Source organism: Amborella trichopoda, chromosome 8, assembly GCF_054954075.1.
Source record: "Amborella trichopoda isolate Santa Cruz 75 chromosome 8, AtrichopodaSantaCruz75HAP2 v2.0, whole genome shotgun sequence".
Taxonomy (NCBI): Eukaryota; Viridiplantae; Streptophyta; class Magnoliopsida; order Amborellales; family Amborellaceae; genus Amborella; species Amborella trichopoda.
In genome coordinates this window covers 8402991-8475079 of record NC_142343.1, presented here as the reverse complement: position 1 = coordinate 8475079, position 72089 = coordinate 8402991, and the positions used below count along the sequence as shown (strand labels likewise).

Sequence of the window (72089 nt, the reverse complement as noted above, 5' to 3'; positions counted from 1 at the left end):
AAATGGTGTAGTTGAAAGGAGAAATAAAACTCTAATGGACATGATTAGGTCTATGATGAGCCATTCAAATTTATAGCCTCATTTTTGGGATGAGGCTCTCAACACTGCAATATATATCATTAATCATGTTCTAACTAAATCTATAGACTTGATCCCATATGAATTATGGACAGGTAGAAAACCTAACCTTACTATCCTAAAAGTTTGGGGTTCTTGGGCACATGTGCTTGAACCACTACAAAATAGAGATAAATTATAAAGTAAAACTATAAAATGCTCTTTTATAGGCTATTCAAAAATTTCTAAAAGGTATAGATTCTATAACCATGATACTAGATCATTAGTAGAGAGTCGTGATGCTCATTTATTAGAAAATATAAATGATAAAAATATTTTAAATAAGCCTATTGGCTTACATGAAATTGATAAAGATAAGAGTCTGGAAGACCCTGTTTTTCAAACTCCCTTTACATTTAGTGAGAATGATTCAATTGAATCAAGTATACCAAATAGGCCTAAAAGAACTAGAGTCTCACCTACGAATTTAGAAGAATTTTATGTATTTATGAATGAAGATAATTGTTCTTCAATGAGTGATGATACGATAGATGAACCTCGTAGTTACAGGGAAGCTATTAGCTCACATGACTCAGCTGAGTGGACTCAAGCCATGGATGATAAACTTGATTATATTAAAAGAAATCAAGTATGGGAGTTGGTTGACCTCTTTAAAGATAGAAAAGTCATCGGTTGCAAATGGATCCTAAAGAAAAAACTTAATACAAATGGATCCATTGATAAATATAAAGCTAGGTTGGTAGCTAAAAGAGTTACCCAAAGGGAGGGTATAGATTGCGTAGAAACTTAGTCTCCAGTATCAAATTTTTCATCTATTAGGATCATCCTTGCATTAGTTGCATATTATGATTTAGAATTATTTCAGATGGATGTCCAAACAGCTTTCTTAAATGGAGAATTAAAAGAAGATATATATATGAAACAACCAGAAGGATATGTAATTAAAGGCAAAAAAGACAAAGTATATAAACTTAAGAAATCTTTATATGGTCTAAAACAGTCTTCTAGGCAATGGTACTTTACTTTTCATAATGCAATCATTGAAATTGGTTATATAGCCAATAGGTTAGACCATTGTGTATAAGCTTAGAATATTGGGAGCAATTTTGTTATATTGTCACTATATGTTCATGATATTTCGATATGATATTGGCATGATTAACCATACCAAATCATGGTTAAGTTCCCATTTTGAGATGAAAGATATGGGAGAAGCCTTATATGTATTGGGCATTAAGATAACAGTAGATAGAAGTTCAAGACTTATATGTTTATCTCAAGAAAATTATTTAGAAAGTGTTTTAAAGAGATTTAAGATGAAAAATTGCAAGCCCATAGATACACATGTTTGTAAAGGCTTGAAATTATCAAAGAAAATTTGTTCATTAAATGATAGTGACAAAGCTAATATGCAAAGAATTCCAGATGCTCGAGCTATATGATGCATAAATTATGTCATGTTGTGTACAAGACCTGATTTGAGTCATGCATATGGTCTTGTAAGTAGATTTCAGAGTAATCTTAGAATGGCTCATTGGCAAGCTGTAAAAATGATACTCAGATATATTCAGAAAACTAAAAATTACAAGTTGTGCTTCCAAGATGACAACTTAAATGTTACTGGGTATTCTGATGCAGATTTTGCAAGAGACCTAGATGATAAAAAATCAACCTCAAGAATTGTATTCCTCTTTAGACGTGGATGTGTTTCTTGGTCTAGTAAGAAATAAGGTTGTGTAGCTCGGTATACTATGGAAATTGCTTGTAGCATTGCTACAACTTATGCCGTTTGGATTAAATGCTTCATAAATGATTTGAAGCTGGATATAATCGACGGACATGTTAAATTTTTTGTGATAATCAGGCTACTATTTTATCAATTATAAATGAAGCTTATAGTTCCAAGGGTAAGCATATTGAAATTGATTATCATTATATTTATGATATTATTAAAAAGAATGGAATAACTGTAAGTTATTTGCTATCTTCATATATGATTGTAGACCCTTTAACAAATGGATTGAGTGCAGAAATATTATCAAAACATATAGCTTTAATGAGACTTAGAATTGTTTAAGTCAGGAACTCCCAAATGGGATATTTTTTGATGTCTTGGTCATGAGAGGAAAAACCGCATTAGAATGAAAAACCATGACATACTTTGGATATTTTTTGTTATGAGATGTATAATCGCACTTGCGTGAAAGCCTCATGACAAAAATATGTACATAAATGTTAAATTCATTAAGTGGTAAAGACTTTATGATATTTCAATATATCTGGCCCTCATGGCCAAGTGGGAGATATTAGTACGTGTGTATGGCCATGGGACCTTTAAATGTGCAATATTTCTCTGTCATATAATTTAATGCTTATCACTAAAAAAAGGAGGCTCCTTAGAGAGAGAAAGTGTCGTTATCTAACGGCTAGAATGTAACCACCCACTTCCTAGGATTACAGGGCCACGTTTTCTCAGAGATTTCAGGAGGAAGCCGAATGTTGGAGAACGACGTCCTCCATCCCTCTTTAAAAAGGGTGTCATGGCCATGGAGAGCGACACAGAAATTTATAGAGTTCTCACAGTTCTGGTAAAAGCCTGATCTTTATGAACCTAGGAGTGGGTTCATCTCTTCCCTCAAGTTTTTCAACAACAACCAATCCAACTCTGCCAAAAGACACACCCAGAACTTGGAGAGGTCAAATCTTCAGCATGGGGACAGGGCTTGCAACGGGTCCGGCTAGGCCCGTCCCTTATAGGGTTACATTGCTGGGGCAAGGTGGGCTGGGCTGGGCCAGTTCCTATATCTTATAGGGCCGGGAGCCCAAACCTGTATTTGACCAAAGAGGCCTTGCCCACATTTTGTGCCCTTGAGCCCTTAGGCCTGGACCTTCCGGCCCAGCCCTAATTGAGACAAGTTTACACCGGGTTGTTTGTGAACTTCATGTAAACAAGGTAAGGGTATGGTAGGAAAGGGACTGGGTTGTGGTGGCAGCACCCCCATGTCTCATTACCACCATGTGGTTTTCACCCCCACACCTTCAAAAAAGATAACTCCCTTATCTACATAAAAAAGAGTAATAATCCTATGGGACCTTTCCATACCCATGTGTGTAGGACTCCAAAGGATCACCATTAAATTTGGCATAGATTTCTAGAAGAGGTAGTGACCCTAATTTCTCGTATTATTTCATGGTAGACCCCCTTTCATTTTTCTTTCAAACGACATAAGAAAACCTTTAAATATTTCGTCATACCCCTTCATCTCTTATCTCCATATAACTTCGATCATAAAAATTAACCCTAATTAAGATTTTTATACCATTTCAACCTAAATTTTTTTTTAATGGGTGGAAAGGGAAAATGAGAGTTAAAATTTTTTTTGGGATGAAATAGTATAAAAAGATTTATGGTCAAAAGTCAATAAAAGAGGGAAATAAGAGATGAAGAGGTAGAGTGAAATCCTTACGGATTTCCTTATGCCTTGAAAGAAAAATGGAAAAATGGCCTACCATGAAATAATACGAGAAATTAGGGTTCTATACGAAATTTTTCTAATAAAATAAAATAAAATAAAAAAGAGGCTAGGGTTTGTTAGCCGAATGAAAGAGAGAATGTACAATATTGACCGTGATAATACGGCGAGAATCTACGTCGAATTTTTATGTGGAGAAAATGGTATGGTATGCCATAGCCATAGTTAAAAGTTAGGAAAAGTTTATATAAGGTTGCAACCTTAAAATGTATAATCACATATGCACCTCAAAAATCTATTGGAAATGTTGTTTTAATGTTGAACAAGTCCTAAAATCAATTATCTTGACATTGAGATCCATGAATATGAAAAAAAAAAAGTTTTTGAATAACGGAAATAGTGCATCTTGAAACACATTATCTAGACCTCCCATTTTCAAGATTTTCATATATTTATAGATCTACTTGATTTTAACCTTTTTGAAATTTAAAATTTTCTAATTAGGTATGAAAATAGATTTTAATATAATACTAAACATTTTTTACAACAAAATTACATGATAAAATTTTAAGGTGCGCCTTAATTGAATTGTTTAAGGTTGCAACCTTATAGAAACCACACCCTAAAAGTTATTATTGCATACAATTCTTTGGAAATTTCCTGAAACTGTAGGAATTTGTTCATAAACAAAGACTGCTTCACCACTTGGGTCACATCGACTTTGTTCACGCTCCATCACCATATCCATCCATTCACTGTACAGAGGATACTCGTATGGTATTTTTTGAACTTTGAGGTTACTCATATGGTTCATAATATATTTTTCCATCCGAAAACTTTATGTAACACATGACATCGAGTTATACATCAATCTTGTTAGGGTGGCCAAAGGGAACCTCAAAGTGGATGCCAAAGCCCAAAATCCTACTTACTTTAAGTTCATTACAAGTTATATAAATGGGAAACATATACCATAAAATCATTTATTTTTTTATATAAAAAAATTAAAATCATTATCGATTATTAGATGTGAAATCGAGTGGCTCGAGATGTATCATTTACTTGGAGTAAAGTCCAGTACAATTATTTAAATATGAAAAAAAAAAAAATATCTAAAAGTACGTAGCCCATTTAAATGTGGCTCTCATTATCATGGATCATGCTTTCACAGATTTTAATGTCATCATAAAATGATAGTGTGACTTAATAATTCGAAAATCATCGAGCCGAGTTGGAATCGTCAGGACAGCTCAAGATCGAAACACTAGTAATTTACATAAAAATCTCCCAAAAATGGGCTGATGTGCCGAGGATCTTTGGTAAACTCGACTGGTTCTCTGCCTTACTCAAGATTGGGACCTTATCAAAGTCCGAGGTCGAGGCCACATTTTGAACACCAGTTTGATTGGTCGAGCTAGAGAATTTTTATGGTGGCCAATGTTGTTGTAAATTTTGGATTTTTTGTTGGACAAATCAATTATTATTATTTTATGTACACAATCAATTACAATGTATTATGCCACTTGCACGCGTGTCGTAGGTAAAAAAACTCACGTGAACCCTTTTTAATGCAATTTTAGCTCTGCAGTTAAATCAAAATGTATCATTAGCAATTGGGCACGACATTGCAGGGCGAGAACGATTATTCATTGGGATAATTTATAATTCACAATTTTTGAAATTATAAAAGTTAATGTTAGAGTGAGTTATAATGGGTGAATTTATTAAACATGAAGTGTTACTTTTAAAAAAAGTTGCTTTTTAAATTATCTTCTTAATCAAATAAGGGTGTTTGTATAAATATTAGTAAACAATGAGTACTTTAGTCATTTTCATAAAAGGATAAAGTTAAAATTCTTATTAAAAGATAAATATACTCTATAAATAAAATTTCAAGATACTGACTTCTAAACTATTATTGTATTTTTGTAAAAAAAAATTAATATCCCCTTATTTAATGATTAAGTTGCCTATTAAAATAGTTTTTTAAACAATCTGACTATTGATCAAACTAAATCTAAAAATATAAAGACATGTATGAATAGTCGTTCAAAAAAATGAAAAATATTATAGAAAAAAGGTTGTCGAAATATGCTTGATTGGTCTTAGTTTTAGAAAAATTATGTAAATATCCGTTTTAGTTTCTGTTATTACCAAAATACCAAATACTTTATGTTATTATTGATATGTCCGTTTTTGGACTTCATAACAATTTTTTTTAAAAAGATGAAACTACCCATTTTCGATTTTTCAAAAACTGAAATCGATCCAATTTCGGTTTTTGAATAACTGAATTTTTTTTCTCTCAACCTGTCTCTCTCCCAATGAGAAACTGGTGTACACGATTTGGCAAAGCTGCCTTTGGATTACCCACATGGGCAGTTTCATCTTTTTAAAAAAATTTGTCATGAAGTACAAAAAATGAACATGACAAAAAAATATTCGATATTTTGATAATAACGGAAACTAAAACAGATATTTATGCAATTTTTTATAATTTTTATTTTGGAGCACATATTTTGGTGCTCGAACCGGTCAAACTTGCCCGGTCGGATGATCGCTACTCATATCCCATTCCTCCAATAAAGGGACGGAGGCTCCCAAGCCCTAACTGTAAAAGACTAACGACTAACTGATTGTAAGGAGTACTCAAATTTGAGCTTACCTCAAAAATTTCACTAGAAGAGGCTGTTTTGATGTCCAAATATCCTTAAATTGATCATCTTGATATCGAGATGTATTGACATGAGAAAGATATAGATTTCAAGTTTTGAAAAGGATGTATTTTGTGACGCATTTTTGGACTGTCAATTTTCAAGATTTTCAAATTTTCATAGATCTCTCGATCTACAGTATTTTTAAAGCTTTAAACTTTATAAATAAATATGAAAATATATTTTAAGGCTACCAAAAAGATTTCTGGTATTGAAATCATATTTCTCGACACTATTTGAAGGTAGGATCTAAGTTGATTGTTTAGAGCCTAAGCTCTATACAAACCGCACCCAATCCTATAAGAGTCTGTTTGATAATAAAGATGACCATGTAAATCCTATAAGGGCCTGTTTGATAACTAGCAGAATAATGTCCCTAGAAAATTGGAAGTTCTTCTTCGTTAAAAAGCAATAAATTATTTAAGGAAACTCTGAGTGTATATGTTTGATGAAGTTCTAGGTACTTATGACAACTTCTTGAAATATAAAGTTGATATATGTTTGATGAAGTTCTAGGTACTTATGACAAATTCTATCCTCCCCTTACCATGCAGCCGTCCATTTTTTATCAAGAGAGCCACTCACCATTTGATCATAGATCCGACGTCTCAAATTATTTTAATAAATTTTTTTAATACAAATTTTTTGAATATGAAATTTGGTACGTGTCATCTTCTCATTGGGGCGCACCTAAAACAAATATTAACAATAATTTTCGATAAAAATAATGTCCCAAATACCCCTTGAAATTTTCAGGGGTATTTTGGTTATTTTATTTATTGAAAATATGTTTTTATATTTTTCGTTAGTGTGAGTTTAATAGAGGAATGGACGTCCAAAATTTGGTGTCAAAATAGTTTATAGAAAAAAAATTAAAAATAAAACAATGTAGAGACGTGACATTGTAATTGGAGCAATCTTAACCCTCCATTCAAAAATAGAGGGTTGGATAAGGGCAGGATAGAACTGCTATGTGGGGAACATAGAAAGCTTTCCCTAAAATATATAGGGAAATGTTTATTCAAGGTTACAACCTTAAAATGTAGAATCATATATGCACCCCAAAAATCTATCAAAAATGTTGTTTTAATGTTGAAAAAGCCCTCTAATCAATCATCTCAACATTGAGATATATGAATATGAAAAAAAAAAAAAATTGAATCTCGAAAATAGTGCATCTTGCAACACATTATCTAGACCGTCCATTTTCAAGATTTTCATATATTTATAGATGTACTTGATTTTAACCATTTTTGGTATTTAAAATTTTCTATCTAGGTATGAAAATAGATTTTAAGATAATACTAAGAAATTTTACAACAAAATTACATGTCATAATAAAATTTTAAGGTGCGCCTTAATTGGATTGTTTAAGGTTGCAACCTTATAGAAACCATACCCAAACATATATTATATAATTTATTAATATTTATTTATATTATATAATATATATAATATAATATATTACAAATACAAATATAAATTAACAATATAAATATAAATACAAGGAGGGAAGCATAATAGGGTTTGAAGACCTATTTTAAGTTCCATAATTTTATATGAAACTTTTTTTTTAAGCACATCTCTCTTTTAAAATATTCTCTTTTCATTTATATTTATATCTTTCATCTCTCTCTTTTTATTTTTTTATTTTTTTTTATTTTTTATTTTTATATTTATCCCTTCTTTTTCTATTTTAGAAGATTCTCGTTTCGTTTATATTTATATCTTGGAAAAAGTTTGTATAAGGTTGCAACTGTATACGGTTGAGAAAAGGTGCTTCTAAAAAATCTGGCTGATCATGAAGAGTGTTCCATAGAGGAGAACCGTCCAACTGATCATCTACACTGAGATGATTGGACATCAAAAAAAAAAAAAAATTTCAAATTTAGACTATGAGATGATTGGACATGAAGAAAAAAAAGAATGTCAAGTTTAATAAAAGTAGTACATCCAGTAAAAAGTCAGTTTTCAATTGAATTTAAAATGCGGGAATCCAAATCAATTCATAGTTTTCAAAATAAAAAAAATCCATTTTATTATTCAGAAAAAAATATACAGGGCTATACAACGGCTTCATTACTTAGTAAATCTTCATCACAAGTCATCAATCAAAAAAATACGCAAATGAAGATATATCTACTGTAGAAAAATGAAAAGGATCAAATTAAAAACTCAAGATAAATAAAACTGAGCAAAATTTAGGCGAAGGATTCACTTGAAGCTGTCTTCACTCTAAAATATTTATCAAGAATTTCAATCAATTTTCTTAGTGAAAACTTAGAGGATATTTGAATTCTTGAAAAAAATTAATTGCTGATTTCTCCAAACTGATATTTGATTTCTTGAAAAATTAATAGCCGATTTCTCCAAACTTAGAAATGGAGATTTCTTTCCAAGAATGATAAAAAAAATAAAAAAAATTCAGATTATTATTTTTAATCCGCTACAGCAGAAACAAAAATTAAATGCAGAATCAAATAGAACAAAAAAGCGTAATTTCAATAAACATAATTAAAAATTAATAACTGATTTCTCAAAACTACAACAAAAACAAAAACTAAATGCATAATCAAATAGAATAGAAAAGCGTAATTTCAATAAACATAATTAAAATTTAATAGCTGATTTTTCCCAACTTAGAAATGGGTATTTCTTTCCAAGAATGATAAAAAGCATAATCATTTCACAATGATTTTTAGTCCACTACAGCAAAAACAACAAATAAATGCAGAATCAAATAGAATAGAAAAGCATAATTCCAATAAACATAATTAGAAAAATTCAAACCAAATTAGGAAATAAAATGAATAAATAACGAAATACCGGTTAAGCCGAGTTTTGATGAAAGAAAGACCTACGTGATCTTTTACCGGGGAATATATATATATATATATATATATATATATATATATATATATATATATATATATATATATATATATATATATATATATTGTCTTCATCCCTTTCTTTTGGCAAACAATCTCTTACATGTGGTCTTTATTATAATAAGATAAATTTTAAAATAAAATCAGTATAACAATAAAACCAAGATCTTAACAACTTGATGCCATTGAAACAACTATGCCCTATGCTTGAGAATAAAAGATAAGATTGCAAGAAACAAAAGGAAGAGTGCCGAATGTTACCTCAACCAGGCTTAGTACACCCCACATAGAGTCACCACCATCCGATGAGGCGAGATCAGCGATCTGGCTTTAATCTCGAACTTGAAAAGCAAATTTCGGCCAAACCACACCAATGGAACATGAACCCCTTTGATCACAAACTCAAACCCTAGGTGAATTCTCGTAGCAATCTAGTTTGAAAGAGATGGATTTTCTTTTTGCTAAACCCTAAAACCCTTAGCCATAAATCCATATTTGAGAGATAGGAGAGAAGAACTTTATAACCTAAACCCTTGGGTTCTTTCACAATGTGGGAGAGAGATCAAACATGAGAGAGATAAACTTTCTTAATAGAGAGATAGAAATATAAAGCGTAGAGATTTTTTTTGGTAGAGACACTCCCTTCGTATAGGCTTTGAATAAAATTAGGGTTTCTTAGGGTTTTTTTTGCTTGCTTCTTCTTGTGAGATTGAACATAGACAGTCGATCAATGGTGACTTGATAGGTCATCAACATTATGGAAGGTGCATGAATCATTATCCCCCTTTCCTAAACCATTTTCTCATCAATAGAATTAAATCTAATCAAAATATTACGCATACATCAAATAACACAACTCTACAAAATCTTTCCACAAAATCTTTCAAAGATATCAAGTCAATATTTAGTCAATATCTTCCAACCATATAGCCACATGCCATATCACCAAAAAAAATAGGAAAGAGAATAAAGGTGGGGTGTGCCACCCAAAGGAGGCACTCATGGGCCCATCTTCTAAAATATGGCTGGCCCATGTGCACAATGGGCCCCATGATATTTTTATATATTTAAAATTAATAAAAAGATTTTAAAATATTATTTGAATATTTAAACAATTGTAAAATCAATATCTTTAATTTTATAAATTTGTCTTTCATCAAGTTCTACAAGTGTTCAAATCAATTTAGATTTCCTCTTACTTTCACTTACCAATTATTAAGAAAAATTTCTAATCCTTGATCAAGTTCTACAACGGTTCAAATCAATTTAGATTTCCCACTACTTTCACTTACTAATTATTAAAAAAAATTATTTTTATATGAGAGTGAGATGAGGGGGATAACCCAAATTGAGAATAAAGGGATATAAATTTTTTTTATTATGATTGCATTAGAAAATTGTCATCTTACACCTGTTCAAATCAATTTAGATTCCCTTTTTCATATCCCCTACTTTCACTTAATAATTATACAATACAACCAATGTCTTTCCATTTCCTTATTACTAAAGTGTACCCAAACAATGTAAATATAATAGTAATTTATTGTAATGTAATAAATTTCCAAACGCCACCTAAGTAATTTATAATTAGTGACTCTAAAAAGAGTACGAAACTAGCCTCCTTTTAACAGTTTTTAGTTAGTGATGGCTTACATTAGTAGTCTCTAATATTTATTATTCTTGTTGGGTTGCTTCATATTCATTGTAGTTTCCAATTATGGCTCCCTGAAAGGGAACTAATAACAGTTTTTAGAAAGCTTATTTTGTTCTGGGAAATCTTTCGTATATTTGTAAGTTATAGGCTACTTTGTTACTTTGATTTATAAAGCAATGTCGATGATAAAGTACGTCAGATAAATATTGTCATCCTTTCAACCTGGTGCTTTTAATAGAAACTGCTGAAGTTGTGTATTATTGTGCCATTATACAGGCCATATAGGTGCTTGATTATTTGTTTCTATGTATCTCAATGATAAATTTGCTTGGAGAATTAGATACACATTAATTTACATCACTGATGGGAAATTTCTTGTATAAGGTTGAGAGAAATTAATTGTTATCGGACTGCATAGTCCACACTGAACAAGTCCTAGAACAGATGTTGCTCTCAATGGTTAGCTCTTGTCTAATCATCCTCCCTCTAGCCATGCAATATTGGTATACAATAACTGCTGATTTGTTGGTTATCTCTGGCTCTTGAAAAACCAGGAAAGTGTTTCTCTGTATATTTGTTGGTTATCTTTGGTTATCTCTGGCTCTCGAAAAATCAGGAAAGTGTTTCTCTCTGTATTTGTTGGTTATCTCTGCCTCCTGAAAAGCTAGGAAAGTGTTTCTCTTTGTATTGGTCTATTTTCAATAGCCATAAAAAGCTAGTTAGAGGTTCATAGAGTGACGAACTGTATAATCATTTGAGACTGTTGTACATAAATTTTGCAGCAAAATGAAGACTCAAATTGGTACAAAATGAAAGCAAATTATGTTGATTTTCTGTAGCATTTTTCTATTCAAATTTCTAGCTCTGCTACTATGACAGTTAACTCTGCTCCTTTTATTGTCGTTTTTACATTAATGCTCGTGTTGATTCTTTTTTACCCAAATGTATACTCATCATATTGTTGTTTTTTTTCTAAAGGAATTGCTAGGCACAAAGAAAAAAGCTCTTGCCTCAAGAAAGCAACAAAAGTCTCATGAGGAAAGCAACAAAAGTCTCATGAGGCAGAGGAAGAGGAAGAGTTGGAGAAATGTAAGGTTTTGGAGGAGTTAAGAGGAAGAGTTTCATGAGACAGAGGAAGAGTAAGAGTTGGAGAGATGTAAGGTTTTGGAGGAGTTAGAGGAAGAGTTGAAGAAATGTTTTCTTCAGGTTTTGGAGGTTAAGATAGAAGAAATAGAATCTTCCCAAAAAACTCATGTTCTGGGGAAGAAAACTCTAGTCTTGATAGATCTAAGAAGAAAAGATGAAAGCAGAGAGAAACTGAATCAATTGTCATCATAACCTCATGATGTACATGTACATTATTTCTCATTTATTGTATAGAACCTGACAATATTCAATGAAATTTAACGGGTTTTTATGGTTTCATGTTCATGAGCACAGAGAACGTAGCGAGAGAAACATTTGTTTCGTTTTGGAAGATGTGTAATATCATTTGCAATTGGCTCACCGGGTAACCCCCAACTCTCTTCTGATATTCATTAACATTGATTCCTACATAGGAAGGAAACCCATGTTGCTACATGCATGTTCCCTCTTTCTGATTTACCACTAATCACAGTTAAATGCATCTCAAATGAAATCTGATGGCTGAATCATTTTTCTTTTTCATTTCACCTTCTGGAATTTGTATTTAACTTTTCATTTTCTAACTTTGTAAATTTTATTATTATCTAATGAGATGGAGTGTTACGGATATGATATAATATAGGTCGTGTATGGAGAGAGAGAGAGAGAGTGAGAATGAGAGAAAGCATCATAATTTAACTTATAAAAATACCGAGAAATATGATCCGAAACATCTAATTTATCTTATATTATTGATAACTCATTCCCAAAAAATATTTTTAGTTGGCCATGTATCAGTACGGAATCATCAACTTATATAATCAATGGCTAAACAGCATTAACAGCAAACAATCAAAACTTGGTTTTCATCTTCATGGTGACAAATGGGGTAAAATGCCAGCTTTTATATATGGGAAAAGTTTATATAAGGTTGCAACCTTAAATGTAGAATCACAGATGCACCTCAAAAATCTATTGGAAATGTTGTTTTAATATTGAATAAACCCTCTAATTGATCATCTCGACATTGAGATGTATGAATATGAAAAAAAAAAAGTTATCGAGTCTCGGAAATAGTGCATCTTGCAATACATTATCTAGATCGTCCATTTTCAAGATTTTCATATATTTATAGATCTACTTCATTTTAACCATTTCTGGAATTTAAAAATTTCTAACTAGGTATGAAAATAGATTTTAAGATAATACAAAGAATATTCTATAACAAAATTACATGTTATGATAAAATTTTAAGGTGCGCCTTAATTGGATTGTTTAAGGTTGCATCCTTATAGAAACCGCACCCTTTATATATACTGGGTTCTTCCAACAGCCAGGCGAACAACGTTGTGCTCAAACCCAGCTTTTATGTATACTAGAATCAACAAAACCAAGTATTAAAAAAAACCTAGGATTTATGTATACAAGTTCCCAAACGACCCATAAAGGGATGGGTGTACCTTGGTTCTGTTGTATATATGTCAAAACGTTATCTTAGAATAAGTTTACATACCTCTATTGTGTTTGATGTTTTGTAATTTTGTATACATAGGTGTTGGTATCGAAGTGGAAGATATCCAGTTATAAAGAATGCCAACCTGGAAGAAATAATTCACCATTTAGTGAATCGGATCAAGAACAAAAAAAGAAAGAGATGAAGTTTGGGTTTGAGTGCTTAAATGCTTCTCATGCATTAATATATTCTGATCTCTAGTTTGAACTAGAGAAGTTTTTGATGGTGTAAATCTAACCGTTTATAATTATGGGAGTGGGATCCTATACTTGCTGATCTTCGAATTGATCTTTTTTGTTTGACACAACCTATATTTGCTGATGTTCGAATTGATCGTTTTTATTTGCCTTTTGCAGTAACATGAAGGGTACTGTTAGATTGGATTTGTCAATGTTATATTTGTTGGTTTCAATTTTGGCCTATTCTCCAGAGATTCTAACTATTTTTGTTTAAATTGTAGTTTGGTAATGGAAATAAGGTTGTTGATTATCATTTTGTTCCCTTTTAGTATGGGTGTGGCAAGAATTCATTTGTTTTAAATGAGATTAACATTTGCAGCCAACATGGTAAATAAAACTCTGATTGGGGAAATTTGTTTTAATGACTCATGGGTCTCATCCTCAACAACCAAATGATGGACTGTGATTGAGAGAGAGAATGCTTCTAGTTTTACGATTTGATTTATACCACACTCAAAATCTCCAAATATATCAAACTCTCTCACACACACACATTGTGAAGCTTTTGATAATTGCTTCACGTGTCTCTCCCCGAATGATACCAAGAATCATGATAACGGTGATCATTCTTCCATATCAGATCCCTCTTTGCCATATATTTATTCATCAGTTTGAATTTCTCCAACCCCATGGTTCAGTCATTCTGTGCACAAAGTATGTTGTTTGATATGCTCTGCTGAGACTATGTTTCATTCATTGCTATATGTTTATTGAGAAAGGCTTATCGCTTTGTGCCTTGGAGGGATGATCCATCGCCTTATCATATCTCAGGAATTGCCATTCTATAGATCATTCATGGCGTTCTCTGGTACATATTCGTTGAATTATCCATGGTTCTGCTCTGTGTATGGATCTCAAGTAGATGATTCATGTTTTCTGCAAATTATGTAAACACAATTAAATATGATGACTAGGTTGTAATGGACTTTTCTACCATTTCAAGTCCATGTAGTTAATGTAAAAGTCCTTCATGAGTCCGCGGGTGCAAGATCCCGCTGACTCACCCATGTCAATATTTAAGACGGACGATGTAAACTGTGTACTAATGCTTTTTTTTTAAATCAAATTTTAAATATAATTACTTTTTCATGTTCATGATCATCTTAACCTAGAACATAAATCCCTAAAATTTGAGCTTAAAAACTGAAAAAGTTATAAATAACCCCTAAGATTAGACTTGTTATGCCAGGTACACTAACTAAACCTTTTTTTCTCACTTTCTCCCCCAAAGTGTACTTTCTAACAAATACCCCCCAAGTAGAAAAGGTACATTTTTTGACCAAAATATCCTTTTTGATCCATAAAAATGTAATTTTGGGCGGATATTCACGTGGGCTGCCGGACCGCTCTTTAACATTACCCGACCCGTTAAATTAAAAAAAGTGCCGGATCGGTCAGACAGCTCTTTAGCAGTGTCAGACCGCATGTACCTATTACCAGATCGTTCTTTGTCTGTGCCGGACTGCCACTTGTATTGTCGGATCGCCACTGTTATTTACTAGCCGACATTACACCGTCGGACCGCTCTAAGAATATGCCGGACCGCCTTTTCATGGAGAGAGAGAGGCATGGGTAAAAAAGTAAGAGAGGGTAGTTTAGATTTTTTATTTTTTTATTTTTTCTTTGGGTTGGGGTATTTGCTAAAAAAATATATTTTGAGATAAGAAATAAAAAAATTATTTTGGTTGGGGGTAACTTCCCTTAAAAATTTATTTATAAAAGGAGGCCCATATATATATATATATATATATATATATATATATATATATATATATATATATATATATATATATATATATATATATATATATATATATATATATATATATTTTGAATGACTCGGCTGGCTCATAGAAACCCCATCCCTTGTTAATTATGTAGTCACTTGTTATTGTTATTGATTAAGCCGTGTGCTTTTTATTTGTCCTCTTGATGTTTAAGCATGGCATGAGAGTTCTGGTACGTATTTGTTGGGCTGCCTTTCCACAAGTAGTGTCATCGTGAACTACTAGTTCTCAATGGGCTTTTGATTGGTGACTTGTGGATTTGTAAGAGTGTTCGCAAAATCGGCTCATCTAACCGGTAATCGTTCGGTTAGATCGGAATTAGCCAGTGGTCGATTCCAATTTTGGATGGTTTCGGTGTTCAACCGATATTTTTATACTTTAGATATAATACTACTTCGAATTTGAATCATATATATTAGGATGGTTTATTGGTTAGGTTTGACAGTTATGTTGTATTTGAATCATGTTTTGAATCTTGTTTCATTTTCTTTAAAAAAAAAGAGTTGGTCAAGTCAATTTTTTTTAACACTATTTTAATATTCTTTGCATTATGGTAAAGATTACAATTTTTTTAGGTCAATGAAACTTTTATATTTTTCCCATATTTTTTTAGAAAATTTTAAAAATACCCCTAAGCACAAATCGATTCGTTAAAATATATTTTTTTCATTAATTTTCAACTTCATTTGAGTGTGTGTTTTGTTTTAATCACATTCTTTATATACTTCTTATATTTTAATAGCAATTTTTTTTTTGCATCTTTTTTATTTTTTTAATACTTTTTTGATCGTATGGGATTTGTCCGGTTAGAGCAGTTGACTTGGCCAGTTTACCAATTAGGCCGGTTAAATCGCTTTCGAGCCCATATCTGGTTAACCATTCTGATTCGATTTTGCGAACACTGATTTGTAACCTTTGTAGTTAACTCCAGCCATATAACTTTGTCTTTTCTTCTTTTTTGGGTAGAAGGAAATACAGGGCCCTACTCATTTTTAGAAATAATTAGCAGTTTTTTAATGAATGGAAACTTGAATCGAAAATTGAAGCTCAATTGGTACTATCACTACGACCTCAATCCTATTCTTTCAAAAAAAATCAAGTCGAGGGGATTTGGGCTTCTACCCTCGGTGACACCCTTTGGTGATAATGGAGTCAAAGACCTCATCATCAGGTTCGGCATTACTACCTCAAAGACTCCTGCCACTCTCCTCTAGCCTGATAGCTCCTCCTAGGCATTTTGCTTCTTGCTGCTTAGGTGATATGTTTCGTTATTTATAACCATAATACATTTGTTTATTGAAAGCGAGTATACTGATCATTTAGTCCCATAGGATTGTTTTTAGCACCCCAAATAGTGGGATATCACCTCTTTTAACACATAGATTAGCCTCAATTAAAAACTTTTCTAATTGCGCCTTTTAAGTACTTAAAATAATAATGTGTCAAGATTTAATAGAGGGCGATATCCAAGAGTTAAAAAACTCAAATTTCAAAAATATTTCTTTTTAAAATAGTCATGTAGTAATTCTAAGGTGGTTACCCAGACTAAAAAAATTCTCCCAAGTAGGTGATATGACTGCGAGAGTAGAAGTAAAGTATGGTCCGAAGGGAGTACAGTATACTTGCTCTTTTCCGCTAGCAAGTACCCGGAAAGGCATTTATCGTCCACGCCGCAAAGGCATTTATCGCGAAGTTGATCGCCTCTCAACTGCTCTCTCTCTCTCTCTCTCTCTCTCTCTCTCTAAAATGTTAACTCTCTCTCTATGCAGCTGTGGGGCACTTGAACTTGTTCATGCGTTTCATGTCTGAAAGTGGCGGTGGAGTTCATGGGACATCCATGGATTTGCAGACCTCATCCTACCTTCTCTCTCCATTCTCCTTTTTCTCTCTCTTCTTTTCCTTTCCTTTCCCTCATTTTCTTTCTGCTTGTTGCGAATGTTCAGCGGTTTTAATGGCGGTCATAGGACACCGAAGCCTCTCTTTAAATTGCAATTTCCATAAGTTCGTTCTCCTTGAGTTCTCTTGACTACCTGTTCCAATTTGACCCTTGTGCTCCTGGTTTTTCTTTCTGATCTTTCGCTCTCTACTTGAATTCTCTAATTCAGTTTCCTTATTTCTTGGATTATTCTCTGTCTCTCTCTCTCAATTCTGAGATTTGCATAACTCAATAGGTTTTTTCCTCTTCTCTCCACTGTATAAATTACATGAGGTTTGAATATTTCTTGATGGCAAAAGAGACTGAAGAGAGAAAAGAAGATGCGGACCAGGTCGGAAATCATGACAGAGAAGAAGCAGAAGGTGAGACAGGAAATGACGAGCAAAAAGGCGACGATGGAGATCATCTTGAAGAAGAGGTAATAATACGAGCAGTTCTTTATTCTTGAGAAAGTGTTCTACACAATCATGGGATTATCACCGTCCAGGGTTGGACGGTGATAAAGAGGGCATCAGTGCACATGCGGTCAGAGTCTTTTTCCAATTATTTAAAGTAAATTAATTGATATATGCAATTAAAAATTTTCCCAACTATTTAGGGTACATTCAATTAAAATTAAAATTAAAAATAAAATTAAAATTAAAATTATGAGGACCTACTCTCCTCATTACCGCCTTGTAGAATCCAGTTGCAACCTTAGATAAACGGCCCCTAAATTTAAAACCTTGTACTAAAATATCAGATTTACAATTACAGGTCTTTAGAAAAATAGATGAAGCGGATAAGAATATTTCTTTTAGAAATTTGCACTCATTTCACGGTGTTTGCTATTGTAATCTTTTTAAATTTTTATATTTTACGTCTATATTATTATTTTTAAACTTTAAAAAAGTATACAATGAAATTATTTATCTTTGGTACAAGGTAATCACAATTAATCATAATCATTCGATGTGAAATTAGATGGTTGCATTTATTCCATTGACTAAACTCAAATTTAAATAAAAAAAAAGTCAAACTTTATGAAACACCTAAGCTATCAGATTTCACATTGGATAGCTAAAAGTAATTGTGATCTTTTTATATTAAAAGTAAACAGTCTTACATTCTTTCTTTTAACTTTTTCAAAATACTTTATTTTGGAACTTTAAAATCCAAAATGATAATAAAATTCTTGATTTCAAAGCTTGGAGTGCTTCTAAATAGCACTTCAGGCCTTCAAGCTCAAATGTGATGGGATACCTCACCTAGTACGGACCAAAATCATGGTTAAAAAAAGGTATGGACATGGGAAAACAAAAATTAAAAGAAAATTTTATGATCACATTAATTTATGGGCACATAAGCGAAAACTTCTCTTACTTCTTTTGTGGATGAGTTGCACACTCGCCGTACGTCAAGGAGTAACATCTGCTTTAGTGGACATATATTTAACGAGCAATGATTTGCAATCGTTGTATAGTAATATTATGCAATAATTTTAAAAAACTATCTTATTGTCATTTGTTTGATCTAAAATTTAAAATATACATTTTTATTATTCTAATGAACAATTACAAAATTTTTTTTTTTGAAAACATAGCGTAGAAAATATTTTTTTAGCCCAATTAACATAGGCCGTTCATTTTGGTAAGATGCTTAGATCTAGGCTTTAGAAGAACTTTTTCATTTCTAATTTTTTTGGATGGCTTTATTATCATTAGATGAACAATGTTAAAAAATAAAAAAAATGATTTTGAGTTTATAAAGGCTAAGATCTTGAAATTCACAAAATGAATGGTCTAGATTCGTTTTTGGAGGGAACTCATTTTGACCATATTTAGGGTTCAAATTGTTTTTTTTTTTTTTGAAGGATTGATTATTGAGATGAAGAGAGTGTGTGTGAAATTTTGAAGTCATACAAATACCACAAACATAGTTTTCTATAAGTGTCGTTGCATTATACTATGATACAATCGTTGCATTAGATCATTGTTCTATATTTAGCTACATTTTGCGAGGGTTTATTGGTCTTTCGAGCTAATTAAGCCTTTTTTTTTCCTCTTTTTTTTTTCATTTCTTTTTTGGTAGTTCAGCATTAGGGTAGGAGTTGAACTTAAGATGTAGTGTTACTAAGATCAACTACTAATAAATCAAAGCCCAAACCTGATTCTAATTTAGCTTACTTTTACTTGAGAAGTCAATTATATTTGGGGATTGTATACAATGAGACCATGTACGTTTTGTGCAGGGATGTTACAATTATTCATTACAATCCAATGTGAAATCTGATAGTTTAGATGTGTCGTAAAGTTTGAAAAAATTTCTTTTGAACTTTGAGCTTGGTCAATGAAATAAATGCAGCCAGCCAATTTCACATCCAGTAGTCAAGATTAATTGTGGCCACCATTGTGAAAAAAGTAAATGATCTCATTATATACTTTTCCTTATATTTATCTCATTATCCATATGTTTACACCACATTTGAACGGTAGCGACAAATAGTATTTGAATGAGAGATGGACTTCATAAGAGAGGGACTTTAAGTTAGATTACTCTTACTATTACAAAGGGAAAAGTTTATATAGAGCCGAGGCTCTAAACAACCAAATTTGAGCCTACCTCAAAAATTTCACTAGAAGAGGTTGTTTTGATGCCCAGATATCTTCAAATTGATCATCTCGACATCAAGATACATGGACATGAGAAAAAAATAGACCGCAAGTTTTGGAAATAGTGTATTTTGTGATGCATTTTTGGACCGTCAATTTTCAAGATTTTCAAGTTTTTATAGATTTGTCGATCTGTACTATTTTTGAAGCTTTAAACTTTATAAATAAATATGAAATTATATTTTAAGGCTATCACAAATATTTCCAATATTGAAATCATATTTCTTGATACTATTTGAAAGTAGGCGCTAATTTGATTGTTTAGAGCCTAGGCTCTATAGAAACCGCACCCATTACAAAATACTTAGAGGAAAATGTGTACAAGAGTATATTTAAATGGAATAAAGGAAGCTTTGTTTTTTAATAGACAATTTAGATTTTGTATCGTGTAAGGGTCAAAATCCCTTACAAAATTATTAAAGAGATCACATTAGAGTTTTTAGTTTTAAAATTTTCACTTCAATCAAGTACCTTTTCAAAAAATATTTTTAAAATATCATAATTGCCCCTTTTTAGATTTCCGTATCTTTCATTTCAGTAATGGTCCTGTTGTGTACTTTTCTATAATTTAATCGTGTATTGCATTTGCCTCTTACTAGTTATTATGGATAGAGAATGGGATCCACTCTATAACTTTTGAGAAACTAAATTGTATTCCTTACAGCATAAAATTTATGTATTTCCCCTTATCCAACCCTCCATTCTAAATGGCCGGTTAAGATTGCCCCAATCACAATGTCACGTTTTTACACTATTTTATTTTTAATTTTTTTCTATAAACTATTTTGACACCAAATTTTGGACATCCAATCCTCTATTACTCTAGTATTTTTTTATAGGTGTGCCCAATGAGAAGATGGCACGTACCAAATTTCATAATTATATAATTTATATAAAAAAGCTAAAACTAAAATACTTTGAGACGTCAAATCTAAGATCAAATGGTGAGTGGCTCTCTTGATCAAAATGGAACGGCTAGATGGTAGGTAAAGCATAAATCTTATATGTTGTAAGAGTAGTATAGAAACATTTCCCATATCTTTTTGTTTTCAATAGATCAGTGAAGAAAGGGTCCCACATGTGGTAGGAGTGGAATCCAAGACATTATTTGTGACACCATGTTATCTTGACTACCTATGCCTTGAGTCATTTCTTCTTACCCCTCTGTATCATTTGTTCATGAAAAAAGCTTATATAAGTTTGCAACTTTAAAATATAGAAATAAAAATGCACCTCAAAAATCCTTCTAAAAAGGTTGTTTTAATGTTAAAACCCTCTAATTAATCATCTCAACATCGAGATGTATGAATATGAAAAAAAAAAAAAAAAAAAGATTTTGAGTCCTAGAAATAGTGCATCTTGCAACACATTATCTAGACCGTTCATTGTCAAGATTTTCATATATTTATAGATCAACTTGATTTTAACCATTTTTTCAGTTTAAATTTTTATAATTCGATTTAAAAATAGATTTTGAGATAACCTTAAGAATTTTTACACCAAAATTGTATATTATGATAAAATTTAGAAGTGCGCCTTAATTGGATGGTTTAAGGTTGCAACCTTATAGAAACAACACCCTTTGTTCATTACTTGGAGTGATTGCATGTGCCTCTTGCTAATAATTAAGAATAGAGAATGGGATTATGAAATGGGCACTAGTCTGTATTATCCCTATCATTTCATAGTTATTATTAAAGGGGATTATATACTATAAGATCATTTATTTTTAGTGTATGGATATCACAATCACTTTTAGCCTTTAGATGTGAAATCCAACAACTTGGGATTCACATGATTTGAAAAATTTTCATTTGAGCATTGAGCTTGGTGAATGACACACACTCTAACCTCCCGATTTCAAATTTAATAACTACGAGTGATTGTGACTTTCTCTTACAAAAGTAAATGATCTTACTGTATTCCTTTTCCTTACTTTTTATAGAGGCAAAGCATAACTTCACCTAATAATTGAAACCCAAAAGTAAATGGTCTTACTCTATTCCTTTTCCTTACTTTTTATTGAGGCAAAGCATAACTTCACCTAATAATTGAAACCCAAATTACAAAAAAGAAAAAAGAAGAAGTGAAATTGTTGATGTGCAGATACATGCTCTCTTTGAAGAAATAGGCATAGTGGACCAAGAGATTATTAGACTTGAAAGGAAAGTGGGTCAACTCAGGTGCCGCTTTTATAGAGAGAATGAACATTTTCGAGTTTCAGAGGACCATCAGATAACCAATAATCAGCATTTTTTGGGACAGAGAAACCAAAGGCTACACAAGCAAAGGGTAAATTCACTTGGTTCTTCGTATGAAGCCGTGCTTTCCATGGAAGGTGGCTGCAGCAGTGACTCTGGTAATAAGAGAGAGAGAGAGAGAGAGTCTAGATGGTCTCTAACGTAGAACTTGGTTTTTATTATTTTTTGAAGATTCATTAAAAGTCTAAAGAGCTTGGTAAATTGGACCATCCATTCGTATGGACAGTCTCATCCAAGTTATTCTTATTCTAGATCACTGTATTCACTAAGAAATGGGTTGGGGTCGAGGTAGTAACAACTCCACACTCTTATCATCATGTTGTGATTTTTATTCCTATGACACTATCCCACTAAAATCTTTGAAAAACCAATTCCTATACTATTTGAAAAACTGAGTAGGGGTTTTCTTTCCTACTGAGTTACCCGAAAAAAAAACAAAAAACAAAAAGAACATTATGCTCAACTAAGTTTTTACGAAAGAAAGTTCATTTAGTACCATATTGGCAATCTATTATGAAACCTGGGCAAAAAATGTGGCTTCCGGGCTACTGCCGCCGGCCCAACCAGGCCCTCTTTTTTTCTTTTTATTTTTTAATTATTTTTTCATCATTTGGTTTTGGATCGGCCTAGTCGTTCCATTGCCACTCTTTGCGGTGGGCTCAATGGTCACTGGCCGAATTGAGTAAGTGCAGCCAATTCTTTTTTTTGGGTAAGTAAACAACATGCATATATAGCCCAATTGTACCCCCAACATATGCCATCATGTGGGCCACATCATAAAGTGATAAAAAGTGGTGTGTCAATGGGGATTTGGGCCCTTACCCGTTGGTTAGAATAGAGTCTCAGACCTCCCCATAGGGACTCGACAATCCCACTACCAAGGGCCCAAGCCATTCTTAAATTTCTATTTATTTATTTATTTATTTCCAATAGCTCAACTGGGGAGATCCCCTTAACTTGGCAGGATTAGAGCTTAGGATCCAAGCACTGTGAACTTATCGCCCAACACGCTGACCGGTTTATCCTCATGCTCGTTTCCTAAATGGCCTACATTTTGGTGGCCCCCACCTCACATATTAATAGCTATGCAACTATTCACATCGACATTAACTCGCACATATAGTGGTATGTAAGTGGGGATTTGGGAGCTTATCCTTTGGTGAGAATGGAGTCAGAAACCTCACCATGGGGCATGGCATTACTACCGCTAAGGCCCCGGGCCATTCTCTAAGTGCAGCCAATTCCAGTACAGCTAACTAGTTTTCTAGCTATTTTGTATCGTAAAAGAGTTTTAAAAAACCGGTGGGAGGCGAATCCTAGGGTTTCTAGACCCAAACCACCCACCCAACGAATAGTTCCGCAATAATTGCTCTTTTCTAAAATTTGGTAGATTGCCTTTTACTTATGGAAAAAGTTTATACAAGGATGCACCTTATAATGTAGAACTACGGATGCACCTAAAAAATCCATCGAAAAAGGTAGTTTTAATGTTAAAAAACCCTTTGATTGATCATCTTGACATCGAGACGTATGACCATAAAAAATAAAAAAGATTTTAGATATCAGAAATAGTGCATTTTACAACATATTATCTACACCATCAATTTTCAAGATTTTCCTATGCTTATCTACTTGATTTTAACTATATTTGAAATTTAAAATTTTATAATTAGATATAAAAATAGATTTTTAGATAATCCTAAAAACATTTTACATCACAATTATATACCATGATAAAATTTGAAAGTACATCTTACCTCTACATGCATCCGTATGCCAACTGCACCCTTTTACTCATTCCACAAGATAATGAATTAAAACAAACAAAAAACTCTGGCTTTTGAGAAGAAAGATATCTGTTCAAACCTATGGTTTTGGTGGGGTGGATGGGGTCCATGATTACGACTGTTGGATTAGGGAGATAGTCGAACGCCCACGGTCGTTACCCTTGCTGATGAAATCCTGTATGTCATTTCTTCTCACAAAGTTAAAGGGGAGAAATAAAAGGCTTGTAAACTAAGTGCAATTAACCATACACCCAAGCCCAAGGTTAGAAACTCGTCTCGACCAAGGTACTCAGCTACTTGACCAAAGTAAGTAACTTGGAGAGATGAACTGGTCTGAACCACATACAGCTAAAAAATTAATTAAAAAAAGTAAAAATAAGAAAAATAAGACCAAGTGAACTAGTCTGAACCACAAACAGCTAAAAAATTAATTAAAAAAAGTAAAAATAAGAAAAATAAGACCAAGTGAACTAGTCTGAACCACATTCAGCTAAAAAATTAATTAAAAAAAGTAAAAATAAGAAAAATAAAAGAAGTTACAGAAAGCATTAGAAGATTAAAAAGAAGAAAAAGACCTATAAAAAATAAGTTATTGAAAATTTTGATTTTGATTTTGAATATTTCAGAAAAATTTTAAAAAGGGAAAAAATTACTAAAGTTTTCAAATCACATTAAAAACTACCAAAATAATCTAAAAACTTATTTGGTGTTTCCCATTGTTTCTATATTTTTTTATTTTTATATTCTTTTTAATTATATTTATAAATTTATAAGAGCAGGGAGAGTTGACGTGGAACTTACCCCTACTCAGTCTTTGCCCATGGGGTAGGTTGGAGTAACTCGCCTAAGTCCAAGTGGACTCGGGTGACACGAAAGGTTGTGTACCTCCGTAAATGGATCTACGGTCTTTTTCAAAACATTGTCTTTTATTGTGAAGATTATGTACCAGGATGTTGTTTGGATAGGGTTTCAAATATAAATAATCAAAATAAAGCGCACCCTAAATCTTGTTAAAAGAATCAATTTTCAGGCGTCAGAAACCCTTATAATAACCCAAAAATCTATTGTTAAGACAAAATTATATATTTCAAATTACTAGAAAATGATGTCTTTGAGCAGATCTATAAGCACATAAAAATTTTGAAAATTCGACAATCAAAATAATGTGTTACAAGAAACACTATTTTTAGACTTGAAATCCTTTTTTTATAAATATTTTCATATATATCCAGGTTGAGATGTAAGGTTTTTCGAAGTTAGAACAACATTTTAAGGGTGGACTTTTAATGTGCACCCTATGAAGTCAACACCTCATAAATAGTGCCATTTAGCAGTTGCCCCAAATTACTACCAAGGAAATGCGTTGTGATCCATGTGGTCATATAAAATCATTGGTACAAATTTCTTTGTTTAGAAGAGCGCATGTTGGGACATGCAGAGAAGACAGTCGATGGAAATTTCTTTTAAAATCTAAAGTGGATAGTTATATCATGGTCAGCCAAAACATGAATTAGCTCATGTATTCGGTCCTTTCTCTCTCGATGACTGTTCATAAATTGAATGAATAGTTGTCTATGCTCATGGATCGTTCTAGCGTGTATACTATGTTCCATGGGAGCATTTTTATACGTACTCCATCGAGCCAGAGAGCCACTTGGGAAGGTTTTTCTTTTACCAAAAAATTTGACATATCAAATGATCATTTCAAATAAAAAATAAAAATTATTATTTCAAAAGGAATAGTTTTTGAGTTCTCATTTCATTTTATAAAATTTGGGTGGTCTCTATTCAATCTCAAGAGATAATTTTTTCATGTATGTATTTAGTGCAATTCGAAAAAATATTCTTTTAAGGGAAAAGTTTATATCGAGCCGAAGCTCTAAACAATCAAATTTGAGCCTACATCAAAAATTTCACTAGAAGATATTGTTTTGATGCCCAAATATCCTCAAATTCATCATCTCCACATCAAGATGCATGGACATGAGAAAAAATTGGATTTCAGCTTTTGGAAAAAGTGTATTTTGTAACGCACTTTTGGACCGTCAATTTTTTAGATTTTGAAGTTTTCATAGATCTCTCGATCTACACTATTTTTAAAACTTTAAACTTTATAAATACAGATGAAAATAAGGCTATCAAAAAGATTTGCAGTATTGAAACCACATTTCTCGATACTATTTGAAGGTAGGCTCTAATTTGATTGTTTAAAGCCTACGCTCTATACAAACCCCACCCTTCTTTTAAAAAGTTAGTCAATAGGTTTAAGATAGTTATATCCTTTAACTTTAGGGTCCTAAAAATACTCCTAACTTGGATTTTACACAAAGGAGTAAACGGACAATGTGCTCCATCAGGATTAAAAAATCTTTTAGCTTCTATAATTACCATCTTAACTATGCTCTATGTCTGCAAGTAGATTTCAAGGACGAGAGATTCAAAGAAAAGCATGGCCATGGGTCCAAACAGAACTCGATCCAGGGCTTTGTAAACGACAGTAAGAAGCCCAACAAGCTCTCTGAGGAGCTTTTGAAGTGCTTGATCTCTATTTTCCTCAAATTGAACAGGAATAGAAGTTGTGAAGTCCCTAAGCTAATGCTTTCATGCATGAGTTCTGGGAGCTTCATTCCCAAAAGCTCCTTCAATTGCACAGCACCATTGTTTCTCTCTCTGGATTCAACCACACATGATCCTTATGGTACTCTTGATAGAGAAATCGACATCGGACCATACAAGAACTTCATCGTCCTCACGAGGAGCTCACTGGATTTTGGTCGGGTATCCGAATGCTTTCCGTTGCTCCAAAAACTAAGGTAAACTTGTTTGTTTTCTCTCCCTAAGCATTATTATCTTTGTTTTTAAAATTGTAATTCTGCATGAACAATTGTTTCAGGTAGGCTGGACCGCATTTGTACAATATGCAGTCTTGGGCATATATCTTAAAGATGGATGCAAATAGGTGGTCTATCTAAAAACAATTGTAATCAACGATCCAAATGTTTTCTCAATATAATTATTATTTCTAGTTTTCAAATTTTATTTAATTTTTCATATTCTTGATCTCCATATTAAAGATTATACATTCTCTAAAAATTAAGATCAAATTATATTTAAAAAATATATTTATTACCAAGCCCGCATTTCTATATGTGCGGGTTTGGCCGCATGCTAACCATGTCCATTCTGTATTGCTTCTCTCTCTAAGTTCAGAGAGAGATATGATTTGCATGCATCCTCAAGAACAATCGAAGTAGAAAGCGTGAGAAAAACCTCCCATCAGAAAGAATATTCATATGTTTGAGAAACAATCATATGATGTAAAGAGTGCAATTTGTATAAGATGTTAACTTTAAACAATCAAAATAAGGCACAATTCCAAACTTTGTCGAAAGATACAATTTTGGTGCCAGAAATCTCCACAATCGTTTGAAAATCCATTTTCATCAATTATTATTTGCTTTGAAGCTCCAAAAATGGTATTGATTGAGTAGATATATGAACATTTAAAATCTTGAAAATAGACGATTCAGATAATATATTGTAAGATGTATTATTTTTGGACTTTGAAATCTTTTCTTTTTAATGTCCAATCCTTTATTAAACCGCAATTTTTAAAAATATAAAACAATTTCCAATAAAATAAAATGATCAAAATATTCCTTGAAATTTTCAAAAGGTGCTTTGGTTTTATATTTTATCAAAAAATTATTTTTAATATTTTTTATATGTGCACCCCAATGAAAAGATGGCTGGTACCAAATTTCCTATTAATACATTTTGTATAAAAAATTAAAAATAAAATACTCAGAGGCGTTGGATCTAAAATAAAACGGCAAGTGACTCACTTGATCAAAATTGGACGGCTGGAAGGTAAGAGAAGCATAGATCTTCTATGATGTAGGGAAAGTATAGAAACCTTTCCTTATAAATTTTTCCTAGCTTTAAATTTGTTTTTATGATAGAAAACCAAATATAGAGCAATTACTTCTCCTTAAAGGCAAAGAAGGCTATTTGATTTCTGATAATAGCAATCTTGATTTGTTGCAGGGTTTTGATGGACAAGCTTTGCAATTTGGATCTGAGTTTTTTGACATACAAACAAAAGCTGGCCTTTTGGATCAACATCTATAATGCTTCCATTATGCATGTAAGGCTAGGAAAACTCTAATTGGGTTTTTATCACTTTGAAAGAATAAATAGTTTATCTATCAAGCTTTATGCTCACTATCATGCCAATTTCTTAGATGGTTGGACATAGAGAAATTAATGAGCATCGATCAACTGATTCCTTAGATTGGAATGATTGTTTAGATGAGCCTAGCGCACAAAGCCGTCTATTATTTTGGGATTGTATACAATGAAACCATTTACCTTTTGAATAGGGAGGTCACAATTACTTACAATCATCCGATGTGAAATCTGATAACTTGAATGTGTCATAAAGTTCAAAAAAAATTCTTTTAACTTTGAATTTGATCGATGAAATAAATACCACCACCTAATTTTACATCCACAGGACTTTTTTCTCACCATACAAGCACAAATATTTGTGTTGGGCTCATATGCTCCCCCAATTTACTATGTCAATGGTATTTTACTATATACAGGGAAAACTTGACCTCAACTGAGATAAGTGAGAGAATAGCACCCATCATCTGGTCATGGCCTCATTCTAGTGAATCTCACTCTCTTCATTACCATACATGCTATCATATTTCTTAAGGGTCACCATACATGCTATCATATTTCTTAAGGGTTATACGATGACCGTAAGGGGCATGTTTGGTTCGTGTGAAAAAAATTTCTCATATAGTTAGATGTGAGAATATTTCTACACACTAAGATCAATTCGTATAAAAACACTCCCACAGCTAACTATACGAGGGAATTTTTTCATGTGCGAAAATAATTGTAAGTGGAAAATTTTCTTCATGTGGTTAGGTGTGAAAGTATTTTCATACCAACTAGCTGCCAATGATGTAAAAAGATACACTGAAACTAGGTGTAAAAATATTCTCACATCTAACTACAAGAGAAAATTCTTTCACGTAAATATTTCCTGAAGAATATTTTCATGCGAAACAAATGGGCTGTAAGGCTATTGCTTTTCCAAATTTCTTGGATTTGTAATATCTTTTCCTTTTCATATTTACTCATAGAAACTATAACATTTAAATCAAGGAAGAGTTTATAATAAGATTATTTATGTTTGATGCATAGAGGTCAAAGTTGGTTTTGACCGCTGGATGTGAAATTGGGTGGCTACATTTCTTCTATTGAGTAAGATTACAGTTCAAAAGAAATATCTTCAAACTTCATCACACACCCAACCTGTCAAATTTCAAATATAACACCTATAAATGATTGTTAACTCCTTGAACCAAAGGTGATTGGCTTTATGACATACAAATTAGGAAAAATATCCTATTATCCTCTATTTTTAACTTTTATATTTCATCTCATCAGACTTAAGAATTGAAAATATTACTTGTAAGCAAAAAGACTCCATCTTTTTTATCTTCTAACACCCTAAACCCATTTGACCATGTATTATTGACCTCAACAACTTATGAAATGACCATCTCTCTCTCTCTAAAACTTCATCTCACATCATCTCTCTCTAAAACCCAAACTCCATATCTCTCTCACATCATCATCTCTCTCTCTAAAACTCAAATTTCATCTCCCTGTCTAAAACTCCATCTCTCTCTGAAACCCAAATTTCATCTCTCTTTCTAAAAATCCATCTCTCACACGTAAAAAAGTGTACTCGTGTTCGAGCTCAAGCTAAATCCCTTGACTCCGAGAAACGAAGAGAGAGATGAAGTTTGAATAGTGTCATTTTAGTATTTATTTGGATAAAAAATTTATGACCAAAAGGGTCCAAGAGGTTGTAAAATAGAAAAGATAAAACATTTTGCTTACAAGTTATATTTTCAATTCTTATGTCTCATGAGATATAGAAGTTAAAAATAAGAGATAAAGAGATATTTTCCCAAATTAATATGCACCACAATATAAAACTAATATTGAATTTGACAAATTTGTCTGCATATCCCTAGATAGAAATAAATAACAAGATCTTACATGTCTTTTTTTTGAGTGATTTGCAGGCATTTCTCCAATATGGGCTTCCCTCCTCACCTCAGAAACTATTGGCACTATTGGACAAGGTATCATCTATCTGCATCTCTGATACAAGAGTTTTTTACAGTATCAATATGGCGTGTTAGAAAATATCGTGGACTTGAATTCTTTTTTTTTAGCAAAATGTTGCGAAAAGTATGGTAGTTTTTGGAATATCATTCAAGCCTATAACTACATATAACTCATCTGGTTTTCCCTCTTTTTTTTCATACACCAGTCCCCTCGTCTTTTTTTTTAATCTGAACTCTGCTCCGTTTGCCCACTCTTATTCAGGCCATGCTCAATGTTGGAGGCATAGTACTAAACGTTCTGGCGATCGAGCATTTTATCCTCAGGCATCCATGTGAGTTCAAAAAGGTGAGCTGTTTTCAAAGAGGAAAGAGCTCTCTCTCTCTCTCTCTCTCTCTCTCGCTCTCTCTCTCTCTCTCTGCGGTTTTCTCAAGTTTCAAGTTAAATCTTTTGGGATAATAGGGAAGTATGGAGGAAAGGGAAGCTGTACTTCGCCGTGCATATGGTCTCGGGTATCCTGAACCAAGCATCACTTTTGCTCTCTGCCGTGGAAGCTGGTCTTCCCCTGCAGTAAGTGATTTTACTTCTGCATATATTGATATGTCTCTTCTTTGCTATCAGGGTGAGAACATCTTAATGGCAGGTGAGCATAAATCTGTAATTTTCTAAACTAGAAGACTGGAAAATGTTAGTACTCCATAAAAACCAAGGAAATAAGAAAATAGGACGAGAAGCAAAGAGTGAGGAAGGACCGAGAGAGAGACGATGGGTATTGGATAGTGGGTAAGAGAGAGAGAGGGAGAGAGAGAGAGATTGCAATTTGCCTCTCTCATCCAGGAAAATGCCTACAAGCTGACCTCTTCTTCATGTGGCTACATTACTCTGTCTATGAGAGAGAGAGATTGCAATTTGCCTCTCATCCAGGAAAATGCCTAAAGGCTGACCTCTTCTTCATGTGGCTACATTACTCTGTGCACAGATAAGGGTGTACACTGCAGAGAACGTGGTGAACGAGTTAGAGACTGCGAAAGTGGAGTACTTACAGGCCTCCATTGGAGTCACAACCAAGAAGAAAATAATAATCCCAAAGCTTCTCCATTGGTACACACAGGATTTTGCAGAGGACCTAGACTCATTGGTAGAGTGGATATATAGCCAATTGCCTAGGTCCTCACCATTGAGGAGATTGATTATGGAGTGCTTGAAAAGTGAGACAAGGTGGCCCATTGCTCAAACCGTTGAGGTGAGACCATATGAATCTGAATTCAGGTATCTGCTGAGACTGTAACTGCTTTTTCTTTCTTACAGTGGTCAAATAGAGTGACAAGCCATGTAAGTCATCCATCTGTGGTTATTAGTTATTGTAATTGCAATGGATTCAGGAGTTCATATAATCTGATTAATGACATACAGGCTCTCCACTCACTCTCACTCTCTCTCTCTCTCTCTCTCTCTCGTGCACACACACACAGATGCATGCACGCAAAGAGAATTATGTTTAGTACCATTTGATGATGAGAAACATGCTACAAGAAAGAAGTACTACAGACGAGCTATGAAAAAAGCCCAACATTGATGATGAGAGTATTGACTGCAACTTGATGGCCATATACATACCCACGATAATACACAAGTCCCAACACGAAAGTCTTATACGTTAAGTTTCTTTGTAACTATAGTTCTATCTTCCATAACTCAAAAATCAGAACCAATACAATAATAAGCAATAACAATACATTAACTAACCAATACATTAACTAACCAGCCAGGCCCAATAATTACACACACACACACAAAAAAAAAAAAAAAAGAGGATTGTATCAATATCTCATCAATTTCTCCAAATAGATCCTATCACTCCGAAGATTACAACATATGAACTTGCATACAAGAAAGAATAGCAACACTCAGGAAAGGAGAGCAACTATCCTATTTAACAGGTTTAGGCCAAAAACCGTTTCCTCGCAATTGACTTTGGCCACAGCATTCAATGGTTGAGAAAATCTACCTTCGACTGAAATGGTGATTAAGCATGGGAGAGAGCTGCTTAAGATCTCGCCACTAAACCGCAGGCACAGGCCTGATACATCATCATAAGCCTTAGAAGTATTATCAGCCGAGAATACTGGGATGGTCACAGAGACAAGGGAAATATTTGAATTGCCAAGTATGGTTGAAGCTATTCTATGGGCCACTGTAAGGATCATGTCTTTGTTTCTTACGCTCTGGCCCTCTTCGCTTTGCATGCCCTCAATATGGCCTCGGAAGGTGCAGCTGTATGGGAATGATATCATAGTGTTCACTCAGAGTAAGGATAAAAAGAAACAGAAAACTGTAAATCTAGAGATCAATTAGTGCCAAACTGAAATCCTGAGAAACCTCAACTCAAACCCAATTCATAATTTTAAAGCTCACGAAATTGTGCCAAATCCAATATTAACTTGATTCCAAACCCTTGATGCTCAAGCTAAAGAAGATAAAGAGCTCAAGAAAATAGTGCCAAAACCATAATTTTAACATCAAACTTCCAAACCAGAAATCTTGAGGCTCGATAAATTTGTCATGAAATAGAAACCTCAAGTTCACCCAAATTCTCATGGTGTATGACCTCTTTACTTTGTCGTTAGGCCATAAGGCTCTAACATCCAAGGTTTGAATACCAACTAACAAAGAAACGTATTTCCCGATCCATGGGGTCTCTGACTTGTTAATTTTTGAGATATTAATGATTCACAAAATTTCTCAAATCTCTCAAAAGCTAACTTTCAAGATATAACAAGAAAAGCTTTGGTAAAAACTCTAACCCCAATCTTGATTTCCAACCTGGCTGCCAAAAAACTAATGCAAGACGTTAATAGCACTACGTGGAGCTTAAAATACCACGGGGTCAACTAGGAACCACCAGAGTTGACTAGGATCCAGTGGGTACTGGCCTGATTCTTGCCCGGACTTGGACAAATCTCCTGTAACCCTACCATCAGGGCCCCAGCTAGGTGCACATGTGTTGGTCAAGGGCAAAGTTAGAGAACAGTCCTAGATGCAGTCACCAACCAGCCAAGTTTCCCCTCACACTCACAGCATGCACCTATGCTACTTTGCACCAAATAGAATCCACTCGTGGCAGTCCAGTTTTTTATGTCTATATTCCTATTTGAGAGGGTGGCATGAGCCTTAGGTCAACCAGAGGGCCACGTCGGACAAGGCTAGTGCGCATTATGGTGTGTCGAAGCATGAGCTTCCCGACCACATGGTGGCATTAATCAATGTTGGTCTAGTGAGGGAGTAGTGTTTCAAAAAGCGCTAGGTAACACCCAGACGGCCATGGTGGTCCAAGCCGCCCAGTGCCTTGGCGGCCGCCTAGGCAGGCGCCCAGAATCTGGGCTGCCCAGTTGAAAAAAAAGAAGTTAGAAGTCGAGAAGAGATGACCATAATCCATATTTTCATACAACGCTAAAACAATAAAACCATACAAGCATACACTGATAGTCTGATACACACAAAAGTTCGATAGTAGAAACTAGAAAGTAGAAACTAAAATTAAGAAAAAGAAAATACACAGAAATTCAGAAAATATACAGTCTAGGACACAATCGTCAACACTCAACACCAAGAGTCAAGCACTCAAGCGTCGTCAACTCTTCATTTTTCAGTCATCATCATCAGAAGCCTCATCATATGCATCAGATTCGAAACCATCATCATCAAAGTCATCTCCCTCTTCAATATAATGCTCGTCCTCCTCTGTTTCTTTAGAATCTGCATCTTCCTCCTCTTCTTCTACCGCCCTCTTACTATATGCAGATGAGGCTCTAGGAGTCTTGGCTACTCTACCCTTTTTTATCTTTTTGTGCTTTCCTGAACTCAAATATTGTATAATCTCTTCCCTGGTAGCCTCAGGAACACTTTTACACGGGGCAACATCTCCCTTAATACTAGTAAGGTGTTTTTTGAACCGGTAAATACCCCCATTAGTATCATTTCCCCAAGAATTAAATTTAATACGATTTTCGTCATTTGAATACGAGTTATAACCATACTTCCAACCCGGATCACCACTTCTAGAAGAGCCCAAAGAAAATATTTCCATAGAACAATGCTCATTTTCATCATTTTCTAGTTCTTCTAAATTTAGAAATTGTTTAATCTCATTCTGAATAGCTTCAGTAACCTTTTTACAAGAAGCAACATTCCCTTTAGTACTAGCAAGATGTTTCTTGAATTGGTTAATACCCCCATTGGTATCTTTTTAACAAAAATTACATCTTATACAATTTTTATTGTTTGGTTTCGGGTTAAGACCATACTTTCAACCCGGATCACTTCTTCTAAGAGAACCAAAAATAAATTTATTCAAACGACAAGGATTTTATTCCTGTTTTTGTTTTACAGAACTCATATATTGCTTAATCTCCTCTCTGATAGCTTCAAGAACAATTTTACAAAAGGCAACATCCTCTTTAATACCGGCAAGATGTTTCTTAAACCATTTTATGCCCCTTTTTGTATCTTTTTCACAATAATTGCATCTAATGCAATTTTTTTCATTTGGATTCGGGTTATATCCAAATTTCCAACCCGAATCTCCACTTCAAGTAGATCCTGAAGAAGACATCTCAAAATAAAAACAAGCAATCTAAAAAATAAAGTTTTGCACTTACTTTGATTGCTCGAACTCCAAACTCCCACCTCTTAGATGTTTTATGATGCTAAAATATTCAAAACCACCCTCTAATAGGATTAAAAAAACCCAAAACTAAATCTAATCTACTTGGATGATGTTTGGATCCATTTTCCATAACTTTGAGAAACACTTCGATCCAATGAAAATCACAAAATCTAGTTTTTTTGAGGTTTCTTTATCTCTAAAATGGGTATCCTTAAAAGCTTTTATTTTTCAAAAAATTCAATAGAATGAAAAAAGACTCATTTCCGGCCCTAGGCGGGGCGCAAGCCCTAGGCGCTCGCCTAGGGGGGTGCTGTACCGCCTAGGCAGCTGCCCAAGGACTGCTATCTAGTTTGGCCGCCTAGGCTTGGGCGATGCGCCCAAGCCTTCTAGACCGCCTAGGCGGCTGGCCTAAGCACTGGGTGATCTGCTTTTTTGAACAATGTGAGGGATCGAGGCACTCGGCTGGAAAGGTGCCAACTTTGAATTCAAATTAAAACTGACGCATGCTATGACGTGGGTGAAACGGCCCAGACATGGGCCGTAGAATGGGGGAGACCATTATGCAACTTGACCCAAGCTGACCGGCCAGGTGGCCTTACCCCAGGATGTGGCTAGAGGGTAGCGGCTGATCATGCCGGTTGTTGTAACTAATAGAGTGATGACTCTTGTAACCAACTGGGGCGTGGTTTGCATAGCTAGCTGCTAGGTGCCCTGGAACAGGCCATGCAAAGTGGCTAATCACCTCGTGTAATCTATTTGAATTTAGTAGGTTGTAACTCAGGGGTTATATATATACTTGGCCCAGACCCTTGGTATCTGCAGAAATACACAATATAACTGTACAGCTTGCATAAAATGGCCTACAGCCCTTGACCCATTTGTCTTGCTTTGTCTGTGGGTGTGGTGTGTGTGTATTCTCTTGCTTGGTTCACACAGATAGGTTGAACTTGACCCTTGGCAATTAGGCTACGAGTTAAGGTCACATGGTACTAAGTGCAAGAATTGGACCTGTGACACCTACCTTCATAAAAAAAAAAACGAAAAGGAAAGAGGGTTTTAAATCAATTTTTTTTTTTTTTTTAAGTTTTATGGATCCATAATTGATCCTATGCTATTTAACCTCCAATATTGATCTTTCAACACCCCATTTTTTATCCGAAACTAGTTTCATTTGGATCAATTTAAGACTTTGACAAGGTTCTCCCATTAAAAACTTGTGTTTCTTCAAACATAAATACCAAATTGGCTGTTCTTCCAATTTCTCTCTTGATTCTTAACGAAAGAACTTAATTTTTTTTCAAATTAATCGTAATTAAACCCCCACAACAATTTGTTGGATGGAAAACTAAAATAAGAGAAATCAAGTGTCCAAATTTCTGGGGATTTTTAACCCAAAATGGAAAATCCTCTAATTGTCTGTCATTGTTTCACCAAACTCGTTCAAAGTTGTGCCAAACTGTTCCTATCACATTGATCTACAAAAGCCTAACAAATTGTCTTAAATCAAAATGAAAAATCTCAAAAATCAATTTTGTTTATTTTTTGCCTTTTGTTTTCCCACATTTTCTTTCCAAGTGGTTTTGTTTTTTTTTTAATGATTTATGCCTCTTATAGTATGAAATCGATTTTTTATTGTGAGTGCTTAATTTCATGTATTTTTGCATTTTCTCTTTTTTCTATTTTTAATTTTTTTCTTTTTAATATTGTGTAGTCAGTCAGGCCGACTTGCTGAGTCGGATTGGCTAGATCAGCACTGACAAGCACCCGGTTCGGGCCCTGAGCCAGGTTTTTAAACACTGATTCTACACATTTAAGAGTAACTAAGCAATCATTCCTTACTCAGAACCTCCGAATGAGCATAACATGATAAACCTAGCTCATAGAAGTAGAGTGTAGACATGAGACTTGGGTATAGAGTTAAGGTTTAGAGATTTTATGGTTTCTAAAGAAAGGACGGACAGATAGCATACCTTCGCATGTATTCAAACATTCCTGGAAGCTGCGACTCCTTATCAGTAAAGGTTTTTAGATCCAAAGGGAGTGGTTTCACAAAGTATCCAATGTTGGGCCGCAATTTAATAGGATACCTTTTACCGTCGCAAACGATGGCTAGCTTGAGGGGCAACAGGTGGTGATGGAAATGAACGTGAAGAGTAACCCTTTCTTCCTGACCGGGATCAAGACAAGCAATCACTTTGGTGGATATTACTTTTGGCAGTTCATAAGGGACCATGGACCTGCAATGTAATCTTATATGAATGCAAATTCTAAAAATCGACGTCGAGGTACTGTGAAGCATGAACCATAGGTCATCACAATCCAGTGAGATTATGATCAGTGATGGCAAGAGAGGAGATCTACCAGAACAGAATATGACTACAATAGTGGGTCTCACTCTCCAGCACCATCCCTCACTTCATCAGACTGAGATAACTAAACTTGGTTTCTCGTAATTCATCGGATTATAGTATTACTTTCCCATCACGTGGAGCTCAACAGAAATGAGAAACAAATAATGGGACCAACAAAAAAGAAGTTCCATAGCAGCCAAACTAAACCAAGAAACAAGGAAATGAAACTATGAAGGATGTCTCCCATGCACCATTACCTTTCTAGAGCTTCAGCCTCAAGAGTCCCAATTTGCAGATCTTCTGTTGTATCTTCATCTCGCACTGCAATTTTGGCCAATGGTTTAGTTGAGTTGTTCTTGAATGTGGCTTCCACGCAAACCAACAATGGGGAAACTCTGGATATTTCAGTTGAGAAAGCGTACTCCACACTTAAGCCACTCCCAGATACAGAGTCCAAAAGTATGTGCACGTCTGGTTTCGCATCAACATCCACAAGAGTTATGCATGCTGAACGTTGAATTCCAGCCACTCTTTCAAACGAACTTGTTCCAGATAAGGAAGGTTGCTGATCAAGCCATGATTCTAGCCCTTTACTAGGCATCAACTCTGACATATCCACACGAAATACTGTAGAAGTAGAATCATTCTCAGCATTTTCTTTTGATTTATTCTTTCCTACTTCTGTGTCAGAAAGATGAATAAGTGGATCCAATACTGCTTCATCACTACTATCTTTGGTAGCAGATGTAGTACTGCTGCCACTGCCCTTAGAGTTTCTTGCTGACTCAGTACTCCCACTTTCATGTGTATTAGAAGAAGAATGCTCAGATTCATAACTGTATGCGCTTTCTTCATCTGAAGATCCAGATAATGAGTCAGGATCGCGTTTATCCATCAAATTGTTTGTAGTTTTTCTGTCCCTTAAATTCTTCTGGTCGGTGAGTTTGGAGGTCTCAAAGTCACTATCAACAAAACTACATGGTTTAGGAAGAGGTTCATAACCTGGTGCTGTATGCATCACTATCTGTGAAAGAGATCCAGGAAGATAGAACCGGTCATTTTTGGGCGCATGGGACATGGGTTTTCTCTTTCTACAAAAAATATGCTCCACAAGTTTGCTTCTCCAGCCCCCATCTGGTTCTGAAAATGTTTCTCTCACCTCCGCAGAGTGATGAGTCAAATGAGGTAGTAACAGTGTCTTTATAAAGCGTGCACGATCACGCACATCACAGTTTAGGTCACACTTTGCAAGCTCAAGAACATACATCAATACCTTTTTACATGCCAAGAGATCTTCCCCTTGGACACTAAGTACAACCTGTTAACAAGTACAAATAGATCAACTTAAGAGAGCTGCTTTGCGAATAAACTATATTACAAAGTATGAAAATGGGAAATTGAATCATTGAAGGCCTAACTCTTTGTGTGTGTGCAAAGGTAAAGGAAAAAAGATTAAGCATTTTGGTTTTAACACTGAATACTTAGGATGAAAAAGTGAAATTTCTATTTTTTATATAATAAATAACAATTCATATTAGCAAGGCAAACTCTACACTGGACAATATGGTGAAGTGTGAGAGATATGTACAAAACTTGGAGTAAAACTGGCTAGCAGAATGCTATATTGCACAAACTTAGTTGGCTACAGTAGGGGGGAAAGGGGACAACTGTCCCACTGCAATGGAGGTGTGAGTCACACCTTCCCTTGCCAACTGGCACTCACTCAGAATGTCTGGAAGAGATGGTGAGTCCTCCAAGTAGATAGAAAAATTAGTCAAATAAACCCCTGAGTCTCCAGTGGCATGGTGAGGATCTATTGGCTCATTAGATAACGTTAAGGAAATCACCTTTGATTCTGAGTGATGAGCCCCGACTTCAGTCGAAAGTTTGCAAACCAACCAGGAGAGCGAAGAACTGGATATATATAGCATGCTCGTCCTGATAACCACTTTGGTTTCTTTGGTTTCATACATACACAGTGTATGGCATGCTCTTCCCGAGCACCATTTTTGTCTATGATTTCAAAGCAGACCACATTATGTGGGCCCAATCTTGCGTTGTAATCTTTGCAATACAAATACATTGTCAACAAGTCACAAAAATAAAGGAGAGAGAGAGGGAGAGGAGAGAGAGACTCGATGAATGATATATCAGTGATTTCAGCCGGACAGAAGTAGGAGGGCAAGATATATATATATATATATATATATATATTGTGTCTTGTATCTCTTAGGCATACAAGCACAGAAGTGTTCAACCCTAATCGGGTCAAAGGTTTTACGGCTATTTGAATTAATCCAATATGTAAATATTTGTAATTATGTTCTTTATGTTTTTCAATGATTTTCTTTGACAGTAGGTGAAAGTCTTCTTGATTTTGAGTGACTGACAAACTTTCTTCTACAGTCTTGATGGCATAACCCATCTTGAATTTGAATGTTCCTTTATTATAGATGTCATGAATTGGTACCTTAGGTATGTTCCAATTTTGAATATTATGTTCAATGTCATTTATAACTATTTGTTCTTTGTTTTTTACTCTACGTGTTTGAGATGAAGTTGCATTTTTACTAGTTAGATTCCTTATATCAAGAGGTTGCAAAAGCAATAGTAAATGGATTTACTGGCTGGTTACGAGGATGGTGGGCTTTTTATGTAGATGATGACACCAAACAAAGAATCCTCAATAATACTAGGCAATGGACCGCCAGGAATGAACAAAACCAAGAAATAATATATACAGAGAGTGATGCTGTCAACACTCTAATATATACCATTACACTTCATTTTGTAGGCAGTACAGCTTTACTAGCAGCACGATCGGAAGATCTGCTATCTAATTTACGCTGTCCTACACTATCTCATTATAAATGGTATAAAGATGTATTTTTCTCAAGATTATTAATACGCGATGACTGTCAGCTAGACCATTGGAAAGAAAATTTATAGCTGGTCTACCATATTTGTTTGCTGAAAAAGTCAAGGAAAGATTAAGGAAAAAACATAATGGAATTATTGTCTATTCATCCTATACACTTGGAGAACTCTCCGCAGAAATATGTGCTAAAGGTTTAGCCTTATGCACAGACATGAAATTAAAAAGACAATTAGATAAACAAAAAATCACTAAGCGAAAACAAAAAATCCCATGGATTATGAAATGGGATTACACCATCTCATCCAATACCACAAATGACTATACCTACATCCCTCGATTGGGAAAAACTATTTCTGTGAAATGGTGGGATATCTTCCAAATGGATGTCACCAAGACCACACCAAAACGAATACCCCCAAAAACACCTAAATACCAGGAAAACCCAAATACTGCAAACACCTCTTTTGACTTTCCAACCTACCTTCGAAATATGTTGCAAACAAATCCCAATGCATCAAAAGAAGAACTAGAGAAACAAATGAAAGAGATTTTTGCTGAAGCCGGAAGAAAGCCAACATCTTCCGAAGAAACAGTACAGTCTTCCCCACTTCACACCAATAGGTATCTTCAACTAAGTCAAGCCGATCCAGAAGAGACTGATCCAGAAGAGACAGATCCAGAAGAAGATGACCCAGAAGAATTTAGCCAAAGACCATAAAGTTGCCATCCGTGCTGGCACAAAACCGACAAAAACAATCAATAATAAATGCCAAGATACTATTCCAAGCACCAATAGATACGACAAAGCACCGACAGATACGACAAGAAACAGTGACCACGTCACCGACAAAGAACACTGTTCCGGATGCCCTACTGTAGCCATGATTCAATATGGACAAAAAATATACTGTACAAAGATGCTCAAAAGCATCCTTTTTCTTTCTTTTTTATTTTGTCCTCTTTGTCTTACCCCTGTGGCGAATCTCTTCTTTCTTTTTTATTTTGTCCTCTTTGTCTTACCCCTGTGGCGAATCTCTTTACGTCTTCTCACCCTTTTTCCACTGTTGCTAATCTCTTTACGTCTTCTCTTTCTTGTCCTCTTCCTCCAGCTCCTTTATTCCTTTCTTAAGGACGAAGCAACCTCCCTCTATAAAAGAACCCTACCTTCTTCATTCGAAGCAAGGTCTTCCGCCTCTCTCTCTTACACTCTTCTCCTCCTCTTCTCATCTCACCACCCAGAAGAGTTTCAAAGCCTTCAACCTCTTCAACCGTTTCAAAGCCTTCAACCTTATCATCTCTTCTTCTATCACTTTGTTTTCTCTCTGCAAATCTCTTTTCTGAGACAAATGCCTTCCCGAAGTAATAGTGCAATCAGAGCTATCCTGACCTTCATAGCTCCAATAACCAGGTTCTATCTTTACCTTTCTCACTTTATTATGTGTGACTGTAATCTCAAATCTCTTCCCTCATACTGCCCAAACCACTGGAAATTGTTTTCCAGTTATTGTCTGTGCAAACAGTAAGTCTCTCTGTTATACTCTTATCCTGCTATTCTCTGTGATATACTTTCTCTCTCTCATCTCTATGCTTCCTGCTATCCTCTCTGATATTCTCTCTTCATTCTCTGCTATGCTCTGATACTCTCTGATATTTCTCTCTATTTTCTGTAATATACTTTATCTCTCTCTTCCCTGTAAAATGCTTTCTGATATTCTCTCTCTTCTCTGTCATGCTATTTACTTCTCTGTAAAATATCTCGCCATAATATCAGGGTGTAAAGTTTATAGTTTCTGCATTTCGCTTAATATCAGGGTGTAAAGTTTCTGATAATAAAATGTTTGTTTTAGTTATATCTTCTGATTATCTGTGATAATGCTGTGATAATGCAATTAAAGATTTTATTTAATGTAAAAATTGGTGAACATAGTTATGCTCAGTGGTTTGTAATCGATATTTCTATTATCCCTTTATTAGGAATAATCCTATTTATCCTTAATTATTATAAGATCCTACAAGAACTAGTTAAATACAATAGTTTATTATTCACTTATTTATTATAAGATCAGTGCATACCTCTCTTACATAACATCAATATATTCTTGTATAACAAAATCCAAAGGTTTCAACCTATCAACAAAGGTTATGACAGTACTGTAGATCCTGGCCGAAGTTGGTATCAGAGCCATACAGTAAAACTGTCAAAATTACAACAGTAGAACTGTTAAACAGTGAAACTGTGTAAACAGTTAAACTGTCAAAACAGGAAACCTGTTCTTTTACATCAATAAGTAGATGAGATAAAAGTTACATCTTGACTAGCGAAACTAAGTTAAATTTACATCCTAGAAAGTTGGTCCGAGAGTTAAGACAAGAGACAAGTGAACGCCTATTGCAAAGTACCGCCAAGGCCAGGAAGAGCCGCTTAGGGAAAACGCTGGGCCACTGAATGTCCAGATTGTCATTATCCGCAACCTACGGATGGCAAATTTAATAAGGAATCTAACTAGTAAAAATGCAACTTCATCTCAAACACTTAGAGTAAAAAACAAAGAACAAATAGTTATAAATGACATTGAACATAATATTCAAAATTGGAACATACCTAAGGTACCAATTCATGACATCTATAATAAATGAACATTCAAATTCAAGATGGGTTATGCCATCAAGACTGTAGAAGAAAGTTTGTCAGTCACTCAAAATCAAGAAGACTTTCACCTGCTGTCAAAGAAAATCATTGAAAAACATAAAGAACATAATTACAAATATTTACATATTGGATTAATTCAAATAGCCGTAAAACCTTTGACCCGATTAGGGTTGAACACCTCTGTGCTTGTATGCCTAAGAGATACAAGACACAATATATTCACAGACTCGCTACTCGGCATGGTTGAATCCAGCCTTTGTAGTGGTCCTATATATTTTAATTGTTTTCCAAATTTTTCTGTTTCTTTAACTGACCCAAATATATTAGATATATTAACAATTAATTTAAAAACACATGGGTTCCATATGACCCAAGGATCTCAAAACTTAGCAATAGTTTATAGAATATATTATAAAGTCATGAACACCTTATGTCCAAATATTATGCAAATTGATCAAAAAGATCAAACTATTTTATTCCAAACAAACATGGAAAAATCAAATATGATTGTTCCCAAAACAATAAAATGGTCAGATATCAGACTACCACAGTCATGGGCATTACAACATGCCAATCAACCTCAAGAGGTTCCTCAACATCATATTCCTAATCAAATCATAGAACATCCTGATGGTAATATTGAAATTAAATTCCAACAATTACAAGTTCAAGATGATATAAATATAAATAGAAAAAGGAATATAAAAAATAAAATACCAAGTAGAAAATCCTATTCTAATGATCCAAATGTCATAATCTTACCACCTCCTACTCAGTCTTCTTTAATACCTAGTTCAGACCTACAATTTCAAGGAATAAAGAGAACAATAGATCGTGTTGTTATTCCTACATATACTCCTGGAACTAGTACTACAAATACGACTGAGCCTAGTCTAGAAGAATTACAAGACTTTCAAATATTAACCTTACAAGTAGAAGAATATGACAATTCTCATGATAAATATTCAGATGAATATATAGCAGCATATTTAGCCGCTAAATTAGAAAGAAAAAAGAAAAAAATTGATCATAATTATATTAAGCAAGACTTTATGTCACATGAAAATAGACATATCAGACAATGGTATCTTACAAATGTACCATTACCGTTAAGAGAAAAATTACAAGCTAAATATAATCAATTCCTTAAAAAGGAAAGGGAAATAGAAGGTTATTTTTTATGGCTAATAAGTAATTATCAACATAAGCTTCATATCCCTTCTTCATTTGATGAAATTCAAACCATAGAAGAAAAAACTTATATAAGCACTGATGGTACTACCACCTCTAGTACACATCCACCTGAAAAAAGTATTATACTTAAAACAAAAGTCCCTATGAAGGATGAGCCTACTCAATCTCCATCCTTATATGATATAATTGCGACTCCATATAAATCTTACCTAAAGAACTTGGTAAGAAGCAGGAGTTAATACCTCATATTGTGGAACAAAATAATTATACCAATCTGTATATGCAATCCTTAGGAAAGCAAGCAGAAAGGATAGAAAGACTTGTCACCAAAGAACAATCTTCTGCTTCAAATATACCTAAATCAGTTTTGTTCAAACCACCTCCAGAATTAAATAAGAATAAATTTCATATTGGAGATAATAATAAATCCCTTATGGATCAATTGATATCAAAATTATCCCAACTAGATATCAAAGGCATTCCTTCTCCAACAATAACTATTCCTCCTCCATCTATTGTAACTATACCACCTGAGTCCTCTGATAAAGGAAAAGCTATCCTACCTGAACATGAGACAATGATGCTTCAGGAAGAAGAACCAATAATAGAAGATACAATCCAAAATCAAGAAAAAGCATTTATGGATACTACCCCCATTACAGAAACCATAAATAGAATAGCCTATGGGAAATATTGGAAATCAATAACTGCTTTACCATATCACAAGAGACCTACACCTGTTGATATACAAATGGAAGAAGATGCCATACAACAGGCCGTATCATATTCAGGCAGATCAATAGTAAATTGGCAAATAGATGGATTATCAGAATTAAAAATATTGGATGTTATGAGACATATGACTATGTATGCTTCTGCAAATAAAATGGCAGGCAACCCTGATCAAGAGGTTGCAAAAGCAATAGTAAATGGATTTACTGGCTGGTTACGAGGATGGTGGGATTTTTATGTAGATGATGACACCAAACAAAGAATCCTCAATAATACTAGGCAATGGACCGCCAGGAATGAACAAAATCAAGAAATAATATATACAGAGAGTGATGCTGTCAACACTCTAATATATACCATTACACTTCATTTTGTAGGCAGTACAGCTTTACTAGCAGCACGATCGGAAGATCTGCTATCTAATTTACGTTGTCCTACACTATCTCATTATAAATGGATATATATATATATATATATATATGGGGTGTTGATGCTGCCCAGAATACTACTCTTGAGCATCTAGACAAGAGAGATAAACTAAACACAAAAGGACAAATTAGACATTGAGTCTATCATTTTGTCTTTTATTTATTTCTTGAGTCTTTTTATTTAATTAGGGGCATAAGTAGTAATTTCTAAAGTCTTTTATGTTTTTTTATTCATTTAAAAGTTTTTTATAATAACATGATTAGATTAGATGGATGGCCCTGATTAAGTCTTGTTTAAGGTTTTCTTATATAAGGGATGTACTCAAGCATAATGGGAGATAATGTTTATGGACTTTTATTCAAAACCCTAAAGCAACAAGTGCTCCTTCGTTTATCTTTCGTTTTTGCATCTTTCTCCAATTTTGGATCATCCATTTCTTCTTCTTTGTAAAAAACCCTAGCTCAAGCTACTAGGTCTAAGTTGGTATTAGAGCTGACAATAAGTAAGGAGGGTCCTGTAGCACAGCTAGGGGTGAGAAATGACCCGATCCGAATCCCAAACCTGAATTTCGGATACTATTCGGTTCCGGGTATAGATTCAAGAATTGGATTCGAAATTCAGATCTGGATCCAAATAAAAATTCGGATCGGATCCGGTATAGGTGAATCCGACCTGGTTCTGGATCCAACCCCATTTTTTTAAAATAGTATATTTTTATTTTATATATATGCATAAATAAGTTATAATCTATATATAATATATGACAATTTTAAATTTTAGAAGGTCTAATCCAAATCAGGATCCGGATCTTATATATAATTTGGATTCGGATCCAGTATCCAAATATTTAGGATCCGATCCGATCCGGATCCAAATCCAATGTGTCCTACTCGGATCCGAATCCGGATCTAGGTGGATCCAGACCTGATCCGGATTATTCTCACCCCTAAACACGGTACTGTAGCATGTTATTGTAGCATAGTACTATAGAGTCGATTTTTGTGCCCTAGATCGACAACCATGCCTCCACGTAGAGGAAAAGGAGGAAAAGCGACAACCATAGAGGCATTTGATGCTAGTTTGAGAGAAGTGATTGTAGATCTGAGAAGATAAGTCAAAACCCTAGCTTTGTGTTTCATGTAGATGGAAGCCTCATCTCAGAAGTATGAGATCAAGGCAGATGATGCATTAAAAAATCCTTCCATGATCAAGCTCCATGGAAAGAGGTAGCTGATCATACGGATATGGATAATAGGCGGTGGGAAACTGCTCTCAAGGTTGAGATCCCGGAGTTTTATAATGACGATAGCAAGCATTCTTTCGAAGGTGATCCTGTTTTTTATGATTATAGTGATAAAGAGGACTTCGAAGTGACCTATAATGATCATGGGGACTTGCAACCAAACTTTGATGTGGACCCTGATGAGGAGTCGAGTTCGGAAGAATCAATTGATGATTAAGAAGAAGAAGTTGGTGACCCTACCTTTGATGAAAAGAAATAAGGTCCTATCTTCAATGAACAACTTGCTATTAGCCAGGAAGATAATGGTGCTGATGATGTTTATAATGGTGAAGATGGGGGTGATTGCGGTGAGCTATTGCTTTGTTTTGGGTGGAAAGCCCCAACAACAACTCACCAAGTTCTAATGGAAAAAGCTCATGGCTGCAATGCATTCATCTTAACCCATTTCAAAGTTTGTAAGCGAGTTATCTCAGGTATGTTCATGGACAATAATACTATGCATATGTGCTACAAATGTTACAACTTTCCATGCCAATAAAACATGAACGTGATGGATAAGGTTTCAATCAGAGATGCATCGCCAGCATAGGATTTTTGAAGTTGGAGATTTGGTGTGGGCAGTCTTAACTACGGATAGATTTCCAGCTGGGGAATATCATAAGTTAAGCCAGCGCAAGATTGGACCGTGTGAAGTGGTGAAAAAGATTGATGACAATGCGTACGTATTGAAGCTTCCCAGCCATATTCGCACTTCCGGTTTTTAATGTCAAGCATCTTATTCCACATTGTGGTGATACCTCAACGACGAGCTCCCGAATTCGAGGTTGAATTCTTTTGAGGAAGGGGGGATTGATACAACCCAAAATACTGCTCTCGAGTAGCTAGACAAGAGAGAAACTTAAAGTTTACAGGAAGAACTCCATAAGGGCAAATTAGTCATTGAGTCTACCCCCTTTATGTCTTTTATTTATTTCTTGAGTCTTTTTATTTACTTAAGGGCATAAGTAGTAATTTTTTGAGTCTTTTTTGTCTTTCTATTCACATAAAGTCTTTTATAATAAGGGAACATGATTAGATTAGATAGATGGCTATGTAAGTCTTGTTAAGGGTTTTCTTATATAAGGGATGTACTCAAGCATAACAGGGGAAAATGTTATGGACTTATGTTCAAAACCCTAGAGCAACAAGTGCTCCTTCTTTTATCTTTGGTTTTTGCCTCTCTCTCTAATTTCGGATCTTCCCTATCTTCTTCTTTGCAAAAAACCCTAGCTCAAGCTACTAGGTCTGCGCCAGGTGTGTGATTAGAAGGCTCCTCCAGCACCTGAGGGACCTGGTTTCATATGACTGTTGAAATTTAATTTGATTACTGCTGGACAGGGTGTAAACCACTGTGACAACCTAGCGATCAAAGAGGGGGAGAAGCAAATGATGTATGGCCATTGGGTGATGAAGTCAGTTGCCAAGAAGCACTTAAATTGTTCAAGCTTGAGGGCCCATGATGCAATGGTTGATTTGATGCAATTGATGAGGCTGAAATCTCGGGTAGTATTCTGCGAATTTGCTACAACCATAAGGACCAAATGATGGCAAGAATAGTTAGGTGCCATAGGGTAAGGCTCGAGGCTGAGGGGCACCAAGAAATACCGTACGAACAGGTCCTCTACTGTGGGTGGTGCCAAATAGTTTAGGTGAAAGACACCACATACAAGGCCAGGGTGCAGAGAATGAACAGGTTGGAAATGGACTCCTCTTTGCGATTGCACATTATACAACTGCTGGCAAATTGTATATCCTTGGTTTTGGGGTGGTCGAAGGTAAGGGCTTCATTTGAGAGAGCCATCCAATTGAACATTTGTACTTCGAAAAGAAACAGGGATCAATGATTTCAAAGGCGACCCATCTGGCACCTAGGCAACCGCCTAAGCGGGCCAAGGAACCTAGAAACATCGCCCAGGCCTAGGCGGGCTCCTTGGGCAGGGGGGTCCCTAGCTAGCCACCTAGACACCTGGGTGCCTGCCCAGGTCACCCATGACTTGTGTCGTGCCCAAGGGCGAGGGGCATTTAGGGTTTTCTTTTTCTTTTAGGTTGTAAAAGACAGCCGCAGGAGGGGGGAGGGTTAGGTTCATATGCAATCTAAATCCCATTTTAACTATTTGAGAGAGAGAAGAACTTCAAAAAAGTTGAGATTTTGTGATTTCCATAAGATCGAAGAATTTCTCAAAGTTGAGAAATTGATCCAAACATATCTCCCTTTGAGTTTGGATTTACTTTTGGAGATTTTTTAGGCCTATTAGAGGGCTCTTAGAAGATTTTGAAATTGAAAAATATCTCAAAGGTAGAATTTTAAAGATTGAGCAATCAAAAGTTACTGAAAAAAAATTTCTTTTCAGATTGCTTAGATTAATTTGAGATATCTTCTTCGGGTTCTAATATAAGTGATGATCCGGATTGGAAGTACAGCTATAACCCAAATACTTTAGTTAAAAATTGCATAAGATGTAATTATTGTGAGAAGGATACAAATGGGGGTATAAACCAATTCAAGAAAAATCTTGCCGGAATCGAGGGGATGTTGGCCCTTTGTGAAAACGTTCATGATGCCATTAAGAAGTTAAATTATATGAATATAATAGAAAAAAGAGGAAAGCGAGGCATGCATAGCAAAACTACGGTTTGGGGTTCATGTTAATTGTGACAATGATGATGAAATTGATGAGGAGGGGTGTGATGAGGTGGAGCAGCACGCTATGTCCCAGACTAGGGGGAAAGGAAAGGGCGTTGCAATTGGTTCTAGGGATGGGGGGCCTAAGAGGCCTTGGGTCAAGGTTGAGAAACAAAGAAGCAAACAACCATTGAAAATAGAATCAAGAAGAAAGATAGAGAGAAAACACTGCTTAGTACATTGCTCAGTGGTTTCATGAGACGGACATTTCTTTGAATGCAGCCCATCTAAATAGCATTCTACACCTTGGTAGAGGCATTTGGCTAATTTGGGTATGAGTTGAAGCCCCCAACCACCCCATAGGAGCTTTCAAAGCGTTTTTTGAAAAAAGACATGAATGTCACGATTGAGATTGTGGAGTAACAAAAGGATACATTGGCTCAATATGACGTTTCTATTATGACTAATTTTTAGAGTGACAAGAAGAGAAGCAGTTAAATGAATTTGTTGGTGAATTGTTCTTTAGGGACTGTTTTTTTTAGGTGTATTGATGCCTTTGATGATAGCCATGATGCCCATTACATATTTAAACTGATGAAGAGGGGATCGAGGAGATTGGGATTAGCATGTTATACAGGTTGTCACACAAACATTGCTCCTAATGTTGTTGCTGCTGATTTGTTATACATAGTCCACCCTCATACCTTTTGGACACCATGCGCAAAACACTGTATAGACCTCATGCTCGAGGCAATTGGAGATTTGCGCGAGATTGCAAGTGCAGTTAAGAAGGCTAGGTCAATTATAGTTTTCATTTATAGCCACACCTTAAGCCTCAGTATGATGCACAGATTATAAAGCAGAAGGAGATAGTGAGGCTGGGAGTCACGAGATTTGCCAACTAGCACCTATGTCTACATAGCATACATTCGAGGAGAGTCCAATTGAGACAGATGTTCATCTCGAATGATTGGAGAGCATGCAAGTAGGCCAGGGATCACAAAGGGAAGAAGGTGAGAGATATTGTCCTATCTAAGGCTTAGGGGTGAAGGGCGTTCTTAAAGTATATTTCCTCTTGTCAAAGTACTTTGCATGATTGACAATGACAAGCCCTCGATGGGCTACATATATAAGCAATGAAAATTTGCGAGAGAGAGAGAGAGAGAGAGAGAGAGAGAGAAAGAGAGAGAGAGAGCCATAATTTGGATAATAATGTGAGCTGCTATGAGCCAGTTTTGAAGATTATTGATGAGAAGTGGTTTAAGCAGCTACATCGACCATTGCATGCCTCTGGTTTTTATTTTAACCCAGCTTTTCATTATGTTGACATGGATATATACACACAAATGACACAATTATAACTGGATTTAATAAGTGCCTGGATTTGCTAGTTCCTAATCAAGATATTCAAGACATTATATGCGATGATGAGCTAATAAGTTACAAGTGCGCATCAAAGTATTTTGGGAGTCCAATGGTGGTGAGACAAAGGACCAAAATCGATCCAATTAATAACATACTTAACCCAATCCTCAAGTTCAAGTTTCATGTTTGTTGTTTGTTTTCTATATTTCATATATAATCGTAATTCATAATCAATTTGCAGCCAATTTGTGGAGCCAACATGGATGTAATGCTCCAAACTTCATTCGTCTGTGAACGGAATTGGAATACTTTTGAGATGGTAATTTATTTTATTATTTTGCAATTTACTAATTTGAATTAGTAGTTACTAGTTTGTAAATACTGATTACTATGTCAATTGTAAATTTTTAATATTAATTAGTTTTGTTTGATTTTATTAGATTCATACACAGAAAAAAAACAAGCTTGAATCAAAGAGGCTCAATGACCTAAATTATGTGAAGTACAGTCAATACTTGAAGGAGAGATTTGTTAAGAGAACCCCCTCATATCAAAAAACATGGATAATGTCATGGAGTGGTTGGTTGATGATGATGAGGTCGAGGGGCACGAAAGATTGACAGAGGATATGATCGTGGAGGACTCAGGGACAGCAGCCGATCCTTATAGGGCCACTAGATCTCCTTCACAGAGGACGAGGGTGGCGGCGGAAGAGGAGGAAGCAGAGGCAAATTTAGAAGAGAAAAAGGAAGAGATGATTCCAATGATGATGGGCTTGACTCCGATGCATATGATGTAGCTGACCCTACTTTTTCTGATGATGAGTGATGACAAAAGACTCTTCAAGTCTATATTTCTTTCCTTTTTCTTTTCCTCCTCTTATGTGTATATATGGACTATGGATATGGAGTATGGAGAAGTGTATGTGGACTATGGACATTTGATGTCTTATTTCTTTCCTTTTCTTGATGATGAATTGATGACTGAATTCGAAATTTTTCAATGTTGGATTATATTTTTTTATTTTTACTATATGTATGGAGTCGATGGAGTATGGACTATGGTGTGGAGTATGGACTAATGGTATGAAATGTATGGATTATGGAGTAATGGACTATGGATGGACTATATATTATGTGTTCTTAATGTGTTGCCTCGATATACATTTTTGACTTTTTACACAAAATCTGGCCCTAAAACAGTTGGATCAGACACCCTCCTATGCTTTTTATTCTATCTAGGCCACCCAAGTTCTGGGCGCCCACCTAGCAGCTAAGCAACCTGGATCCCCTTGGCCACAGAGGCGCTGCCCGACATTTTTTGGAACAGTGTGCACAGTAACTGGCTCTAGATCTTCTTGAGTGAGGACTCAGTAAAAAGAGGTGACCATTAAAGAGTTTTTGGTTTCAGTTGCCCACATAATTCTATCAATCCCTTGACTAGAGAGTAAAGCTGACATAAGCAGGTCAAACAGGGAGGAGAGGACTGCGATCTCTGCATCATTAAGGTTTTTGAAAGTAGGACCATGTGACCCGGGCAAGTATATATAATTTAAAATTTCTTTCTTTCTTTCTTTGCTTTATTTATACCACCTGGATCACTTACAAGTGTCCAAAATATAACTTTGATTCAAAACAATAACAAAATAATACCAAGGATTCTCACTTGCATGCCATCAGCAAAAATGTATTCAATGCATAAATCAGCAAATTTATAAGTCACTTTATTGCGATCAAGAAAACATGGAATATGAAAATACCGAATACCTTACTTCAAATTACCCCCAAGGACACACCCCACACCAGGTCTCTTCCATCGATGGCGCACGGGATCATGGTCCTAACCTCGTCTCATAACTTGGGAAGCTTAGGCAAAACCCCTTGAGAGCATAGTATAGGATGGGATTATACCACAAAACAAAGGCAAGAGAAGCTAGGGCGTGCCACCCCTTATGGCTAGAGCATGGCCCCTTAGGGTTTTACTAGATATTATTTTACAATTAAAAACCCTAAACAGAGAAAATCAAATGAGAATGAGAGAGAGAGAGAGGCCAACATTAGAAGTGTACAGAAGGAACCCCCCTTGGAGACCTGTGAGGTGAAGAAATCTTAATCTTACATTCCTTAGATCAGCCATCATGATTAAAGGAATGTGCTAGAACCATTATCCCTCAATTTCCATAACTCTACTCCCATCAAAATTTTATTTAAAGAAAATATTACAAATTTATTTATTAATTTCAATCAATCACAACAATTTTCCCTTTGAAATCAATCATCCCATTTCAAAACATTTTCCATTATATGACAACATCTTCTAGAAAGCTTGTTGAGCAAGCAAAACTAAGAGGAAAGACAAGATGGGGCGTGCCACCTTTTGTGGGCACTAGTGGGCCCCACACCCCCCTACATAATGGGCCTCTTTGTGGTGGGCCCACAAATCCAATGGGCCCCCACAACCTCTAGTGAATTATAGCATAAAATTAATTTTTACAAACCAATAATATTTTTCTTCTCTATGAAACAATTAATCCAGGAAATTCATTTTAGGCTATTTAAAAATCTTTTTTACCCAATATAAAATATCCAAAGAGCTCTAAAAATTCATTTTAATACTCTAAAACAAAATTAAGTATAATTATACATATTAAAATGAATTTGATGGGAATTGGATCCAAAGGGTTAAGAATAGCACAAATATATTAAGGACTCCATCTATTTTACAAGACCGCATCCCACTGCCATCTTCTCAAACTGACAAAATAAATCCCATGACCCACAACCCATCGCAAGGGTTCATGCTTGGACTATCAAAGTCAGCCAATGAATGAAGGATGCATGATCTTAGTCCATGCATTAGCGGTTCCTTTTTTATTCCTCCTAAAGATTTCATTTCAATTGGAATTTGCTTATTCATGGTGATACTTATATTGATCATTGTCAAATTAAGCATCCATAATTGAATGGTTAAAGCATCCAACTCATAATTGGCAAATTCGTAGGTGCAATTTCTGTTGGATGCACACCAATTGGAATGTTTAATAAGTCTATTATAATTGGCTCTATCCTATTCTAGAACATCATGGGTCCTTCCAACACAGTCCAGTGTTGCAAGGAGACATCTCTTCAACACACATACACGTTACACCCCAGAGGGCTACTTCCCTGGCGGCTATCTAGTATACATGTTGTGCAAGGGTAATAATAAGCATTTTGGGCCTTGTCCTCTCCAGCCAACCACCGGACATAGGGATCACATCTAGTCCCCTAGCCAACTACCCTGAGCATATATCTGACTTCATCAAGGGATAACCCTACTAGAAAACATTTATCAGCTGTGCACAATGCCTAGGGCTATGGGTTTTAAACATCAACCCGAACTTAGCCAATCGAAAGCCAGGTGAGTCACGGCATTAGTGATACCCCACAGTCCATTCAAACCACACTCCCACTGAAGCCATTATATCACTATATGAATTATTTTCAATACATGCACTCATCATCATCATCATAGCCTTTTCTTAATTAATTGGGGCCGACTACACGAATATTGGTCCGCCATTTTGCTCTATTTAAGGCCATACCCTCGGTGAAGCCATAAGTCCCCATATCTTTTCAGACTACTTCCAACCATGTCCTTTTGAGCCTGCCCCTTGTCTTTTTCAATCCTTCCACTTGAACTAACTCGCACATCCTAACAGGTGTTGTACTAGGTCGACGCCACACATGGCCAGCCCACCTAAGTCTACTCTCTCTCATTTTATCGCCTATTGGTACATGCACTCATAAGGCCCCATTAAATTGATACATAACCCCAACAATTTTGGTAAAGGACATGGGTCCAACCACTAGCCCCCCAATGGTTTGATGTAATTGTCATGTTTCACCGAGGCCACAGGCTACATTGAAGCTTATTAGCTTTGCTTATCAAAACACACAAAAAGAAAACACTAAAAATTTCTTCTATATCACCATAAGACCCGATTTGAATAGCAGAACAACTCAATCATAGAAGCTGATTATTTTGAAATATTCTGTTTCCATAGCTAAGGGCATTTTATTGGCATTTTCATAGTAAATGGGGTCAAGAAAGTCCATAACCGGGAAATAGTGAAGTGGACCAAGCTGGGCCATTTGTCACTCTTAAATGGATGGTGGACAAAAGTGGCCCTGTTGCGAAAAGTTGGTCTGTCCAAAAGAAACCCAAGAAGCCTAAGTAATGATAGATTCAGATTCAGTAGTCCTTGCTTCCGAGCAGTTCAACTTCCAACTAGAAACATTGTTACTCCATGTTTGGAAGAAATAAGAACCACATATTGGTCACAAGAAGGAAGCCGTGGAAGAAACTTTCAGCAAAATTGCTTGCCAATAGTAAGAAGACAGGAAATGGTGACTAGTCACATAATTGTTTGATATGAGTTGTGTTTCCAAAATTAGGTAATGTCTCAGACTATAATCATGAATTTCTCTTGCAAATAATAATCTGAGGGTCCATGAAGAGATGAAGATGAATTCAGGGACAACCTTATACTGTGTGTGACACATTCTGGAAACATGCCCAATACTTGGGCATTTGATTAACCTATTGTTTTCTGTCACAACCATTACATAGTACACATTTCAAACCTTTACTAAAGAAATCTAAAAAACATGAATAGGAAAAAAGATGCTAATGGGTGAGATGAAACAAGAACAAGAGCATCAATTCCCATCCAAGCTCTAGAGTGAAGAACAAATGTCAAGGATCAGTAGCTTATATGTCAAGGACAATAAATAAGATGGATAACCTCCTAAGAAACCCAAGTATTGCACCCTATATATTAAGAAAACAGAAGTAAGGAATACACAAACAACTGCGATTATTAATAAACCAGGCAGCACAGCTAAGCCAAAAATAAGATCGCAAGCAAAAAAAAGCAACTTGTTGATAATGTGTGCAGCAGTTTCGCATTATTTCCTCACTGTAAGTCCAAAATGTAGAGAAAACAGTATCGAAGTACATGTAACCTTGGCTGCACTGTTAATAATCTGTTGCTTTGTCTCCAGTTGTTCTGAAGGAAAGGACGAAGACAGATATTTAAGGACAGTGGGGACAATATGAGAAATAGTATCACCAACAGAACTGTATTCTCCTAACATCCATACAATGACAGCACGAGCAGCAGGCACCTTGATTGAGTCCAAACTACGTATCAAATGGACCAGCACCTACCAAAAACATAAAACAGGATGAAATTAGAATTGACTCATTCATGGGATTTACACAAAAAATTATTATAATTTTTGCAGTCAAACCAAGTCAATGATGTAATATTAAGTTTTAGTATGTCTAACCACACACAGGTGCGGTATCATAGAAAGCCTACCTTTTCATAATCAGCAGGATTTCGCCTTATGATAGTCTTGATGGAGATAATTGCTTGAGTCAATACATAAGCTTCTGTTTCTTTATCATCCCCACAATTGACAGAAGACTCTGTAAGGTGAAAATTTCATTTGTTGAGCATAAGAAACCTCATTACAAGGTCATAAATAAAAGTACTTTATTTTCGATAGAGATTCAATTAGTACCTTGTCGAATTACAGCCAAAAGCCCTTCCAAGCAAGTGCTAGCCACAGATGGAAGCCGTTGTGCACATACACCAATTGCAGCAAGTGTATCAGCAACAAATCTTCTGTCCGGGTCTTTAATGTAATCCTAACAATGCACTAAAACCGTAAACATCAGCAGAAAAGCTAATTGTATTATGAAGTAAGAAAAAGCTAATGTTATTATGCATTTATTAGTCAAGCAATTCTTCACAGAAGCAAAGTAGAATAATCTTTCCCAAACAGGATACACATTGACTGAAGTTTTGCATGCGCATCTTTATATGCATAGCAGCATCAAAGAAACGAACGTGTAGAATGGTGTGAGTCATGAATTGTATCTTCAATACAAATTTGTATATGAAACTCAAGCAGAAGCAACCACATGCACCAAAATAATCACAAGTTCATGTTAATGTAATAAAGGCTGCAGGCAATCTCAACACTAACACATTCCTCAACCTTCCTCCCACATGAGGGGAACGACAAGATTGTCTGGTCTCCTGCTCCCACTGGCACCTTCTCTGTCTCCTATTTCCATAGGGCCTCCAAATGCCTTCTCCCAATCACCCTTCACCCCTCTACCGCGGCCAAAGCCTGGTTCTCCCTTGTTCCTCCCAAGATCCAAATGTTTAGCTGGATCACATTCTCAGAAAGAGGCTCGACTGTTGACCAACTCCAAAGAAGGGGCCTACAGTTACCCAACAGGTGCACCATGTGCACTGAGGAGGAGGAGACCAACGCACACCTTTTCATCCATTGCAACCTAGCTTGCTCTCTACAGGGGTACGTACTTCAGCTTTTCAGCTGGTCTTGGGTGACCCTGAATTCTATCCTCCAACTAATCCAGGCTTTCCTCTCCGCTCCATGGTCTAGACATTGCATCTCCCTTTGGCGAGCCTCTGTTTCTGCCACTTGCTGGATCACTTGGTTGGTATGCAACAACCGGGCTTTTGAGGAGGGAAGACTACCTTAGTGGCCCTTCTCGACAAAATCCTTGGTTACCTTCTGGGCCAAGAATAATAAACTTTTCCAGCACTGCCCTCTCTCAGACTTCCATCTCAATTGGAAGAACCTGCTGACTCTCAGATCAGCACGCATCTCTTGGTCCTCTCTCTGGAGACCTCCGGAGCAAGGCCAAGTCAAGGTTGACTTCGACGATTGCTCCCTTGGCAACCCAGGCCATGCTGGAATAGGGGGCATCCTCAGAGATTCTAGTGGCACCACCCTTCTTCATTGGCCTAACCAACTCCAATGTGGCTGAAGCGTTCGCCCTTCATGGGACTTTGCAATTTCAAATTTTCAACCCATCCTGGGGTGCAACTCTGATTATAGAGGGGATTTCAAAAACGTCATGGTCTGGGCATCTAAATCATCCCCCTGTCCATGGAGATTGGAGCGCATCTTTGATGAAAGTTTCCACCTTTGCAGGGATACTCACGTGGTTTGGCAGCATATCTGGGGGCACGCCAACGCCACAGCCGACGCCCTAGCTAAGGACACGCCTCACAGCAGAACACATAGGAGACTTTTGAGCACCTTTTTGAGCTCTAGACCTCACCTGCTTGTTATCCTACTTACTATCTCTCAGCTTGTATAGCATTTTTTGGACCCTGTAAGGGGAATTTGAATATAAACACCTGGAATGCGGGTGGCTCAACCTCTTATATATATCTTTTATCTATACAACAGTTAACAATTTCCAAAAAAAAAAAATGATGCTGTAAATTTTCTTTGAAGTTGCACTAATACAAAAAATTTGAAATGTCATAAACTCACAGAAATGTGAGTTCATAAATTGATTAGGTCCAAATAGTAATCCATGTTCCAACAAGGGCATCCATCCTGCAGTTGCCCATGCCAGCAAGTTCAAATATCAAGATTGAATATTGCAACTAAAATGATGCTGAAAGCTTTTATATACTTAACTTATTGAAAATTAACAACTAACAGGGAAACTGCAAAGAGCGTACAACTTTGTTATACGACATGTTATAAACCAGGTTACAAGCACAATATACATTCCCAAATAGACACACGTACAGATAATTCAACAAAACTGAAACGAGTAATCAACTAGTTAAAAGACACAGACACTAAGTTACTTCTATGAATGATATGTAGGAATAGTGAGAAATAAGATCTGCATAATGTTGGGGAGTTTTCAGATACAACTAGCCTAAAATTGTTGCCACATTTTTTTTTGAGAGTGATAGGCTCAGTGCCACAAGGCAGGCGGCAGACCCAAAAGGACGTTGCTTCCCTTTGGAGCATAGCTGTTCTTATAAGGAAATCATCTACATCACTCAAACAGCAAAGATAAGCTTTCATCATGTATTAACAAAAGCACATTAGATATTGATTTAATAGACAATAGGATAGGGAGAAGACGCCATATTTCCAGAATACTCTTTCCTGCTTGCCTAAACTTTGACTATTGCATTAGCTCTCTTTGTCGATTTTGCTGCCACATTATCTTCATTTGCGTATAGCTTCAGATACAACTTGACATGTAGTCTCATTTAGTTTGATAAATGAATAGTTAGCAATAAAACAGAAACAGATAACTCACTACCACGGATTGGCCCCCCAAAATGAAATCTCAATCATAAGCACAAAGCCTCAACCAAACTCTTCGATGAATTATCTCCAATACCAACTTATTATGATTCCTCCACTTATTTTTCGTGTTCAAATTAACCATATTATATTTTATCACGTAAGGCATTATGATACGATATTTGAGAACATCGATGTGAAAAAAACATAAAGGACAGGAGCTATGTAGAAGTCTTATGCCTGACACTAGATTGATGCATCTTAGCCATTTATAACCTCTGAATTAAAGAATCTGTGATTCGCCAATAGGGAAATCACTACATAACATTGAATCAAAATGTCTAATCACTAATAACATAGATTTAATTGGTAACAAGAAAAAGAAAGGGGGAAAGCAACTACCTGGAATTCTTGAAAAATGAAAGATATTGATGATTCAGTGGCAATGAGAGATAATATATCAATTTTTAGAGCTTTGATTTCATATGAATCAGAGTAGCACATGAAAAAGTCTTCAAAATGAGATGCAAATAATGAAGGAATCGCCTTTGTGAACACTAGTATGTTGGAAAGCACCTGCAACAAGACATCACAGCATAGTCTCAGCATTTAAACAAAAACAAATTGTTGTGCCCAAAACAAGATAATAGCTTCAAATAATAAGAACAAAAAAACACAACAATAAAGACACAACTCACTTGACATCAATGAAAATGTCATAATTCAAAATACAAACTAACAAATTTTCATCTTGAATAACCTACCAAGAGATAGATTTAACCTTCTATCTCAAGTTGATCAATTTCAATAAAATTCCCTCAAAGAATGACTACCTCAATGCTGCTCGCTACAAATAAATAATTTTCATTTCATTAGTTTATATTGAATCCAATGACAAAGGCACTATAACATTACAAAGAACTTTCCTCTTTATATGGCTGGAATTCAACTGACTATTAAACAGCATAACGCCCCATTCAACCAACAAGAGTTTACACTACCAGAATAAGAAGTGGCATTGATGCAAAGGCAGTATATAAACCTCAGTAAAAGAACTAAACTAGCCACAGGATTCTTCCAATTTCATAAGTAAGGGGGTGTGCAAGATATAGACCACAAGAATAAAACAAAATGGAATCTACCATACTTATCTATGAAAAGCTCACATGCCATGTTTGTGAAGCATCAAGAATTTAGACTTGGCATAATAATAGTGAGACATGTTTGTGAAGCATCAAGAATTTAGACTTGGCATAATAATATTGAGAACCAGCTCGGACGTAAAAGTGGACTAAATATCTTACAGAGCATAACTAACCTTTTCCTGACTCAGTTAAGAAATAAAATAGTGCAAGACAAGAAATTACAAATAAACCATGCCTATTTGATTTGTGCACCTGGCTCATGTTATCCCAAGACAGATATCAGACTCCCCTTCAATCTAAAACTGTATCGAACACCCATTCTGAAAACTGAAATCAGACAAACCTCAAGAATATTGAGAATCAACTTCAATAAACACCAGTAGTACCACGACCAAAAGCAGAAATCCGTGGTTACCGGCTAGCCACCATCAAGAAAAAGAATATCCACCCTAAGGCTGAATCATGTATGATTAGTGGGCTCGCACCCTTTTATATACATCCTGGAGCTGCATTTTGATGCCCCGCCTTCACAGAAACCACTTTATAGGGCTTATACTCGGAAATAATTTCAGTACAAACAAAAACAAATAACCGATTCCCTAGAGCAAATGAATCATAATAAACTGATTAAGAGGTTCATGTGGAGCAGTGTGACTCGAAAAAAGTAGGATCAACTTTGTTGATGTTTCTACTCACTTACTAATGTGCCTCATGGATGTAAACATATAGAGGAGGAAAGTTTAGGGCAAGTGCCATCTGGGAATTGAGCACTAAAGAATGAGACCTAGATTTTGGACTTTGGAGCACTCTTTCATTCTAGAGGTAATTGAGTATGACGTAACCAAAAATAATTTTATTACAGGTGAGCATCCATAGAGGATTAGTTATTACAGGTAAGCATCCATAGAGGATTAGTACATGTGTATTCATAATATTATGAGGTTAACCGAGCCGCCTAATGAGAGTGCAGCATGGGACTATCAGTTATTGGGTGACCATTTGAGAGGCCTTCAGCCTTTGGGAGGCCACTCAGATATCATTGTTGCATTTGATATCAAAAACAGCCGAAAAGGAAAAAAAACATAGGATAGAGGGAGAGACGTCAAGGAAGTATCAATATATAACACACAACTGAGTCTTGATTCAGTAAATAAACAGTCAAAATGCATACCCATGCAACACCGAACAACTCAAATTTCAGATATAGCTATATTGCAAATCTTAAATTCCAGATATAGCTATATTGCAAATCTCAAGTCAAATTTCAGAAGTAAATATCTGTAGATCACTTCTAGTTTCAGCAGGACACTTAAAAATAGGATAATTTTAGTTGGGCAAGCTTTCTATGCTTCCCCTATAGCATAAAACTTATATGCTTCCCCTTATCCAATCGTCCATTCTGAATGGACGGCTAAGATAGCCCCAATCACAATGTCATGTCTCTACACTATTTTATTTTTAATTTTTTTATACAAAATATTTTGACACCAAACTTTGGGCATCCAATCCTCTATTATACTTGCACTTCTAAAAAATATAAAAAAATATTTCCAATAAAATAAAATGACCAAAATTACCCCTAAAAGTTTCAAGGGGTATTTTTGGCATTATATTTTATCGATAAATTATTTTTAATATTTTTTGTAGGTGCGCCCCAATGAGAAGATGACACGTACCAAATTTCATATTCATACAATTTGTATAAAAAAAATTAAAAATAAAATACTCTGGGACGTTGGATCTAAGATCAAACGGTTAGTAGCTCACTTAATCAAAATTGGACAGGATGGTAGGGGAAGTATAGATCTTCTATGCTATAGCGGAAGTATAGATATCTTTCCCATTTTAGTTTCCACATAAACTAACAAACCAAAAATTAGTCTTCAATCAAAAGGACAGAGTCATCAAAGTTTCATGGCTTTGTAAGCATCTGAATGCTGATAATTTAGGAACAAATTTTCAAAAGCATGGAAAATATTCCAGTTATAAGCACCTCTTGATTGCAAGAAAATCCCAAACTCAAGAAAGTAGGTAAATTATCAAGAAACTTTAATGAGAACCACACAAAAACACACCGATATACATAGCTTAATATGTCAACAAATGTGGCTCCACAAGTTGTCATATTTGAAATTATGGAAAGGCAAAAATGGCTTCAGAGGAACAGAAAAAAATTACTCTCATTTTTCATAGGTAAAAAAGAATTCCTCCTTCCACATAACAAACTTTCAAAATCTTACCACATATCGCGAGGAATGCGATGACCTCAAAAGAAACAAAAGTGGCTTCACTATCTTCCTCAAATCATCCTTAGGTGCCATAATCCAGTGAGTTCCAGCAGCCACAAGTACGACTGCACTGTTTTGACTCCATAATAAAGGCGAAGTACATTGAAGCAAGAGTTTCACGTCATTATTTTCGTATGACGTAAAAATGAGTCCAGATGTATTGGTATCATCTTTGTTAGGAGAATTTAATCTTGACAAATACTCGTCCTGTCCCTCTATATAGCATCTACATAGTGCTGTCATCAATTCTGATTCATAAGCTTCATTGTGCTGCATGAAGCTACTGTCATTATCTGTTACCCCATATCCACCAGAACCCTTGTCAGAGAGTGTACTTTCATTGCAATTACAAGGAAGCAGTATGGATCCTTTTGAAAGCCCGTGCCTTGCTACCACATATCGTAGCAGGATTCCAATCAAGACAATCTGGCCCCACTCTTCAACATCAGGGAGAGTCTCACATAGTCGTTTAAAGCTTCTCCCAATCAATGATAGATTGTTAGGGGAAACAGAATTAAACGCAGCTGCTGCAGCTCCAACTACGCCTGGGGAACTATCATTTAACAAGATACCAACAAGCTGCACAACAATAATAACAAGATAGCTGAAGACAAGTCATAGAAGCCATGAATAGACCACAAAACATTTTGCTGGGGAAGTATGTAATCCAATGGACTATGGAGAACCATAGTTTATTGGGTCATCACCGTCAATTGAAATGGTGATGGGCAGTGATAGAGAAAGAGTACAACCTGACAGAACAGGACATAAGTGGGTTCCACTCTCTGTTGACTACCATCCATCATTTCATTGGACGACAATGAACCCAATACATTAAATCTTTTACAAATTTCAATGAATTATAGTACACTATCTCTTTTCCTCTGATGGTTAACAAAACAAAGACCTAAGAAAAATCTACATTAAGCAGACCTCTGCAAGAGCACCATAGTTTTCCTCCAATTGTAAATCATGAATCTTTGGAAGGGCACTTGCCGCACATTTTCTAACATATGGAGATGGGTCCCTGGCGCACTTGTTGACTGCCGCCAAAACAAGAGGAGCTACATCATGTAAACGAATCCCTGACATAGCACGAAGAGCCCATGCACGAACTAAGGGGTTCAAATCTGATAGATCCTTTTGGAAGCAGTTAATAGAAAGCAATGCTTCATTTGGTCGCCTGATAGACAAAAAAAAGCCCTTTTTAGAAGTATGGCTGAATGGATGCATTCAATTTTTTACCCACTAAATGCATTCTTTTGATAAGATAAAATCCCTAAATTCACCCAAAAAAACAAAACTAGTAGACACAGATTAAGTGCAAAATATCCAAGAACTGCATTGAGTAACATGCTATATGAAGATCCATGAATCAGAGAACTTTTCTCCAATAACTAGAAACTATGCATTATGGGTTACATTCATCAAGAAAAGGCACTTCTCTTGCTCCAATTCACAAAGATTACGCCACATAACTTGGAGTATAAGCAGAATATAAAAGAGTAAAAGAGCGCGACCAGGACTCTAATCCAAAAAACAAAGAGAGTAAAGAGGACTATAGAACAAAACTGTTGACATTCATGCCATTCTATTCTCACATAAATCATCCTCTCTCCTCATACCCATTCAGGGCATGAAACAATTGTAAAAGATGCACGCTCTATTGATAGTTTAAGTAGATGGAGCTACACTGTTAAAAGAAAGCAATGTATGGGCCAAGAAAGAAACAAAGACTGGTTATCAAACTATAATGTATGCACCCCGTCAATGAAAGAGCAAGGTCTTCCTCATGGTGATAGTCATTAGAAATATAACAAAATGTTAGAAATATAACAAAATGTTCACTAGTGTATGACTTATTATCTGTCCTGTAAAGTATCAAATGTGAATTTTAACTCCAGCATTGTTTATTCTTCAATAACAAATATCTTACATTCTCATTCAACTCATTCTGTGCTCCCAATGACTTCTCACCTCTAGAATTCCTGTCGTCGTCACTGCACCTCTTTCTGTATTCAGTCATGACTGAACTTAACAGGAATGATTTCTCCTCCGTGAAGGATGAATCTTTTTGTGATACAACAGCCAGTTAAAATTTGATGATGCCAGCAGAAGTTGCTTGGATTCTCAATCCAAACAATCTAACTTGGCTTCATGATATTCAGATTTAACACATTGGCTTACTCTAACTGTTCTACTTGAACAGATTAATGAATCTTTCTACCCCAAGGACACCACAATGAGACCCTCACAACCAGACTCATTTAATTCAAATTGTGAAGTCATTTGCCCATTTCCTTGGGAACTGACCACTGCACATATGAACTCAATACCAACTGCAGGTTTATGACTTCAAAGCCATGTTGACTGGTAGAGTTTGATGAATTCATGGATTTGTATACTCCATTGATTGTGACGAAATCAGCTCAACTGTAAATGTGGGCTTACAGAGTTACTTCATGTTTGCAGCGCCATTTGATGAAAGCTACTATCATGCAAATACACCAGCTGGTCAAGTACATATCCCTAGATGGCATCCATATCATGGTAACTACTAGGCTGACCTTCTGGTAACAATCACTTGATGCACGCAGATAGGTCCTGGTTGCAACAGCTCTATACATGCAGTCAAGAGGATGACTGCACACCAAACCACGCTGTGTCAATTGCAACCAAAAGACATGAGGTTGAACGATAACATCCAAAATGCTTTCTTAGTACCTGCATGACTACCAAACCCTGAGTCCAAAAATACATTTTTTATTTTGTGTTATTGATAATTTCATTGAAGGAACAAAAATGTTGAAGGGTAAATAAGGAAAAGCGTAAACAAGCCCAAACTCTAGTTTTGCTCTGGCAATGTTGCTTCTCTATTCTATCAAGTATGACAGAGCAATAGACATATAGAGTGGCAAAAAGAGAACATGATGACATGAGAAATAAACAAAGAACAAAGGTAGAGACAAAGCTCTCAAGCACACCCCAACCGCCCCACACCACCTCAAACACACAACACACGCACACACACACGCATGCACACGCATGTGCGTGCGCACGCAAACACACACGCACATGCACATGCATATGCACATACGCACGTGCACACACGCGTGTGTGTACACACACACACCCTCAGGTTGCAATTTTTTGTCAAAAATGCTTTTATTGATTTGACTTTCTTTGTTTTCTGCATTTATTCCGTCTCACAAACATGAGAGGAAGTTTAACCAGTCCATATAAGATGCAGTTTAATAAGATCTTCTCAATTATTGCCCTATATGCAGTATTGTAGCATTTCTTTCTGTTGCGAATCCTTTGCAAAAAAATGTAAATATGTGTTGTATACGAGCAACTAAAATTGGCGAGTGCATGAAGAAATGCTGAGACTCATTCCTTTAGTACTACTATACTGTAAGTGAGCTTTTTCAAAGCACTGTGGATAATAGTTTTGTTGTTTCGTAAGTTAATCATTGAATCCAAATGTAATGGATGAGATAATTTCTCCACACTACAATTACTTAGTGATAACAATAATTAAAGACACAGTATGAAAGACAAGAATTTCAGCCTTATTTAAAGGGCGATCAAATTAAATGATGAAGCAAAGTTCACATAATCTAATTGGTTTCTCAACATAAAAATTGTATTACATGTATGATAGAAACATTGACATGACATACTTTTCAGCATAATGCAGTAGATATACATAGACAAGTTTCTTCACTTCCAACGACTGGGATGCTACATTTTTCACAACCTGCATATCCAATGAACAAACAAAAACTTAAATTCATAAACTAAATATATTTAACAAATAACCAAAATCCCAAAGTTGCCAACAAAGAATAAAAACTCATATAGACCCCAAAACTATGTAAATCAATTACCTATATCAATGCATTATTTTATAGAAAGTATATTGAATATTTAAAATTAATCCCTTCAATAACTACAGGCACGGAAATGCATATCAACAGCTATTCTTTGCAACCCATGTAAAGGCATGGATAAATGTGCTTGCGAGCGTGTATATTTGCATCTGTATATGTGCATGCAACAGTCCGTGACGTACACATGCATGTTATGTTTCAATGCTATAAATTTTATGTCCATGAATTTGTAAGGTATATAGATAAATATATTGTTACAATTATGGTTGACATAAGTCATAAGATAAATAAATACTGGTTTCAAGAATTTATGTACTATGTTGAATTACATGAATATACATGAATGAGTGCATCCAAATGATCTGTGTGTGCCCGCCAGTACATATGATAGATTAGATGCCAATAACATCCAAACCACAATGCACCATTTATAGGAATATTCCAAATTAGCAAATTCTCTATAATTAACTCGGTGGAAGTTTGTATCAATGTTATAAAGACCAGATTGGTGGGCCATGACCAGGAAACGGGTCTAGAACTTGTCCAGTCTAATCTTAAAAGGGAATACAGACATCTGATAGTAAAGGTAATGGAAAAGTTGCCTAAAACAAAAAGGAAAGAAAAAACAGAGAAGAAAGGGGAAAAAGTAAAATTGCAAATTAAAGAATTATCAACCCTATTGCTTCAAATATTTTTTCTATATTAAAAAACAGCTGCTATGTGGCCTTGCCATTTGTTTCTTCAAAAGCTGAAACCCCATGTAGTAGCAGTCATGCCATTTTTGTGGCTGCTATTCAAGAATGGTGACTGTAATTTTCATGTAAAGGGCCTTTTATTGCACTCACACATTGCATTACATAATGTAACAGGTGGAGACTATTTTTTATATAAAATTTATTATTTTAATACCGACTTGCTACTGTTATATTATGCAAAATTTGGGGATCATTTCTTATACATGGTCAGCTACTTCAATGCAACTGCATTTATTTTGAACCATTTTCGGAACAAGGACTTTGGGGAAAGCATACTGGGGAACTACAAATAACAATTCAGTCATTGTGGATGAGGTGGGAAAGAGGGACAATCTACAACAGAATTTGAGGCAGTAAGGGGAGTATTAGATCAGTCAACAAATAAGCATTGGCAGATTGTTTGCCTTTGTACAAAAAGGTTGGTTCTAGAGGACGAGAGGCTTTTAGATAATTGAAGGTCTCATAATGAAAAAAGTTAAGGAAAAGACAAGAAAACATGAAAAGGCAGTAAGCAGTCTAGAGACGACACCAACAGGAAGAAAGCTAAGAAGCTCAAATACGGTAAAAGGAGAGGTCATTCTAGCTTAATAATTGCATCAAGTTTTGGAGACAAAGAAGTTTCTCGCCTTTACAGCTGAAAAAAGAACATGTGACATGCTCTAAAAGCATCCATTTCTAAACATTGCTATAATTTTTACAAGTTTTGGGCCCACACTGTGCGTTAAAAAATCATTACTATAAAATTTTAACAACATCCCCATAGAACAACAACCATTTGATACATTAAATGCCTTATTCTTGACTAGTTATATGCCTATCATCCAAAAAAATTCATATTTAGACACACCACATCCACAAAATTTTGCGAGTTCTTCCAAACTAACACATGGGTCTCATAGCCCATAATCTAGCTTACTGATATCATATGGTATCCATGAAAATGCGAGAGTTATAGAGGAATCCAAACAAGTCACTGACCTCAGCTTCCACTGAGGAAAAATAAAATAAAGGAAAACTCTGCAAGCCTTCCAGTCCAAATGCCTAATAATCAACTCCACTTCAAACTAAGAGCAAACTAAGAGAATAATACATGTAGAATGACAACCATAATAAATGATAATAAAACCAAAAAGGCCACCCAAGAAAAAAAAAAAAAGGGAGGAAAACAGCAATTGGCCATTGATTCTTTTCTGAAACACAAGTCTACCGTAATCAACTACGAACCCAAAACACAAAATCCAAATACAATGATTTCTGCCCTTTGAAGAATATAAATAATAATAACAATCATAAGGCATCATGCAAATAGAGAATGGTTTGAATCGAATAAACATAATAAATAATAGAAAACCCATGAATTCCCACAAAAAATTAACACGTAAAATGTATTGCCCCATATACAAAATAAGAAGCAAGAGGTGTATGAATCGAAGCATTTTGAATTCCATATCATGAAACGTTCAATATAGACCAGATCCATCGGAACACAAATCAGGTCCATAAATTCAAAAAAGCAATTTATCACAACTTAAAGAAAGATTTGCAGAATTCAATGGCAGTGAACCTGAGGGAAAAAATTGGAGACATCGCAACCCTGCGCAATGAGGGCGAGCAATCGCTTGAGAGCCTCCGATTTCTCTGTGTCGAATTTGCTATCGAGAAGAGGAGCAATGCTCACATCTTCTGGGTCGTCGTAGAGGTGGGCATCACTCCCGATCCTGAACACCATCGTCGAAGCTTTGCTGAAGCCCGCAGCAGTGGCACCGAATTGAGGGAACATCTCTCTCTCTAGAATCTCTCTCCACATGAGGCAGAGTCCGCTTTCTCTCTCCTTGAATCGCAAGAGCGAGAGCCCCCCACTCTCCCTCTCTCTCTTCAACACTCTCTCTCTCTTCCACTCTGCGCTCGATGCTCACTCTGTGGATCTAACGGGCAGCAGGGACACGAATTTTTTCCAGATGATTGTATAACATGTATGGTCACGAGTGTAAAGACCGTTTACTTCATTGATCGACGGAGGTGGAGAGAGAGCGGAGAAGACCTTGCCATGGTCGAAGTGATAGGGCCACTCTCTCTCACTCCAACACCGCCAGATTGATCGATTGGATGGTGATGACCTTGTGTTATTTTCGGTGGTCATATAGATCATAGCAAACTTGGGATAATGTGAAGGAGAAAGTTTGTATAGAGTGTGAACATTATACTATAGAAGTTAGTCGTACCTAAAAATGGATTGGAAATGGTTATCCCGACACCGAAAAATCTTTCAATTGATCATCTTGACCTCAAAATATATGAAAAAGAAAAAAAAAGATTCTTAGTTTTGGAATTAGTGTATTTTATAATGTATTATCTTAAGTGTCTATTTTTAATACTTTCAAGTGTTTGTTGATCTGCTCGATTTCCACTAGTTTAAAGTATTATATTTCATAATCGGAAATAAAATTAGATTTTTAGACCATCATAAGGATTTTCATATTGAAACAATATCTTTTAACATCATTTGGCAGTGTGCCTTGATGGTTGAAGGTGCCAACCATATACAAATCTCACCCGTAAATGAATTATGCCATCCTCATCTAATACGATGAGATGAAAGTGTGATGCAAATTATCACCATCCATTTGAAGGGTTGGACAGTGATGGATGGGAGTGAAGATAAACAAGAACGAGATACATGCTTGGTGGGGCTGAATCTCCATCATCACCGTCCAATCTATTCATTGTTCGGTAGTAACCTCTTATGATATTTTTGTAATCAATTTATACGTCTGCATGATGCTTTCATGGGACATTGAATACGATGTTGCAACTAATTGATAGCTACATATCACATCAACCATCAATCATCCTCATCAATATCGTATGGTCCAGATGAACATTTCTTAAACGAGTTATTGAGCAGAGCAAGTAATATAACCGTCTTAGGGTGCAGTTGGCATACGGTTGCATCCGTAGCTGTAGGGGTTAGGTGCATCTTCAAATTTTATCATAGTATATAATTTGAAAAAAGTTTATACAATGATGTAACCCTGTTTTTTTTTTTTTTTTATCAATGTTCAAAATTTTATTGATAAACTAAAAGAAAATTACAACAGGAGATATAGAGAGAAAAACAAGCCCAACGCCCCATTTTGCCAAAGCATCAAAAACCTCATTAGCCTCTCTATAAACATGTGAGAAAGTAATAGTCTAGCTTGTTGTAAAATCCATAATCTGTAACCATAAAGATCGAAGTTCCCACGGAATAGACTGCTTTTTTTTACACCATCTAATAACGTTTAAAGAGTCACCTTCAATTAAATAGGTTGTCCTCAAGTTATGGTTTATAAAAATGAACAAACCTCTAAGAACAGTATTCATCTCAGCAAAATTTACAATAGCAACCCCAATCGGTCCTGCATAGTATTCCCATAGCAATCACGGATTACACCTCCAATACCCGTCGGACCTGGGTTACCAAGAGAGCTACCATCAAAATTAATCTTAACGCAACCTGAGGGTGGAGCTTATCTACAAAGCTTTTGGTCGATCCTCCTAAACCCAAGAGAAAATAGATTGGAAATATTGACCATCACATCCACTTTTGTGATGCCCAATCCCTCCTTGGTCACAAAAATACATGATCATACCGACTGCTTAATTAAAAGAATCACTTTTTGTTAGGGCAAAGTCACACCTTCAAAGGTTATTCTATTCCTCTCCTTCCACACTTCCCACATCACCATACCTATGGCTATCTTCCAAATTGTTCTCCCCAATTTTGGGTAGAAAAGGAAGAACAAACTGGGTAATTATCCCAGAAACCCTTGATGTGTAAAATATGTACATTTGAAGCTCTTATCAGTTGAATCGGGGTTCCGGTGGAAGATGTCTTATGTTATTTGAAGTTATTAGGACCTGGGTAGTTTTTTAGGAGATCCTATAAACATATGAAAATCTTGAAAATGGACGGTATAGATAATATGTAGAAAAATGTACTATTTTTGAGACTTAAAATCTTTTTATTTTTCATGGTCATACATATCGACGTGTTCAATCAAAGGGTTTTTCAATATTAAAACTACATTTTTCGATGGATTTTTAAGGTGCATCCGTAGTTCTACATTATAAGGTTGCATCCTTATATAAACTTTTTCAAACCGTCTAATGGTAGCAATAAACGGTTGAAATGATATGTAGCCTTCTGTTTGTATGCTACATTTGTAGCACTCTGTAGTTTCTTAATGAAAGGCGTAGTGTAATCCAATAGAGTGGTCCTGCAAAACGGTGCAGAATCATCGAAATATCATCCATCTCGATGGATGACGATAGAAAGTGGGGATCAATTGTATGCTGCTGAATTTCCTGGTGGGTCCTACTAATGGTAATCCCTGCCATTCAACAAAAATGGAGGGTAGATAATCATTGGAGTACCGTGTACCGTACGTCATTCAAATATGTAAATCATGAGTATGGAAATATTTAGAAGTATAGCATTTTAACGATACTGTTGTAGTAATATTTAACTATTAAAAATGGGATTGTAGACAATGAAACTATTTATGTTTTATACAAGGAGTTTACAATTATTCACAACCAATCATTATGGAATTTGATAGCTTCAATGTGTTATAAAGTTCGAAAAAATTTCTTTTGACCTTTGAATTTGGTCAATAGAATATATATAGCCACCCAACTTCATATTCAATGGTCAAGATTAATTGTGACTACCTTGTATCAAAGATAAATGGTCTCATTGTATACTTTTTTTTGAAAAATTGGTCACTCTTGGTTCAAATTTAAAAAAACTGTTTTTTTTGACACATTTAGAGTGAGTGTCAATTTTTTGTGCCATAAATTTACAGATAACTTAGGTTGATTATTTATTTATTTCTTTACCCGATCCTTAAAATTTTATGGTTTCTAATTTGTGATTAAAAAAATAAAAAAAAAATAAAAAACTAAAATGTCCATAAGTTGAACGCAACTTTACTCAGATGATGTTAATGAATTGATCAACAGAAAATGTAAATTTTGAAAATTTTAGACAATCCCATCTAATATTACGAATTTATGACAAGATAATTTAACACAATAAATTTTAATTATAATTGTAAATAATTAGAAACAATAATAAAGCCAATAGATGTTAGTATTGTGCACATGCTTCTCAGATGATGTTAATGACTTGATCATTCAGAAAATATGAATTTTGGGAATTTTAGTTGCGAAGAATTTATTATATAGCATGTTGAGCCACCCAAGACAACCAAATAAATCCACATAAAATTAAAGACTTAAGAAATCAGAAGAAATTGTTGCACATAAAATTTTTAAAAATTCATTATAAATATTTTTTTAGAAGCATAAAAATAAAGTTATTTAAGTAACCAAATAGTAAAAAAAAACTATAGTTTCATTTTTCCTATCATTTAAGAAAAAGT

The 72089-nt window shown here is 35.3% G+C and overlaps 2 protein-coding genes across 6 annotated transcripts; one reads left to right on the top strand and one right to left on the bottom strand.

Moving 5' to 3' along the window:
* The first annotated feature begins 17122 nt into the window (after nt 1-17122).
* On the top strand, nt 17123-51550 carry LOC18436125 (ternary complex factor MIP1 leucine-zipper protein (Protein of unknown function, DUF547)). 2 transcript variants are annotated; one of them, XM_006846149.4, is made up of 10 exons: nt 17123-17828; nt 22168-22420; nt 26529-26922; nt 28157-28256; nt 30223-30282; nt 30530-30613; nt 30728-30835; nt 31245-31508; nt 50677-50754; nt 50876-51550. In XM_006846149.4, the coding sequence occupies exons 1-10, from the start codon at nt 17679-17681 to the stop codon at nt 51053-51055; spliced, it is 1671 nt and encodes a 556-aa protein (XP_006846212.3). In that variant the 5' UTR covers nt 17123-17678; the 3' UTR covers nt 51056-51550. The 2 variants fall into 2 exon arrangements, with proteins under 2 accessions (XP_006846212.3, XP_088730947.1); XM_088874821.1 differs by lacking the exon at nt 30728-30835.
* Nucleotides 31928-68567, bottom strand: PAT2 (protein affected trafficking 2). 4 transcript variants are annotated; one of them, XM_006846150.4, is made up of 11 exons: nt 68228-68567; nt 65699-65775; nt 62949-63198; nt 61968-62594; nt 58985-59158; nt 56006-56132; nt 55801-55910; nt 55442-55642; nt 37540-38600; nt 36902-37168; nt 31928-32539 (listed from the first exon to the last, which is right to left on the bottom strand). In XM_006846150.4, exons 1-11 carry the CDS (start codon nt 68468-68470, stop codon nt 32173-32175), a joined length of 3504 nt encoding a protein of 1167 aa, XP_006846213.2. In that variant the 5' UTR covers nt 68471-68567; the 3' UTR covers nt 31928-32172. The 4 variants fall into 4 exon arrangements, with proteins under 4 accessions (XP_006846213.2, XP_011624108.1, XP_088730946.1 ...); XM_011625806.3 differs by lacking the exon at nt 36902-37168; XM_088874820.1 differs by lacking the exons at nt 36902-37168; nt 37540-38600.
* Between the last annotated feature and the right edge of the window lie 3522 nt (nt 68568-72089).

Bases quoted from the DNA above. Each gene is read 5' to 3' on its own strand.
- LOC18436125 (XM_006846149.4), top strand. From the start codon at position 17,679: ATGAGGTTTGAATATTTCTTGATGGCAAAAGAGACTGAAGAGAGAAAA. The intron at 30,283-30,529 runs GTATCATCTATC...ACTCTTATTCAG, and splicing joins TATTGGCACTATTGGACAAG to GCCATGCTCAATGTTGGAGG. The intron at 50,755-50,875 runs GTAATTTATTTT...TGATTTTATTAG, and splicing joins ATTGGAATACTTTTGAGATG to ATTCATACACAGAAAAAAAA.
- PAT2 (XM_006846150.4), bottom strand. From the start codon at position 68,470: ATGTGGAGAGAGATTCTAGAGAGAGAGATGTTCCCTCAATTCGGTGCC. The intron at 56,133-58,984 runs GTAGTTGCTTTC...GTGCATTGTTAG, and splicing joins TCATTTTTCAAGAATTCCAG to GATTACATTAAAGACCCGGA. The intron at 55,911-56,005 runs GTACTAATTGAA...TTCACCTTACAG, and splicing joins TTTGGCTGTAATTCGACAAG to AGTCTTCTGTCAATTGTGGG.